Here is a 72,089-nt window from a genome sequence, read left to right on the forward strand (position 1 = left end):
TTTATGTTCATAAATGCAAAGGAAAGAAGTTAAAATGATGATATGAACAGACTTTCTTTAAAACATTTCCGCAAGAGCCGCTGGTTGCTCCGTCCCTTTTTAACCACAAACATGATGGGCTGCCATTTTGATTACAAGCTTGTTTACTTTTGATTCAAAGGTTAACTTACACTAAAAACTCATCTCGATTATTGGTTTAACCTGTTACGCATTTGTATTGCGTAATGTTACGTACCGGGTTGATTTTTAATGCGTTTTTTTTTTAATTTTAATGCGTAAATACGCAGATACGCATCGTATCTGGAGCTCTGCTTGCCATTATGTGAGATTTAATGTATACAATTTTACATTAGTTTGTTTGTTTTGTTTATAGTCCACTCCAATAGAAGTTAATATTGTTTGTATATTGTTTATTCCGAATTCTTTGTCACAGGTCAATACTTACATAATACCAAATATGTTATTTATTGATAACATTAGTGTAAAATACACCATGTTATATGCATAATCATAAAACTTAAATGTTTTTTTTTTTATTTATAAGGCTTATGTGTAGATTGTGTGTTGCATTCAACTTATCTCTTTTTAGGATATAATTAGAACAAAATTTCTACACATAGTAGAAGCCTTGCTATCTGCTATGTTCAGTTTGAAGATTGTTCAGAAGAATGCTGGGTCTATATGCCCATACAACTTTGAGATGGTCATGAAATAACTGTTTTTCTTAAGTCATTCTCCAGTATGGCAGTCGTCAGTTATTGGCATATAAATGATCAAGTACTGGTTTGACCAGTTTACCCAGGAAAAGTGACTGCCATTGTAGAACTAAAATACTGTTGTTTTAAATAAAAATCTTAGTAAGCAAAACAATCTTAACATCATTCCTAATTGTTTTGTTCAGAAAGAGGGGTTCAATATTTACTTCCACTGTGCATAAACATATTACGTTTCCAGGTCGTCGAGGAAGACATTTTGAAAGACTTGATACACTACTGTTGTCAAGCAAAATAATACTTTATGGTTGCAATTGAAAATTATAAATATATAATTTGATTTAGTAGCAACTGTAAATTGATTTGATATATTATTAATATGTTTGTCCTTGTTATAACAATTTTGAAAATAAAATTATAGAAACTGAAATAGAAAACATCTTTTTTTGTATGAACAAATGTCCTTTTGATTCTCAAAGACGTCAAGTCTCTAAATAGAGGGATAAATTACTAACTATTTTATCTGCATAATATTTCAACATCAGAAAGAAACACGTATGTCCATTCTTTTCATGTTTCAGAATTTAATGAGGGAAAATTAAATTAAAAAAAAATTCACTCATGTTGGGCCTTATTAAGGTGTTATAATAAGCCAATATTTTCTCACGTTTTGGTCCCTATATAGATAATAAGAAATGGGAGATAACTGGGAATTTGAAGATAATTAAAAAAGGAAAATTCATCTTGTAGCGCATGAAGCCACACAAGGCACCAGGGGAAGCATGAAAATATCCATTTATTAAAAAAACAACTTAACAATATCCATTTATTAAAAAAAAGTTTTAAAAAAGTTTACAACATCCATTCATGTAAAAAACTTTACAATATCCATTTATTAAAAAAAAACTTACAATATGCATTTATTTAACAAAACTTTACAATATACAGGTCATGTAGTTTAATGTGCTCATGGTGAGCTTTTGTGATCGCCTTTTGTTCGTCCTCCGTCATGCCTTGTGCGGCGTCAACATTTACCTTGTTAACACTGTAGAGGCCACATTTATTTTCCGATCTCATGAAATTCGGTCAGAAGTTTTGTCTCAATGATATCTTTGACGAGTTTGAAAATGGTTACGGATGCTTGAAAAACATGGCCTTCCAGGGGGCGGGGCATTTTTCCTAATATGTCTATATATGGCTATAGTAAAACCTTGTTAACACTCTAGAGGCCACATTATTGTCCAATCTTCATGAAACTTGGTAAGAAGATTCGTCCCAATGATATCTTGGACGAGTGCGAAAATAGTTCCGGTTGGTTGGAAAACATAGCCACCATTGGGCAGGGTATTTTTCTGCATATGGCTATAGTAAAACCTTGTTAACACCCTAGAGGCAAAATTCTTAGTCCGATCTTCATGAAACGTGGTCAGAACATATGTATCAATGACATATTGGATGAGATCGAAAATGGTTCTGGTCTGTTGAAAAACAAGGCCGCCAGGGGGCGGGGCACTTTTCCTTATATGGCTATATAGATGTACATGTATGGCTATTGTGAAACCTTGTTCACACTCCAGAAGTCCACTCAAGGACAAAGGTGAATGTCTACATAAGTAAAAGTTAATTTATTCAGCAATACATAGAAACGGTAAAAGGCAGATAGAATGAATAACATAAATACATATATAACTATTATCAACAAAAGTATAATCTAAAAACAACAATTAGAGCTACACAAATCTGTACAATACATAATTGTAAATCTATATAACTTAATATCTTTTAGGACAGACCTCATGGTGACTGTTAAATATCAAAATGAAAATGTAAAACCTTCGGTCCCTCCTTAATTGCACTCAGCCGTTCTTTTTACTTTGCATAACAATTACACCAATATATTGTAGAACATAATTACAAATAAATCATGAATGTATATGTTATTCATTTTTAAGATATATATCAAGGTAACATGATTTGACATTAGTAGGCAAGACAATAAATCACCCATGTGAATTATGTGATGAAACATAATACTGAATACAAGTTTGGTGTTGCCAAGAATTAATGTAAACTACATGTTCCAAAATGTTTGTACTGAAACTTGTCAAACAAAACTATATTACTGTAAACACAACAATGTTGTTACTATCCGCTTGTCCCACAATGAGGGAAGCTTTACTCCTTTTGAAGCAGACTGACCATGGGCGATCAAGTCCATCACTCATTCTAGCAAGAGTTGCCAGCTTCTTCTTGCCTTCACCATCCAGATGTAGGATAGTCTTGGAGTCAAACCCACAGACCAGCACCTGTCCCAGATCAGTCACATGAATACCTTCTGGGTCTTGTAGGTCTGGGTCTGTGAAGGTGTGGAGAAGCGTGTCATCTCTGGCCAGGGTGAGGACCTTGTCATCCGTATTGTTGGTGACAAATATCTTGTCACCTGAAGGACTCACTGCACACTTAAGTACTGTAAAGAGAGTGCGATCATTGTAATTAGTTCATATTCGATTCCTTATGTTAATAAAGGCACTGTTACACTTATTCACCCCAGCTATTTGTTGTAATTAATAAAAAATGATGTTTCTTATAAGGAATCATGTATGCACGGATGTTTATAATATGCTGAAACCCCATGGAATAAACATCTCTTAAATTCTCTAAATAAGTACATTTACTCACTGACATAGTCAGAGCTTTCTGACATGGTTATTATTATGGAAATATTTTCTTAACATATAAAAAAGTCATATACAGGAAAGAAAAATGCAAGATAAATACTTGAGCAAATGAAGGACGTTAATGTTGGGGAGTTTTCATTTACTTATAGTGAAATTAATGTGTCAGTTATTTGAAACATAATTGTCTGGAACTGGCAAATGTAAAATACAAATGACTTTTGTGTAAATATTTATATACAAAGCGTAATGCTATTGTATTATTTCATATAATAATTTCAAATGTTATTGGAATATATACACCAAATTTTACCTGTGTATTCGGCTGAGGTATCTTCATATAACTTATTCAAAAGGGCTGAACTGAAATTATTATTATTATATTATACAACAATTTAAAAATGTATAACAATTTAAACAAGACTATTGCCAAGCAATATATGTCCCCTACCGGCTCCACCATTGCCAGAAATTCCACCATTGTCAGAATTTATTTTATTTTTATATATTTGTTGCCATAGCAACCAGAATTTTTGACAGTAGGAACAAAATGAAATGACGTGCATAATGTCCATATTTCCATCTATCCATGTGTCATGAAAAAATATGAAGAACTTTGAAAGTTATCGCAGGACCCAGAAAACCACCAATTTCAGCAGTATTTCTAGTCTATTTATTGCCATAGCAACCATAATTCTTGACGTAGGAACAAAATGAAATGACGTGCATAATGTCCATTTTGCCATATATTTATGTTTCAAGTTTATTGAAAAAATATTAAGAACTTTTAAAATTATCGCAGGATCCAGAAAAGTGTGACGGACAGACAAACGGACTGACAGACAGAGCGCAAACCATAAGTCCCCTACCGGTTTCACCGGTAGGGGACAAATAAGAAATGGCTTCTCTTACGGACACCTGCTCCTGTTAATTCACCTAAAATGCAGCTCTTTCAATACATTTTGCAACATCCATTTCAAAGGGCATTTTTCGTTCCACATTATTTTTGCTAGTTTTTTTTGTTGCTCGGACAAAGTGGGTAACCAACCCCCCATCCCCAAAAATTATCTAATTGAATTTATATGACATACTAAAATGACTTTTTATGCCTTGAACAACTGGATTTGTAAAACAAACCGGAAAGCTCTTAACAATGAAGATGGCATTTGCAAGACTGGTTGAATAGCCACCGATAAAAAACAATGAATGTTGAATTTGGCAATAAACATTGTAAGAACACAAATACTTTTGAATAAACATATACAACAATTTACCTTTTTTATGGTATGCAATGGATGTAATAATATTGACTGAAGTCAATACTTCATGACAATGCAACAAGCAAATCTAGAAAAAACAAAAATTGTCCCACATACATATTTTTTCCAATATTCCTCTGTTCCAACTTAACTGCAACCTTCAAAAGAGCAAGCATACACCTACTTAACCCCTTCCCCAATAAGAAGTTATCCTCCCAATCAAAAGTTAACCCTTTACCACTGAGAAACTTATTTTACACATTTGTAGTCCCTTAGGAAGTTATATTTAATCAAAGACCTTTCTTACTGGATTCAAGTTTTAAAGGCTTCATTTCCAACCTTGAGATACTTATGAGCAGCAAACAGCATAACACGTGAACACACTGCAAGTTACTTGAAGGCTGATCTGGTTTGATACTGTTTGCACATAGCCATTTTCACTTTACTTCTGAGTGGGAAAGGGTTAAGTGAAAATGGCTCAATGCAACCAGCATAAAACCAGATAGGCTTGTGAGTTACTCGCAGTCAGGTTTTATGCTGTTTGCGTCTCTTTAAATAGTATATAAGGCTAAATTAAGCCTTTATTGTTTGATTCTAGTAACAAGAAATATCTTTAAAAAAGATATACGGCGTTGATTGTGGTCGATGTTTATGAACGATCAAAAGTTATCTCTATGAGATAAAAAGTAGCGGATGCCTTTTTTCTGCGCAGTTCTTAGCTACATCACAAGCAAATCAATTACGGGGTGTTGCGCCAGATTTCGTGGCTTATTTTGCTTTATGTGATATTATAACTCAGATATCTATATTTACAGAATAGAAAAACACAAGAAACATGAAAATAAACGAGTGCATATAGGTCAGCCGGCAATACTCGAATCTTATTTAATTGCATAATTATAGTATAGTGAATTATTGTGCTCATGCTTAATAAACTGGTCTAAATGGATAAATATTTCTAAATAATTTTATCAAAATTGGTCCTTATCATGCAAATGTTGAAAACATATTAAAAATCGATGATTGACATTACCACAATAATATCGCCGAATATCTTTATTTAGTATCTTTCTGATCAAAACAGACTTCAAGTGCACAAAGTTTACGAGACGGCGTTTATATAAAGATTTCTGCAACTGACCGCAAACTGACCTTGATACCTTGCGGATTGGAATGCGATGCATTAAAGTTAGGTAACAATTCTCTGCTGAAACGACGGCTTGTTTACGCCAACTGTACACGACCAAGGCAACAGCTGTGCCTAAAATATTGATATATCGACAAAGCGACTAAACGAACTATTTACTCCATCAGACAAAAATAGCATAGATTCCAATTTTTTCCTTCAATGAAAGATCGCAACCCCTTCTGCGAACTCCGGTGATGAACTGTATATAAACTCTGACTTTCACACAATGGCCGCGAATTGACCCTAAACCTCTCGGGTTGAAATGCAATGCAAGTAAGTACTATATATGAGAATATAGCCTTTAGTATAAACGCGTTTGCGCTGGTAACTCTCTGAAAATAAAAGGTGAACGCACAAACTGTATTTATGTCGAAAATTGATTGTAAAACAGTTCTATCTATTGAGCCTTTTCATAAGAGATAAAATTGTTTCATGCAGTAAAACAGTGTTACAAAGACGCGGATATGTTTCCAATGTTCTGGTGTTATACTCAAATCAGCCAATGGAATAAATGAAGTGTATTCATTCGTACCTAGCCGCGGGAAATTTTATTTGAATATTATTGGACACTTACAAAGGTCAAGTCAGGGTGAAAAGCTGGCTTAAAACAGTTCTATCTATTGAGCCTTTTCATTAGAGATAAAATTGTTTCATGCAGTAAAACAGTGTTACAAAGACGCGGATATGTTTCCAATGTTCTGGTGTTATACTCAAATCAGCCAATGGAATAAATGAAGTGTATTCATTCGTACCTAGCCGCGGGAAATTTTATTTGAATATTATTGGACACTTACAAAGGTCAAGTCAGGGTGAAAAGCTGGCTTAATACAGCTTACGCCGAAAAAAGGTCTTAAATTTAATTTGATTTTCTAAGGGAGTACTTACCCACCAAAGTTCATTGCCAAGTTGTGAGGGGTAAAAAAAAGTGGCTCATCATAAAGATTTAATAGATTCAATTTGTTCCAACCCAAAGACACTGGTGAGCAACAAACAGCATAAAACCTGAACATGCTGTTTTATGCTGTTTGCATAGAGCCATTTTCACTTCGCTTCCAGCTGAAAAGGGTTAAAACAACAGTGGCTCAACGTACGAGTTTCATCTTGAATTCCTCTTTCTTAAATTTAAATTTATTTTCTTAAGGACAAACCCTTGAACGTGCATTTTAAGCGTCAAAGTGTTGAAAGAAAAGTTTCTCAACATACGAGTTTCATTCTGAGTTCCTCCTTCTCACGTTCGGTCTCACGTACGCTGTTATGCATGGCTGCTTTATCTGTCTGCTGATCCTGATTTAGCGTGATCTCACGAGATTTTACCTGGCGCAGCTCGTCCGTGACCTGGTCGCGCTCAGATTTAAAGCGGGTCGACTGCTCGCGCTCCTTTTGCAGTTTGTTAACGGCTTCCAGCCTCTCAAACTGCAAAATGCACAAAATATGAAAAAACTAAAACTACGCAAAATTCATGTCATCCCAGATTAGCCTGCACAGACTAATCAGAGACGTACACTTTCCACTTTTATGATATCTTTTGTTTGAACAGAGTCTCTTCTTAGTGAAAATCAATCTTGTAAGGTGGAAAGTGTCCTTTTGAGCCTGCACAGGCTAATTTAGGATGACACTTTAGACAAATGCTTTTAGCCCCGTTTTCCCACAAAAGGCTCAATTACAAAGCTTTGTTACGAAATTGTTTTAAGGCTTCTAACCTTTCGCACTGAAATGTGTGCAAAATACTAAATATTTCAAATTCTACATTCCATGAAGCTTTAAAATAACAACTGAATAGCAATCTGAAAAAGGGGGTTTAATGCAATAGTGTAAATAGTTGTCCCAGATTAGCCTGTGCAATCTACACAAGCTCATTTGTGACGACATTTTCAACCCAGACTGCCCATTTTTCCCATATTGCTGCTAAATACTCCTTTTTTCACCTCTATTTCTGTAATCAATACAATGAAAAATAAATATATATTTTTTAATTTGGAGAGAGACACTCTCAGCAGATTTGCCATACATATAATGATACAATATGGCAACTACACTTGACAAACAAAAAGACATGAAATACCTCAACTTTAAAATCAATCTTAAAAGAAAGACTGTAATATTTGAAACACCAAGAGTGACACCATATATCAGCCCCAACCATAAAAAGGATGAAAAGACGTGAAAACAGGGCTATTTTTCCTTGTTGGAAAATGGCCGTTTTTCACAAATTTTTGAAGTTCACCACTCAAATTTTCACAAATTAAAGAAGTTCGCCACTCAAATTTTAATGATTTAAAAACAGTTTGCAACTGATTTATTAGACAATTTTGACTCTTTTGTTCTTCTATGATGGGATAACGGACTTTAATAATATATGATAAAATACATGTACACCTCATATGATTTGGTAATGCATACAGTCACATGAAGTCAAGTACTGATAGCTCAAATCTTTATCTGTAAATTGTATCGTACAAAGTATTATATTATTTGATTTTAGCCACCAGTTGAACGGGTGTAATTTAAGGAATATAGCTTTCTTCTGAATATAAATAATAAGATGAACAAGATGGCAACGTTTTCTCAGTCAACTGTAGCTAAAGGCTTTGATTCAATTATAGACTTTTGACGTTCGCCCTGTAATGCGCACAAAACTACCAGTGGGCAGAATTTTACTGTGATAACTGTGTAAAATTTTCTTGTGCAAAATGCATGATCCTTCATGGTCAGTTGTTTGGGAAACATGTGACATATGGAAGGGGAGACACAAGTAAGTGGCCAGTGGCCAAGGAAGTTGAGGATTTCCTTCAGAAATGTGACCTTCACGAAGACAAACGTCTAGAAATGTTCTTCAATGACCACAGTCAGCTGTGCTGCACTAATTGTGCTTTCCTCAATCACAGGTAACTGGGATAAATATTTGCTTAAAAAAAATTGTTTTGATATATAAACCCTTCAATACAGCATTATTCAGATCAATTATTTTTTTTGTAGTATTTTTCTGTAAAAATACATCAAATGTGCATGAAAATTGAAATAAGATTAATTTTAATTATGATTCTTTTAAAATTAGAAAGAAGTATTATAACGAAAGCTTTACATATATAATTACTAAAAAATAGGATTTTAAAAACAACAAAAACATGATGAACAAAAGTTTTAACATATTTTTGCATAATGGCCATGAAAACCACATACAAATATTTGAATTTTTTTTCCCTTTCAGACAATGTGCTAAAGTAACACTGATATCCGAGTAAGTCAAAGGACCTCTACCAGATTTGCTGCTACTAGCAAGAAAGATCAAAACTATTATTGAAGAAATCAAGAAACTTAAAAATCATTGGGATACAAACATTCAGTCTTTGCAGGCTTCATACGACAAACAACTACAAAAAATACGTGAAACACGCAAACACATAAATAGTATTCTAGACAAGATTGAAAAAAAACACCATTAAAGAGCTAGATGACAAATCAAAAAAATTCTGTCGAGACTGATGCGGACAATTGCAGCAAGCTAAAAATGATCTAGAACAACACAGTGGCGCAATACATGATGTTGCTGATAAAGGAAAAGTGGAACTGTCATTTATTGCAAGTAAGAAATGTCTGGAAAAGATTTATCATTCTGAAACTTATCTGAAGGAGAACTCAGTTCAGGTTGAAAGTTCACTGACATTCCAGGCCGACAGTGATGTTCAACAGTTCATGTCTAAATTGTCAGGTCTTCGGAGGCTTGTACTCAGTACCAAGGCATTATCAGACCAGGTATTCATTGTGCAAGGAAAGTCAGAGTATAATGTTCGCTTATGGAGTGATTAAGATATAAGCTGCTATATCAATGTCATTTGTGTTCTCTCCGATGATCCGATACTTGTTGCAGATAATGCTAATAAACAACTTAAGCTACTCAATCCTCAATACCAGGTGGTGGATCATTGTGATTTAACTGGTTATCCAGGTGGTATGTGTCAAATCACACCAAGTGAAGTAGCTGTTACTGTGGATGAGGATGACACACATGAGGTCCACTTTGTCTCGGTGGATGGTGCGCGCTGGTTAAGGGAAGCAAGTAACAATTTCAACATGAATGTTATGGTATTGCTCATAATATGCAAGACCTGTATTTCACTACTGGCACTGCTCTTTACAAGTATTCAATGAAAGGAGCCCTTTTGAATAAGTTATATGAAGATACCTCAGTCAAATACACAGGTAAAATTTGGTGTATATATTCCAATAACATTTAAAATTATAATATAAAATAATACAATAGCATTACGCTTTGTATATAAATATTTACACAAAAGTCATTTGTATTTTACATTTGCCAGTTCCAGACAATTATATTTGCAAATACCTGACACATTAATTTCACCATACGTAAATGAAAACTCCCCAACATTAACGTCCTTCTTTTGATTAAGTATTTATCTTGCATATTTCTTTCCTGTATATGACTTTTTATATGTTAAGAAAATATTTCCATAATAATAACCATGTCAGAAAGCTCTGACTATGTCCGTGAGTAAATGTACTTATTTAGAAAATTTAAGAGATGTTTATTCCATGGGGTTTCAGCATAATATAAACATCCGTGCATACATGATTCCTTGTAAGAAACATCATTTTTCTATTAATTACAACAAATAGCTGGGGTGAATAAGTGTAACAGTGCCTTTATTAACATTATGAATCGGTTAAGAACTAATTACAATGATCCCACTCTCTTTACAGTACTTAAGTGTGCAGTGAGTCCTTCAGGTGACAAGATATTTGTCACCAACAATACGGATGACAAGGTCCTCACCCTGGCCAGAGATGGCACACTTCTCCACACCTTCACAGACCCAGACCTACAAGACCCAGAAGGTATTCATGTGACTGATCTGGGACAGGTGCTGGTCTGTGGGTTTGACTCCAAGACTATCCTACATCTGGATGGTGAAGGCAAGAAGAAGCTGGCAACTCTTGCTAGAATGAGTGATGGACTTGATCGCTCATGGTCAGTCTGCTTCAAAAGGAGTAAAGCATCCCTCATTGTGGGACAAGCGGATAGTAACAACATTGTTGTGTTTAAAGTAATATAGTTTTGTTTGACAAGTTTCAGTACAAACATTTTGGAACATGTAGTTTACATTAATTCTTGGCAACACCAAACTTGTATTCAGTATTATGTTCCATCACATTATTCAAATGGGTGATTTATTGTCTTGCCTACTAATGTCAAATCATGTTATCTTGATATATATCTTAAAAATGAATAACATATACGTACATGATTTATTTGTAATTATGTTCTTCAATATATTGGTGTAATTGTTATGCAAAGTAAAAAGAACGGCTGAGTGCAATTAAGGAGGGACCGAAGGTTTTACATTTTCATTTTGATATTTAACAGTCACCATGAGGTCTGTCCTAAAAGATATTAAGTTTTATAGATTTACAATTATGTATTGTACAGATTTGTGTAGCTCTAATTGTTGTTTTTAGATTATACTTTTGTTGATAATAGTTATATATGTATTTATGTTATTCATGCTATCTGCCTTTTACCGTTCACTATGTATTGCTGAATAAATAAACTTTTACTTATGTAGACATTCACCTTTGTCCTTGAGTGGACTTCTGGAGCGTTAACAAGGTTTCACAATAGCCATACATGTACATCTATATAGCCATATAAGGAAAAATACCCCGCCCCCTGGTGCCCTTGTTTTTCAACAGACCAGAACCATTTTCGATCTCATCCAATATGTCATTGATACATATGTCCTGACCACGTTTCATGAAGATCGGACCAAGAATTGCCTCTAGGGTGTTAACACGGTTTTACAATAGCCATATACATAAAAATACCCTGCCCAATGGTGGCTATGTTTTCCAACCAACCGGAACCATTTTCGCACTCATCCAAGATATTATTGGGACGAATCTTCTTACCAAGTTTCATGAAGATTGGACAATAATGTGGCCTCTAGAGTGTTAACAAGGTTTTACTATAGCCATATAAAGACATATTAAGAAAAATGCCCCGCCCCCTGAAAGGCCGTGTTTTTAAGCATCCGTAACCATTTTTAAATTCGTCAAAGATATCATTGAGACAAAACCTTCTGACCACATTTCATGAGATCGGAAAATAAATGTGGCCTCTACTGTGTTAACAACGTAAATGTTGACGCCGCACAAGGCAAGACAGAGGACGAACAAAAGGCGATCACAAAAGCTCACCATGAGCACATTAAACTACATGACCTGGGGGGTTCAGACTCAATGTTACCTGGTCTCTGTTGTTAAACCGTTTTGTCTGTAACTTCTCCACTTCCAAGCTCTGCTGGAGATGATTGCATCTGGCTCTCTCACGATCAAGTGCTCTGGAAATACACAGTATCGTGTTTTTGAATAAAGGAATATTGTAAAATTTTGTTAAATAAATGTATATTGTAAAGTTTTGTTAAATAAATGCATATTGTAAGGGTTTTTTTAATAAATGGATATTGTAAAGTTGTTTATTTTTAATAAATGGATATTTTCATTCTTCCCCTGGTGTCTTGTATGGCTTCATGCGCTACAAGATGAATTTTCCTTTTTTAATTATCTTCAAATTCCTAATTATCTCCCATTTCGTACAATCTATATAGTAACCGCCTCTTGAATAGCTACCCCAATACCTAGCAATCTCCATATACCTAGTAATCCCCCAATAACTAGTAATCTCCCAAGATATAGTAATCTCCCACTATCTAGTAACCCCCAAATACCTAGAAATCTCCATATACATAGTAATTTCTCAATACAAAGTCATCTCTTAATTCCAAGTAATCTTTCAATACATAGTCATCTCTCAATATCTAGTAATATCCAAATATCTAGAAATCCCTCAATACCTAGTAATCTTCCAACTCCTAGTAATCTCTCAATCTCACCTCAAACATGGTAAACCCCCAAACTACTTCTCCCCCCCCCCCCTACCTCGTTATCTCGCCCTGTTTTTGCCGTTCTCTTTCAATGGTCTACCTCAGCTGTGCCAGCTCCACCTCTGTCGCCTGCTGGTGCCGGTGCGCAATCTCGAGGTCCTCTTGAAGTTGTTGAAACTTCTGTGCAGAATCCGCCAATTCTTCTTGTAGATTTTTAATCAACAGTTCATACCCCCGCTTTAAACTTTCGCATTTATCTTTTTTCAAAACAATATAAGGAACGTCGTTCATGCCGATAGTTTTTGTTTACACAAATGAATTACCACATAAGAAAAAGAATTGAAGAATAAAAAATATCAGCCATTAACAGGAACCCTTTAATTTCTAGCAGTTTTTTATAAGCATGCATGTGATTATATATCTGTTTCACATTAACAGCACTGTGAATAAAACTTTAACAAATAATTTCGCGATAATCAAGAATGCACCAATGTTAATTTAACAAACAAAAACAAGTAAAATAAAAGGCTTATAGTTAATATAAGGTTTTAAATTATCCCACTAAATTCTTTCTTTGCATTATGATCAAACAATACTCCACAAATCGAAAGGAAAACTTAATCAATTAGATCGAGATCTGTTGACATCATCAATAACACTATTTATTGAAAAAAATTGGTAGAAAATAAGGAAAAAACTTGAAAAACATAAATTCGGGTATCAATGCCTTATAAGTAGAATTAATATTTAAAGAAAGGGACGCCAAATCTCTATTTAGCATAAATTTGTGCCACTCCCAAACAAACAGTCGTTTTTACGTCATTTCTGGTGTTTGAACGACACACTAATTTGCCTGCCCTTATAGAAGTACCCGTTCAGATTCTGAATGGCGTTGGAAGCCTCCATCACGTAGGACCATATCAACGAAGCCAAAGCCCTTGCAGACCTTTAGGTCCGTATCCATCATCACCGTGCACTTCTCAACGGTCCCGGACTGAGAAAAAAGGGCCCACAACTCACGGTCTTCTGCGTCCTCTCCAATATTGTGGACGAAAATTGAAAATGGTCCAGGACCATGCGGTATATCGGTCAACGAGCCAGCGCAGCTCGGTTCTGGACTCGTCATACCAGACTGGTACCCTCCTGTGCTAGGGCTCGTGAATCCGGACCCAAAACTAGACTGTTGTCCAAAAGTCGCATCTTCCCTGGCCATAGGATTGAAACGGAAGCGGTTGGCTGTTTGATTGCAAACGGGCGCTGCCTGGCTGTTGTGTGAAACAAATCCGTTTACATGGTTAAGAATAGGTGGTGCAGCAACCAAGGGGAAAGCTGGGGTTACTTGAGGAAGAATGGGTGGGATATGCATTTTCTTCCCATTAGTCATTTATTACATTGTTAACACATATTTATGACAATATAATGAACAATCATTTTACCTTCAACCTTTGTTCGCAATTATATATATATATATTTTTTACTTACGTTTACAGAAAAAGAAAATGATTTGCTTATGGTGAACGATTTCATCTTTATGTATTTGAATCATTAAATATCCTATATATGTTTCAATATTTGTTTATATACAACTGACATCATTTTTTAACTACTCGATTAATTGCAGCATAACACAAACATTTTTTTGTTGAATGCCTGGCTTTCTGACTGCGGATGATCTCAGTCTCGATTAACTCAAAGTGAAGTGACGGTAAGTTTTGTTGTATTTATGGAATAAATAAGGGGACCTAATTGGAATTTTGCTAGTCATAAGTAGAAAAAGCATTGTTCATGTGATGAAATTTGATTGTAATTGTTGTTTGATCTAAATATTATGATAAGTACGTAATAGCAGAGGCTTTTGTACAATATTTACACGATCCAGTTGGTGTATTTTAAAAGTCAAATATTTCCGCATGTAGACTTAAGTACTCTTCTATATATGATGACTGAATATGGTTCAGAGGCGTCTTATACTCAATAGAAATACCAGAGTTTGCGTATATATACAGGCCCAAAATGGTGCTTATGTCATTAGCATGTTGTTTTTACAAATAATATACTATTAAAGGTGCTAACTTCCACACTTGATTTAACTTCAAGTTGTTTCAGTACATTAAAGTTTTAAGAATATTATTGATTTCTATATTGAAGTCTAAGAATCGGTTGGTGAAAAAGGGCTTAAAAGTAGATTTCGGAGGAAAATTTCACCCAATACAGGGCTCGAACCCACGACAGTTGGAACAACAGCACAGTACGTGATCTAACAACTGAGCTGTATTACACATGTTAACCCAGGACAAAAATAACTAACATTTAAAAGAGCTTTAAATGTATAACCGTGAAGACTGCTTGTGAAGAAGGCCAATTGGTTAATCATGCATGCTCCTTATCACATTACTATCAACCTCACTTTGATGGTGTTAATGATTCTTAATTGTTCATTGTTGACTCATGTACTACAAAGTACCCCTAGGTATGGAAAGTACGATTAAAGGCACTTTTTACTGTATTGTCTGCATCCCGAGTTCTTTGTAGAATACTTAAAGGAACGTACCGTCAACCAGATTGACGAAAAAAGGAAAAGTTCTAAAATACCGTATTTTTACAATTATTAGTTTATATTAATCAAAATATCACGGCTGGTATATTACAAAAAGTTGTTACATTTTCATATTTTCATATATTCGATAATACAATTTTATTGGGTATATGTACCACTAACAGGTAACTACTATACCAGTTAACTATAAATAACGCAAGTAGATTGATCATCATCGTCACGTGGTAAACCCAGGAATGCAAAATGTGCATGCGTAGTGATTGTATATATTTTATATATAAAATGATCATCTACTTGCGTTATTTATAGAGTGTATATCGATATGTCACCTATTTTCGCGATGTACTTTCGATTTCACATCGCGAAATTTGATTACCGAATATATACTGAAAATATTAACTTTTTTCAAGTAATGTTATATACCAGTCGTGATATTTTAATCAATATAATCTAATAATTGTAAAAAATACTGTATTGTAGAACCTTTCTTTTCTTTTCGTCAATCTGGTTGAAGGTCCCTTTAAAAATACTTAATAGAATCTGGGGTACTTTTAAGTCGTACCTTAGGCAATCGAGTGGTAGCGGTTACTGTCTTTTGCCAACATTTCAGTTTCAGATGAGCATTACAGAAATCACACAGGTGACTAGTACTTCAACCTATGATTGAAGTAAACGTTTTACCGCTTCATTGATAGTACTGATCGTCAGGAACAGGAAATTAGTCTCTTCAGTAAAATTACACAAGTATACTTGCACTCAAGTTTTATACAAGCAAAAGTATATTTTTCATCAGAACTGTTCACAGACTGAGATTTGAAACTTTTTCGTTTTTTCAATTATTGTATTTAAACAAAATTGTCATTATTCAAAAAACAAAAATATGTCAACAAGTCCCTTAAAAAGGTGTCATATTTTTTTGAATATCAACAGAGAAAAACAAACCATAGTATATTGTTAGATTTTACTACCGGTATTTAACGTAACATGTGTTGAGGAAGTGCAATTTTTATCAGGATAAATACAATGCTTGAAAATACATAAATAATGGAAAGTAATAACATACGGGAACTTAAGCTGAAGTCTATTTGATTAACAGATGTGTGCTTTCATTGGTCCGATGAACTTTTATATTTTTGAAGGTTTATAGTCTTACAATTGTTCATTTTCCACTAGCCTGACCTTGTATTCCAAGATAGAATACTTTCCATGCCAGAGAAAAGAGGTCTGGGTTTAAATCCCAGCGGGGGCTTTAGAGGAGATGTATTTTGGGACAAATTATTTGATTTGCTTTACATTATCCTACACTTCAACTCTATCACCCTCAACATGTAGTGAAAATAATTTGTTTTCTACCTTAATGAGAATAAAGGAACAAACATTTTAATGCAAAGAATTACAAATGTGCCTACTATGGTGTCAATAGACGCAATACAAAACAAATAAAGAATAATGCCAAAAAGAGATGACATAATAAAGTACACTAGATAAATTCATAATATATAACGATTTAAAAATTGTAGGACAATTTAAGTAAACTACCAAACATGACAAAGTGGGTGTCATGTTTCTTTTGAATGATTTGTGAATATGTGAAATTGTAAAAAATAAATCCTAAAAGTTTGACAAGATGTTAGTAGTAAAAAGGGAAACACTCAAACATAACTGGTTATAGTCATGCATACAAATACATCTAATTACAAACACTTGAAAAATACCATACTAAGTCTATAAGTCATTAAAGCATTGATGACATTGTCCAAAATTCCATATTTTTATCCACGATTAAATTTGTTAATTAAAGCTTATAAAAGGGGAAAAATAATAAGAATTGTGTTTGCTCACATGAATCACAAAAAGAGAATCACAAATGACTCCTGAATATCCTCTCACTGAACTCATCCAATATGTGGCTTGGAACTGGAATCCCATATTGTAAAAAAGCTGTTGTTTTAAATGGCCAGTGTAGGAATGAAACAACTTATTTATTTCTGTAGAATGTGATGCAAAATCACTTTCTCACATTTCAGCTGTAAAATATTTTAAAGGGGGAATTAATATAAGTCTGATGTTGACACTTAACTGAAGATGTTACTGGTGAACAGATGCCTTTTCTCTTTACTGGGAAATGTAAGTGTGTTTTTGTTTTCATAAATATCTAGGTTTTTTTCCTAAAAATAGAAATCATAGCATGTTTTTATGAATTAACAGCTGTGCATTTATTATGGTGTGCAGAGCCAATAAATTGCAAATCAACAGTATCTCCCTTTCAAATGAACAGTATTTCCCTATACTATTGCCCCATTTTGAAACAATGTCATGCAATTTGATTCTATCTTAATTGTCTAAGGGGGCTAGATTTTGGAATGTCTTAACTTTTTTATCAAGTGGAAAATTTAGCTAAAATGTGTTTGAAAAGTACATACAATTACCTGTATGACGAAAACACCGGGTGTATTTCCTTACAATTTGTTTTCATATTTAATATAAAGGTTTTCCAGGTCTCCACAAATTTGGAATACAACCAAGTAGGTTTTTTCAAAAAGTCTGAACTTGCCTTGTCCCAGAAAGATCCTGCATGCGTTTTCCCATATTTAAAGGCGCAAAGGCTCTGTTAATTAAAAATAATAATAAACTATTAAAATGATAATTAAAGACATACAGAACAAGACAAACAACCAACATCCAAAGTCTTCATCTAAATTTTGTAACTTCTGTGTAGACATCGCCAATTGTTCTTGAAGTGTTTTAATCAATTGTTCCCCCTCACGCGTCATACTTTCGAATTTCTCTTTATCAAAGCTCGTGCGTTTTTCTTGTTCTTGCAGTTGTGTGATCATCTGTTCAGAATCTGCCAATTCTGCTTGTAGTTCCTTAATTTTCTGTTCAGAAACCGCCAATTCTTCTCGTAGTTTTTTATTGAACTGTACATACTTTCGATTCGTACTTTCGCACTTTTCTTTTTCAGAATTAATCCGTTTTTCTTGCTCTTGAAGTTGTTGAATCTGCCGTGCAGAAACCGCCAATTCTTCTTGTTGATTTTTAATCAACTGTTCATACCCCCGCTTTGTACTTTCACATTTATCTTTTTCAAAATTAAGTCGTTTTTCTGTTTCTTGAAATTGTTGAATCTGCCGTGCAGAAAACCGCCAATTCTTCTTGTTGATTTTTAATCAACTGTTCATACCCCCGCTTTGTACTTTCACATTTATCTTTTTCAAAATTAAGTCGTTTTTCCTTTTCTTGAAGTTGTTGAATCTTCTGTGCAGAAACCGCCAATTCTTCTTGTTGATTTTTAATCAACTGTTCATACCCCCGCTTTGTACTTTCACATTTATCTTTTTCAAAATTAAGTCGTTTTTCTTTTTCTTGAAGTTGTTGAATCTTCTGTGAAGAAACCGCCGATTCTGCTTGTTGATTTTTAATCAACTGTTCAAACCCCCGCTTTGTACTTTCGCATTTATCTTTTTCAAAATTAAGTCGTTTTTCTTTTTCTTGAAGTTGTTGAATCCTCTCTTCAGACACCGCCAATTCTGCTTGAATTTTTTTAATAAGCTGTTCATCCTCCCGCTTCAAACTTTCGCATTTCTCTTTTTTCAAAACAATGCGTTTTTCTTGTTCTTGTAGTTGTTTAACCTTCTGTTCAGACACCGCCAATTGGTCTTGTAGTTTTTTTATTAACTGATCATCCTCTCGCTTCATACATTTGCTTATCTTTTTTTCAAAATTTATTTGTTTTTCTTGTTCTTGTAGTTGTTTAACCTTCTGTTCAGAAACAGACAATTCGTCTTTTAATTTTTTAATCATCAGTTCATCCTCCCGCTTCATACTGTTGCATTTCTCTTTTTCAAAATTAATGCGTTTTTCTAGTTCATGTTGTTGAGTAATCTCCCGTTTACCCAAATCTTCTTGTAGTTTTTTAATTTTCTGTTCATATACGCGTTTCAAACTGTTACATCTCTCTTTTTCAGCATTAATGCTTTTTTCTAGTTCTGAAATTGTCATATCTTTTTCTTTCAGACATTTCAACTGCTCATCAAACTGAATCTCTTTGTTTATGAGCATCTCTTCTCGTTTTCGAATAGATTCTTCTAACTCTTTAAGACGCTCTAACTTTTCACAATAATCGCATTGTAACCCTTCAAAGTCTTCATGTTCTAAACGACAACTCTTTGAATTTTCTGGAAAATAAACGGGTATCTATGCACTGCCTTACTTCATTAGTCAGATTTATATTACTATATTATGTTTCTGCAATAGCGAAATGCCTTGTCAATCAAACTTTTGTATGACAGTTCAAACGACTAACTGCGTTGGAACAGCACTTTACACCTTTTGTTGACAATGATACCCCTAAAGAATTATTCAAATAAACATTGTTGTCAACATAACATGGAAAATTATTTATTTCTCTTACCTTCTTCATCGGGTGTTTTCTCTTCATTTTTCTTATCTTGCATTCCTATATCAGATACGCAAGCTACCTTCTGAATTTTGATTGTTCGCCATATGAAATGCAGATATAATAATTGAGTTATTTAATTTTGAATCAAATCATGTAGACGAATACTTGACAATTGAAAAGCACGCGTCCTTGAGCTATTAAAAAACATCTTAGGGGAATGCAACTGGGCATAAATATGATATCCCATATCCGTGACTACCAAGAGAAACGCAATCACATAGTTCGTACCCAAAGATATTATTTATAATAGGTGAGAGAACGCATGAATGCTTCTATTATGCCCTACTTGCACTCGTCATTTTTACAATACATTCATATTTGTGTTTAATTATTTGATAAAATAATTAATATTCATTTCAGAATGTGCGCATTTTATAACATATGTGTAAGAAATTATGTCACCCCATCAACTATAACACAATATTTGTAGTTGAAAATGTAGAAACAAAACACCGTGATAGTAACAAATTCTAATCAAAGCAAATTCAAATAAGTTTGCTGAAATCTTCGTACCTCCTCAACGATTTCAATTACTTCGTCACTTCCATCGCATTTAATCTTAAGTTTTCCAATATGCTGATCTTCTTCGATTAGTTTATCAATCTTGAAGTTGCGAACAAATTCATATTGATAAATATGATTTTCATGTCTAAATCTAACGTTTTTATCTTTAAATGAATTAATATTTTTCTCCAATCTCTTAAGTACAACGAATAATTGCTTATAATGCTTTTTGTGTTTTAACTCATCTAAATATTGAATATGCTGCCGTAAAACTTGTTTATGTTCTTTACATTTAAGTGCCGTTTCATCAAGTACGTCTGTATTTTGTTTGTGTAAGTTATCACTTTCTTGTTCTGCTTTTATCATCAACATTTTCAGTTGCTGGACTAACGCTCCGTGAAATTCATTTATGTCTTTTTCATAGTTTGATCTACATGCATCATTTTTTTGTCTCTTTTCGTCTATTTCGGCCATAATGTGGTCTATTTCTTCGTCCAGTACTTGCAATGTAGAAACACTCTTATTCACGTGTTCTTCGTCGTGCTGGACATTGTTTAAATCAACCACCGTCTCCAAACAAGAAAAGTGATTTGAAAAAACACAACGACCACAAATACATACAGAATGTTTCTCGCAATAAAACGACTGGTTTTCATCAGTGTGATCTTTACATTTTTGCTTGTGAATATCAGCATTAACATCGACCGGTGATTCTAATCCTGTATTATCTGATTTTTCAGTTTGTAAATTCGACATTATTCATGAATTATAACCACTTTCGATGAGAACAATTATGTGCGAACTGAACATTTTTTCCCTCGTGTGATTCTTAAAACATATCTCGCACATTTTAATGTCACAGTTTTCGCAAATCCCAAGAACCTTATCAGAAAAGCAATCGCCACACTGGGCTATACTCGTCTCCATTTTCTGAACAATTTACGCTTAACTATTTCGTAAAGTATATCATATATCATACGATCAATAAAGTCCTTACAAAACCATTGTACGTAACTCATTCAACTGTAGATCAAATATGCGAGCACTTGCTATAAACGAACGATGTATTGATCCACACATTGATATAATTAAAATAGAACATTCAAAATAAACGATGTGTTTACGTGGTGCAAATATAGAGCCATTATATTAGGATCATCGACGCCTAAATGGATTTCCAATATTTGTACTGGTACATACCATTGCGATGATTATTTTAACGAAATAAATCTATGAAAAAAATAAGGTAAACTTTAAAGAGTACTGACATTACAATAGCCTGAATGAAGAAATATAACAGTTATTTTTTACCCCAAAATGCCTCTAAAAACTTCTCGTATAAATTACTTTTATTAGTAAGTATCTGACACAATTAACGGCATATAAATACAAATCTTCACAAAGTTTCGCATCAATATATCAAAAATATTTCGAACACATTTAACTCACAGAAATAGTGACGGTTTCCTTTGGAGAAATTTAAAATTGGCTATATCGTAATTGACCGCCAATATAGCCGGTTTTCCGGTATTTTTAAAAATAATTTCAAACGTTTCTACATGCACAGTGGCGACTTTCTGATGTTTCAGCTATATTAATGCATTGATTATGCCTTGTTCAGAAAGTATTCAAGTTCTAAACTAAATATTAGAACATACTGTGATAAATAAAAACAATTCGTTATGCACTGGTAACTGTTGAAAATTCAGTGTTTGGCATCAAGTAATCGTTATTGTAACATAGTACACTACAATTATTAAATGATTAAAATAAACGAGTGCATAGTATACGTACTATGAGAACGGATAGTGATGGCATAGAAAAGTTCTTACAATAATTAGCCGATGTATAATATTAGCTCTCATGTTTCTGGATCAAACTAAGTTTCTGCGCATATACACATTTACACAATTATATATTAAATATACTTATAAACGATTTGTTTACCGAAGCAGAGAGTCCAAAAGAGAAACCACCTTCTGCAAGGGGCAAAACAGAGGTCGGTGTTATTCAGTGTCAATCTACTACTTTTTTCTTTTCAGATAAAAATATTCTTTCATTTGCAGATCATTTGATTAGTGACTCAGAATTACCGACTTTTTAGCTCACCGGAGCACAACGTGCTCATGGTGAGCTTTTGTGATCGCTTTTTATCCGTCGTGCGTCGAGAGCCGTCAACATTTGCCTTGTTAACTTTCTAGAGGCCACATGTATTGTCAAATCTTCACGAAATTTAGTCAGAAGATTGGTCTCAATGATATCTTGAATGAGTTCGAAAATGGTTACGTTTGCTTGAAAAACATGGCCACCACGGGGCGGGGCATTTTTCCTTATATGGCTATATATGGCTATAGTAAAATCTTGTTAACACTCTAGAGGCCACATTTATTGTCTGATCTTCATGAGACTTGGTCAGAAAATTCATCCCAATAGTATCTTTGACGAGTTTAAAAATGATGCCGGTTGGTTGAAAAACATGGCCGCCTAAGGGCGGGGCATTTTTCCTTATATGGCTATAGTAAAACCTTGTTAACACTCTAGAGGCCACATCTATTTTCCGATCTTCAAGAAACTTGCTCAGAAGAGTTGTCCCAATGATATCTTGGATGTGTTCAAATATGGTAACCTTTGCTTGAAAAACATAGCTGCCAAGGGGCGCGGCATTTTTTCTTATATGGCTTTATATGGCTATATTAAAATCTTGTTGACACTCTAGAGGCCACATTTATTGTCCAATCTTAATGAAACTTGGTCAGAAGATTCATCCTAATAATATCTTGGAAGAGTTCGAAAATGATGCCGGTTGGTTGAAAAATTTGGCCGCCAGAAGGTGGGGCATTTTTCCTTAAATGGCTATAGTAAAACCTTGTTAACACTCTAGAGTTCACATTTATTTTCCGATCTTCATGAAACTTGGTCTAAAGATTTGTCACAATGATATCTTGGATGAGTTTGAAAATGGTAACTTTTGCTTGAAAAACATGGCTGCCAATGGGCGGGGCATTTTTCCTTATATGGCTGTATATGGCTATTGTAAAATCTTGTTAACACTCTAGAGGCCACATTCATTGTCCAATCTTCATGAAACTTGGTCAGAAGATTCATCCCAATAATATCTTAGACGAGTTCAAAAATGATGCTCTGATGCGGTGCATTTTTTCTTATATGGCTATAGTAAAACCTTGTTAACACTCTAGAGGCCCCATTTATTGTCCAATCTTCATGAAATATAGTCAGGAGATTTGCCTTATTGATATCTTGGATTTGTTCGAAAATTGTAACGTTTGTTTGAAAAACATGGCTGTCAAGGGGCGGGGAATTTTTCCTTATATGGCTATACATGGCTATAGTAAAATCTTGTTAACATTCTAGAGGCCGCATTTATAGTCCGATCTTCATGAAACTCGGTCAGAAGATTCATCCCAATAATATTCTTGGACGAGTTCAAAAAATGATGCCGGTCGGTTGAAAAAAACATGGCCACCACGGGGGCGGGACATTTTTCATTATATGGCTATAGTAAAACCTTGTTAACACTCTAGAGGTCACATTTATTTTCCGATCATCATGAAACTTGGTCAGAAGATTTGTCCCAATGATATCTTGGATGAGTTTGAAAATGGTTTTGGTTGCTTTAAAAACATTGAAACCAGGGGCGGGGCATTTTTCCTTATATGAGTATATATGGCTTTAGTAATCATTGTTAACACCCTGGAGGCCACATTTATTGTCCAATCTTCAAGAAACTTGCTCAGAAGATTGGTCTCAATAATGTCTTGGATGAGTTCGAAAATAATTATGTTTGCTTGAATAACATGGCTTCCAAGGGGCGGGGCATTTTTCCTTATATGGCTATAGTAAGATCTTCTAAACACTCTAGAGGCCACATTTACTGTCCGATCTTCATGAAACTTGGTCAGAAGATTCATCCTGATAATATCTTGGAAGAGTTCAAAAATGATGCCGGTTGGTTGCAAAACATGGCTGCCAGGGGGCGGGGCATTTTTCCATATATGGCTATAGTAAAACCTTGTTAACACTCTAGAGGCCACATTTATTTTCCGATCTTCATGAAACTTGGTCAGAAGATCTGTCCTAATAATATCTTGCTATCTCAGGTGAGCGACTTTGGGCCTTTCAGGCCCTTTTGTTTCATTATGTTCCTTGCATTACCCTTATTGACACGTGTTCTTTGGTCTCAATTGTTTCTCATTCACTTTACCAGTCTCTACCAAAAAGACCGCATCTAGAATATTGCAAGTCGATTTGAATAGTGATGTTGCAAATTGTTATCACTTATGAAGAGTTTTTGTTTTGTTTTATTCAAACTGTGATCTTCATTCCTCAACATTTAAATCTCTGTTTCATAATCGGTGGCTTTGCCTTATGTGTGGCATATTGCGTTCAACACACTTATAGGTAGTCCAGCAACTGTCTTCTCTAGAAACGAGCACATTGTTGAGGTGACACGTCATAAATCTCTTTTATTAGAATTGTTAGAAGGCTGAGGAACAATATTGAGAAAGTGGCTGCAGAAAATACAAGCGCCTTTTGTTGTCAGACTAAAGTGGCTAGCGTCCCACAGCATGGACATAATGCCAACATTCCTGTGAGATTTTGCAACATGACGTCCAAGTAGAAAAAAGTCCATCAGTGTCCGAAATGGAACCACTGTTGTTGATTGAATAACAACCTCTCCCTAATTTTATTAAATCAATCTGTACATGTTCCAAAGTCTTTAGATGAGTAAAGCATCAAGATTAATTGGTCCAATCTGTTCCCTTAGCGCTCACTCAGAGCACGAAGTAACTGCAAACATGTATTTTATTCAAGTCCAGCAGATACATTTGCAACCTAGTCAAGCACCACATAACCATTCGTTACACTACCCCCATCAAGCAGTAGTACCGTAGAATTCCCCCTCCCTAGCGATGTTCGTGGAGCTGCTTTAACATGTTGAGATGCTGAAGTGTGTGTGGGGGGGGGGTCTATGCGCGAGAGTAATTCCCCTTACTTATCAAACAGAACATAAGCCCGAAAGAAAGACAAATCTCGTAGCTTTTGTCTTGATTTTCACATGCCTTATTCTAGGCCCCAAAAAGGTGCATACACCCCTCCGCGTTCCGCCTACTTTGGGATTCCAATTACTTTTCAAAGCTAGACCTATGATATGGTTATCGGCAAGTCGAGCTTGCGAAAGAGGTTAAGGTAAAACTGCGTTTTCATAGGGTAACCTAGGGTTTAACAAATTGCAAACCTATGTTATTTGGTCTTCAAATGTAGTTGCAACATTCCAACGTTGTATAGACAACAGTTTGAGCTATCTTGTCTTATATGAATGCCTTATTTTTAAAGATGACATCTTGGTTTCTTCAGATGCCTCTGAAAACAAACATATGGGGCGGCTTACTACTGTGTATATGAAACTCGAAACTCATGGTGTCGATTCAAATAGTTCGAAGTGCGAGTCTTTCAAAAACTCTAGTAACTGTTACATATCTGGGGCAAATAATAAGAGAACAATGTATTACCACAGACCTCGACAGAACACTTCTTCAATTTCTATACGGCCGATTCCGCTAATGTTACTCGGGTGTGCTCATTTCTGAATACTGCAGGATTTTATCGCCGTTTGGTCAAATATTGAACTAAAATTGCCAAACTTATAAAATCTTTTATTAAAGGCCATGGTCTATCAAAAAGGGCGAGAAATCTCCTGTTTCGTGGATGTGGGATCAATAAAAACAAGGTGCTTTTGATACAGTGAAGTCCAATTTGAACTCTCCATTTATTCTTGCTTTTGCTGACTACTATGAACCCTTCATTCTGTATACGGATGCTTCTGTCACTGGGTGAGGGGCTGTACTTTTTCAGCAACAGGGAGAATAATGTTAGCGCAATCCGTTGACTCAGTCTCAATGAGCTTTAACTATGCTGCTAACAATTGTAAGTTCCTTGCGATGAAATGGGTTAGAACTGACAAATCGCATGACTATTTGTATGCTACAATTTCACTGTTACAACTGACACTTGCCGTTAATCTTATGTCATTTCAACTGCAAAGTTTGATTCTACTGGTCCTCTTTAGGTCGCCAATGAACAATTTTTACTTTACAATATCAAGGCCATGTTCAAATCGGTGTAATGCCCATCGAAAAATTAGTTCACAAGTTCAAATCTTAATACAACCTTGTTACCACTCTGGAGGCCAGATTTATTGGACTTTTGGTTTTAACATATTTATTCTAGAATGTGTTTACCATGAAACGTGTTGAGAATGATTATCTTGACATATTCTATGCCGAGAATCCAAAATTTAGGTCATCAGGTCAAGTTTAAGGAAACCTTGTTTCACTCAAGAGGCCACATTTATGACTCTGAATAAAACTTAGTCCATGTGATTATTTTTACTTTATTAATGCCATGTTTGATCTTGGGTCAAATGGGGTTGATAACAAGATCACCAGGTCGATATTCAACGTTTGTCAAATTGGTTCAATTGGTGTAACGTAAACTCTAGTGAGCGCTTAATGACCATCATGGCCCTCTTGTTTTTTATCTTCTCTTCTTCTATAGTATTTAACCAATAGAAATTATGTTCATTATAAAACCATTGTTTAACCCTTTACAACTTTGATACGTATTGTGACGCATTAGTAGTCCGTTAGAAAGTTAAATTTAATTAAAGACCTTTCTTTCTAAATTCAAGTTATAAAGGCTTCATTTCGAACCCTAAGATAATGACGAGCAGCAAACAGCATAAAACCTAAAGAGACTGCGAGTGACTCGCAGGCTGTTCTGGTTGTATGCTTTTTGCACATAGCCATTTTCACTTTGCTTCTGGTAAGGGTTAAATGTGTTGAATTATGTTACAGATTATTGAAAGATGATTTAAGAGGAGATTTTCCAAGCAATATGAAACTTTTACAGGTATGAACATGCGGGAATTTCTTGTTTTTCTGATTCTGTTTAAATACACACCCAAACAATGATTGTTGTTAAATTGTTAATTAGCATATAAAAGCAGGCTGTCAAACAGGATGAAAATAAGTATTCTATTATAATTTAAAATAATTTGTGTATCGCTATGTAAAATGTTAAAACGTTCAATTATTGTTGCTGAAATTTGTAAATCATTAAGTGTTGTTGTTTCGTTTCAATTTGATAAGCTCAAACCTTCTTGGGTTAAACTAAAACATGTAAATGACGATTAACTGATTATTCTCAAGTCATGCCTGTTGTAAGATTGGTGGTATTCTTCTATTAAAAGATATATGGATTTCATCCGAAAATTTCCTTAAAGATAATTAAAGATAAAAAAATGTATACTGTCAAATTCCCATTTGTTTGGCTCTGAAGTTGGTGTTAATGTTCATTTTAAGAACTTCCCCTACTCTACGTTTGATGTACAGAGAGTGCTCAAGAAAGCTGTGTAGATTTCAAGGTTATGGACACATATTAAGTGTGCTGGGCCCTGTTAATTATATAAAAAAAATCTTATGACGATGTAACTCGAAACTGACTCGAAGCAAATTAAATATTTCATGCTAAATCTAAACTTTCAATATTAAAGGGGCCTTTTCACGTTTTGGTAAATTGACAAAATTTAAAAAAGTTGTTTCAGATTCGCACATTTTCGTTTTAGTTATGATATTTGTGAGGAAATAGTAATACTGAACATTTACCATGCTCTAAAATATCCATTATATGCATCTTTTGACGATTTGAACACCTGAAAATTATAAAGCGTTGCAATGCAAAACGATTGAATAATTTGGAAAGTTCTGTTGTTGTCGTTATATTTTGGGAAACTAGGAGGATTGCTTATATAACTAAAAAAAACGTCTGCTAATAGCATGAGCACGGATGGTCGAGTAGTCTTAGCGGGAGACTTTTTACTGCAGGACTCCAGGGGTCCGTGGTCCGAGCCCAGTTGAGGGTTACTTTTTTGTATTATTATTGTATTCTTGTTTTTCTAAATGGAGATTTTTTGGTCCAATGTTTAAATTTATCAATTAAAAGCATTTAATGACAAGCTTCAATATATGCCAAAATCTGTTAAAAGGCCCCTTTAACCAATTAAAATTCCCATTATATTTGAGTTGTGCATTCTTTTTGGTAAATATACAGTTAGACTAAGTTTGAAACTAAAGTATATTCAGTCATGGGGCCGTGAATTTTAACACATTTAAACATTTATTGCATGTTTAGTTTATAAAAAAAAATATTGACCAGTAATCAGCATTATTAATACAAAAAAGTGTTGTCGAACATAGGTTGTAATGGAAATTCTGATTAGCATTAGCGTTAGCTCACAACTAATGTAGTGAGGCAGTTTTGCAAGCCAGTCTGCTTAAGCTACGCTAGGAACGATCACTGCCAGTCATTCTGCTGTTAGCCACGCTAGGAACGATAACCACTGCCTGTTTAACTTCAGCACTGGTACACTGCAGCCGACAGCCTGTATGTTAACAATAGGTTTAAGAGATGGTGCGACGATATTGGCCAGTCTAGTGTTTATAACAGCTTGTGCGACTACATTGGCCAGTTTATCATTGAAATATGTACATATTGGCTGCTTTCAGGGAAAACGGGGCTTAATGCTGCATTAAAAGTCTGTCATGTGGGCAAAATTGTTGCTCAATAATTTGAAGAATATAGATAAAGTATTAGATATACATAAAACAACATGAACGTGATTACAGCCTTGTTATTCTTTAGCAAGGCAACCAGAATTCTAAAGATGGTGGCCAGTGCAGCAACCAATTGTGAAAAAAAGGAGACATATTGTTGTTATTTTGTCTAAGTTATCTCTATAACATAAATATGAGGATAAACAGTGCACAACATCTCGATCTGTGCTTTAAGACACACTCTTTATAAATTTGAATGGGTTGTGTTAATTTCAAACTTGCGATATAAAAGCTATAACATAATTTTGAAAACTGAGTTGCGTCTAAGATCATGCAATAGAGAACAACTTTAGTGCCTTCATCGCTTTGATTATTATATATATAGTTTATACTGAATCCTTCATCTGATTTAACTTAATCTGTACGTGAAACCAAAAATGTTATAAATTTAACATATTTAGTGTATAATACACCAGGTTGCATGCATTATAGCTATCTATATACTATTTATACTGTATTGTTTAAGTGTTATACACTTGGTGACTTTTCGAACGCATCACTTTTCAAACTTGAATATCTCAGCTATGAGTAAAGACATCGATTTAAAATTTCACATACGATCATTTGACTACATTCTATGCAAACTCACGATAAAATCATTCATTCGTGACGATTGGACGCTTTAGCACGTGGGGTAGGTGGGGTTCCATATTTGTGCATGTGGAAATGTTGAAACGCGATTTAATTCTAGTTTTATTTAAGTTTAATTATTTTAGGTGGGTTCTTACACAAGGAAAACATAAAATTAATTTACAAAATAGCTCGTATGAATATTCATTTTGCATTGTACAGGCTACCTTTCCCACTTGCTAAAGCGTCCGATCGTCACGGAAAATGATTTTATCGTTAGCTTGCACATCATTGTGTAAACACCGGTCTCACTGACAATAACGTAGTAACGTCACCGTCTATGTATAGATTGGCTTGCACATAGTGTAGTCAAATGATCACATGTGCAATTTTAAATAAAAATATTTACTCATTATTGAGATATGTAAGTTTTATAAGTGTTGCGTTAGAAAAATCACCAAGTGTAGTAAAAGGCGATATACATGTTATTCCAATTTAATATCAATGTCATAAATCTAGGTAAGTTTTAACACAAGAAAATCATAAATTAGTTAAAGAAAAACAATATGAATATGGCTCGTATGAATATTCAGAAGCGAAATGGCTCAATCGTCATGTTGAAAGCCGGTCAGTTATTAAGACGTGTAAGTTTATGCATTTTACTTTTCACAGTGTTATAACTTAACGTGTGAGTTTGCGAATTTGACTTTTGAAGTGACGTTTTTTATTAAGTTTTATATTTTGTTGTTTTTCAATTTGAATGAAATTTTCAGGATTTATCAGATATGTATTGAATTATTCTTAGTCCAAATTTCAACACAAGCCGTTCAAAGATGAGGGAGCTATATTGATAAGATTTTAGTGATGCGTTAAAAAAGTCTCCAGGTGTATGTACATTGCGTGTTGCATTCATCTTCCCTTGAGGATAACACTTAGAATACAATTTATTGTAAAACTGTACTAGTCAGCCCATCATGTTTGCTGTTAAGCTCGGTTGGCATGTAACTACTTGTTAAAAGATAGCAGGTACGATTTCCGGCCCGTCCTTACAACTTGTGTGGAGATAGCATGGTCCTGCAAGTATATATAATGCCCCCTTCGAAGAAGAGGGAATATATTGTTTTGCTGGATGTCTGTCTGTCTGTCTGTCTGTCTGTCTGTCTGTCTGTCTGTCTGTCTGTCTGTCTGTCTGTCTGTCTGTCTGTCTGTCTGTCTGTCTGTCGACCAGTTTGTTTCCATTTAATAACTCGTCAACGAATTGACCGGTTTGCTTGATACTTCACATGTGCATTGGCCTTGGACAGTATATGACCCCAATTGAAATTGGGGTCACTAGGTCAATGTCACAAAGTGTGAAAATCGTTTCCGATTAATAACTCATCAACGAATTGACCGATTAGCTTGATACTTCATATATGCATTGGCCTTGGACAGTAATGACCCCTATTGAAATCGGGGCACTTGGTCAAAGGTCACTAACACAGTAAGTGTGATAATAGTGTCCAATTAATAACTCAACGAATTTACCGATATGCTTGATACTTCACATGAGCGTGGGCCTTGGGCAGTAGATGACCCCTATTAAAATTGAGTTCACTAAGTCAATAGTCAAGGTCACTGTCACAATACGAGTGAAAATCATTTTCGATCAATAACTCATCAACAAATTGACCAATTAGCTTGATACTTCCCATGTCCATTGAACTTGGACAGATTACCCTATTGAAATTGGGGTCACTTGGTCAAAGGTCATGCTCACTGTCACAATCAGTGGGAAAATCGTATTCGATCAATACTTAGCAACGAATCGATTGATTGGCTTGATACATCGCATGTACATTGGCCTTGGACAGTAGATAACCCCTACTTAAAGTGGTCACTAGGTCAAAGTCCCTTTCACAATAAGTGTGAAAAGTGTTTCCGATCAATAGCTCGTTAACGAATTAACCGATGGGCTTGATACTTCACATGTGTGCATTGGCCTTGGACAGTATAGATGGCCCTAATGCCCTATTGAAATTAGGGGTCACTAGTTCAAAGCCCTGTTAAGGGGGTCAAACAATCTTGACATCATACATAGTTATTTTCAAGCAGATGGTTTAAATGTGTATTCTCGTTTTGCATAATTTTGATAAACTTGCTGCACTAATTTGGTCCGGCAAAATCGTATATTCTGGTTGCAATTGCAAATTATATGGTGAATAATTTCTGAGCATTTGTTTATTGCTTTGATATTTTTTTATTTTTTTATTTTTTATGTTGTTTTCCTTTGTTAATACAATTGTGAAAATAACAAGAGATGTGTTTGTCAGAAACACAATGCCCCTATTGCCCCTCTTTGAAATAAAATTTCAATATATCAGTTGGCAGGTTTAGAAATTATCTCCCTTTTAAAGCTTATTACCTTGGATTGTATTTTTTGACGTTTGACCTTGAAGGATGACCTTGACCTTTCACCACTCAAATGTGCAGCTTCATGAGATACACATGCATGCCAAATATCAAGGTGCTATCTTCAATATTGCAAAATTTATTGCAAAACTTTAACCAAGGTTAAAGTTTTGGGACAGAATGACAGACAGACATGCCAAAAACAATATGCCCCCGATCATTCGATCCGTGGGCATACAAATCTAGAAACTGAAAAAAATGTATGAACGTGTGACTTCTCTTTCTCAAACACCATGCCTGTACATAGAGGGTTAAATGACAATACTTGTGTCTGGTTAATATTTCAGCATCAGAAAGAAACTCTGTGCCCAATCGTGGTCATGTTTTAGAATTCAATGAAGGAACATTATACGGTGTAAATTATGAAAATTGTGCTCTTGTTGGCCTCATTCAGGTGTCTTATAATAACCCATCCTTTTCGCAGACAAGTGCGAAAAACCAACTCTTTAAAACTGAAATTTCATCAACTTTGAAGTCGAGATTTCATGGAAAAAACGTTTTATCATTCATATGATTTTCAGTGTATTAAAACATTTTATTGAAAAACAAGAATTTGATTTCACTGAAAATCTTATTAGCTTACCTGAGCACAATGTGCTAAATACAATTTTACTGATACATAAGTCTACCAGGTAAATTTCCTAATGATTCGAGAACGAGTGTAGAATATTCACAAATATGTCAACTTCAAAAAAAGGCTATAAAACTTCATCGCACATATTATGTCACTTTTTTCCCACCATAGGTTAGCATACATTTTGATGACAGCATCATCATTTTCTAATTACAATTAAAACAACATTTTTTACACGCTTGGCTCTATTACTGTGGACAATCTCAATCGTGATCAGTTCTTAGTATATAAAACCTGCAGTAAAAAATCAGCTATCATCCTCACTTGCTGTTATTAAAACCTAATTTCAGATTAAGAACTATCATAGCCATTTCAAAGTTCATTGATTTCTTCATAAGCCTTACATGTTTGTATTAATGGTATCAGTATGTATTTCTCGAACAACTGACGTTTGAAGCAAACAAGGCACATGTGACGATGTCTACAATGTTTATTGCTGTTTAAAACGATCTATTACTACAAATACATATAGGCAAACAATTTAATATTTTACAAAGAGTAAACAATACAAGGAACGTTCATGCTGATAGTTTTTGTTTAAACAAATGAATTACCACATATGAAAAAGAATTGAAGAGTAAAAAATATCAGCCATTTACAGGAACCCTTTAATTTCTAGCAGTTTTTCAAACAAATAACTGTTAGACATATACTCGCCAACACAAGATCAAAATAAATGAAAACTGTTTGAACGATTTTCCATGATATAAGCATGCATGTGATCATTCATCTGTTTAACATTAACAGCACTGTGTATAAAACTTTAACAAAGAATTTCGCGATAATCAAGAATGCATGTTAATTTAACAAACAAAAACAAGTTAAATAAAAGGCCTTGCATTATGATCAAACAATACTCCACAAATCGAAAGGAAAACTTAATCAATTAGATCGAGATCTGTTGACATCATCAATAACACTATTTATTGAAAACAGTTTGGTAGGAAATAAGGAAAAAACTTGAAAAACATAAATTCGGGTATCAATGCCTTATAAGTAGAATTAATATTTAAAGAAAGGGACGCCAAATCTCTATTTAGCATAAATTTGTGCCACTCCCAAACAAACAGTCGTTTTAACGTCATTTCTTGTGTTTGAACGACATACTAATTTGCCTGCCCTTATAGAAGTACCCGTTCAGATTCTGAATAGCGTTGGAAGCCTCCATCACGTGGACCGTATCAACGAAGTCAAAGCCCTTGCAGACCATTAGGTCCGTATCCATCATCACCGTGCACTTCTCAACGGTCCCGGACGGATAAAAAAGGGCCCACAACTCACGGTCTTCTACGTCCTCTCCAATATTGTGGACGAATATTGAAAATGGTCCAGGACCCTGCGGTATATCGGTCAACGAGCCAGCGTAGCTCGGTTCTGGACTCGTCATACCAGACTGGTACCCTCCTGTGCTAGGGCTCGTGAATCCGGACCCAAAACTAGACTGGTATCCAATAGTCGCATCTTCCCTGGCCATAGGATTGAAACGGAAGCGGTTCAACTTGGCTGTTTGATTGCGAACTGGCTCAGCCTGGCTGTTGTGTGAAACAAATCCGTTTCCATGGTAAAGAATAGGTGGTGAAGCAACCAAGGGGAAGCATGAGTTACTTGAGGAAGAATGAGTGGGATATGCATTTCCTTCCCACTAGTCATTTATTACATTGTTAAGCACACATATTTATGACAATATAATGAAAAAGCATTTTACCTTCAACCTTTGTTCGCAATTATATATATATATATATATATTTATATATATATATATATATATATATATATATATATATATATATATATATATATATATATATATATATATATATATATATATATATATATATATATATATATTTACTTACGTTTACAGAAAAAGAAAATGATATGCTTATGGTGAACGATTTCATCTTTATATATTTGAATCATTAAATATCCTTTATATGTTCCAATATTTGTTTATATACAACTGACATCATTTTCTTACTACTCGATTAATTGCAGCATAACACAAATATATTTTTGAATGCCTGGCTTTCTGACTGCGGATGATCTCAGTCTCGATTAACTCAAAGTGAAGTGACGGTAAGTTTTGTTGTATTTATGGAATAAATAAGGGGACCTAATTGGAATTTTGCTAGTCATAAATAGAAAAAGCATTGTTCATGTGATGAAATTTGATTGTAATTGTTGTTTGATCTTAATAGTATGATTAGCACGTTATAGTAGAGGCTTTTGAACAATATTAACACGATCCATTTGGTGTATTTTAAAAGTCAAATATTTCAGTATGTAGACTTAAGTATTCTTCTATATATGATGACTGAATATGGTTCAGAGGCGTACAGGGATAAGTATACTTACCAACCAATTCTTAGACTTAAGAATAAAGAAAAGTCTTATACTCAATAGAAATACCAGAGTTTGCGTATATATACAGGCCCAAAATGGTGCTTATGTCATTAGCATGTTGTTTTTACAAATAATATACTATTAAAGGTGCTAACTGCCACACTTGATTTAACTTCAAGTTGTTTCAGTACATTAAAGTTTTAAGAATATTATTTTTTTCTTTATTTAAGTCTAAGAATCGGTTGGTGAAAAAGGGCTTAAAAGTAGATTTCGGAGGAAAATTTCACCCAATACAGGGCTCGAACCCACGACAGTTGGAACAACAGCACAGTACGTGATCTATCAACTGAGCTGTATTACACATGTTAACCCAGGACAAAAATAACTAACATTTAAAAGAGCTTTAAATGTATTACCGTGAATGCTGCTTGTGAAGAATGCCAATTGGTTAATCATGCATGCTCCTTATCACATTACTATCAACCTCACTTTGATGGTGTTAATGATTCTTAATTGTTCATTGTTGACTCATGTACTACAAAGTACCCCTGGTATGGAAAGTACGATTAAAGGCACCCGGACATACTTCAGGGTACTGTTTAGTATATTGTCTGCATCCCGAGTTCTTTGTAGAATACATAAAGGGACGTAACGTCAACCAGATTGACGAAAAAAAAAAGAAAAGTTCTAAAATACCGTATGTTTACAATTATTAGTTTATATTAATTAAAATATAACGACTGGTATATTACATTACTTGAAAAAAGATGTTACGTTTTTATGTTTTCATATATTCGATAATACAATTTTACTGGGTATATATACCACTAACAGGTAACTACTATACAAGTTAACTATAAATAACGCAAGTAGATTGATCATCATCGTCAAATGGTTAACCCAGGATGCAAAATGTGCATGCTTCGTGAATTGTATATATTTTATATATAAAATGATCGTCTTCTTGCGTTATTATAAACTGTATATCGATATGTCACCTATTTTCGCGATGTACTTTCGATTTCACATCACGAAAATTGATTACCGAATATACTAAAAATATTAACTTTTTTCAAGTAATGTAAAATACCAGTCGTGATATTTTAATCAATATAAACTAATAATTGTAAAAAAATACTGTATTTTAGAACCTTTCTTTTCTTTTCGTCAATCTGGTTGAAGGTCCCTTTAAAAATACTTAATAGAATCTGGGGTACTTTTAAAGAGTACCTGAGGCAATCGAGTGGTAGCGGTTACTGTCTTTTGCCAACATTTCAGTTTCAGATGAGAATTACAGAAATTACACAGGTGACTAGTACTTCCACCTATGATTCAAGTAAACGTTTGACCGCTTCATTGATAGTACTGATCGTCAGGAACAGGAAATTAGTCTCTTCAGTTAAATAACACAAGTATACTTGCAGTCAAGTTTTATACAAGCAAAAGTATATTTTTCATCAGAACTGTTCACAGACTGAGATTTGAAAACTTTTTCGTTTTTTCTCATAACATTCCTGCATGCAATTATATGGTTGCTTCAGTACGTATTTTCATTTTTCAATTATTGTTTTAAAACAAAATTGTCATTATTCAAAAAACAAAAACATGTGAACAAGTCCCTTAAAAATGTGTCATATTGTTTGGCATATCGACAGAGAAAAACAAACCACAGTATATTGTTAGATTTTACTACCGGTATTTAACGTTACATGTGTTTAGGAAGTGCAATTGTTATCAGGATAAATACAATGCTTGAAAATACATAAATAATGGAAAGTAATAAAATACGGAATTAAGCTGAAATCTATTTGATTAACAGATGTGTGCTTTGATTGGTCCGATGAACTTTTATATTTTTGAAGGTTTATAGTCTTACAATTGTTCATTTTCCACTAGCCTGACCTTGTATTCCAAGATAGAATACTTTCCATGCCAGAGAAAAGAGGTCTGGGTTTAAATCCCAGCGGGGGCTTTAGAGATGTATTTTAGGACAAATTATTTGATTTGCTTTACATTATCCTACACTTCAACCCTATCACCCTCAAAATGTATTTTAAAAATGTGTTTTCTACGTAAATGAGAATAAAGGAACAAACATTTAAATGCAAAGAATTACAAATGTGCCTACTATGGTGTCAATAGACGCAATACAATACGAATAAAGAATAATGCTAAAAAGAGATGACATAATAAAGTACGCTAGATAAATTCATAATTATATAACTATTTAAAAATGTTGGACAATTTAAGTAAACTATCAAACATGACATAGTGGGTGTCATTTTCATTTGAATGATTTGTGAATATGTGAAATTGTAAAAAATAAATCCTAAAAGTTTGACAAGATGTTAGTAGTAAAAGGCAAACACACAAACATAACTGGTTATAGTCATGCATACAAATACATCTAATTACAAACACTTAAAAATACCATACTAAGTCTATAAGTCATTAAAGCATGGATAAAATTGTCCAAAATTCCATATTTTTATCCACGATTAAATTTGTTAATTTAATCTTATAAAAGGGGAAAAACAATGAGAATTGTGTTTGCTCACATGAACCACAAAAAGAGGTTCACAAATGACTCCTGAATATCCTCTCACTGAACTCATCCAATATGTGGCTTGGAACTGGAATCCCATATAGTAAAAAAAAGCTGTTGTTTTAAATGGCCAGTGTAGGAATGAAACAACTTATTTATTTCTGTAAATTGTGATGCAAAACCACTTTCTCAAATTTCAGCTCTAAAATATTTTAAAGGGGGAATAAATATATGTCTGATGTTGACACTAAACTGAAGATGTTCCTAGTGAACAAATGCCTTTTCTCTTTACTGGGAAATGTGTGTTTTTGTTTTCATAAATATCCAGGTTTTTTTCCTAAAAATAGAAATCATAGCATGTTTTTATGAATTAACAGCTGTGCATTTATTATGGTGTTTCATTATAGAATTATTTTGAGGGCAAAAACATATAATACAACCCATGCAGAGCCAATAAATTGCAAATCAACAGTATCTCCTTTTCAAATAAACAGTATTTCCATATACTATTGCCCCATTTTGAAACAATATCATGCAATTTGATTCTATCTTAATTGTCTAAGGGGGCTAGATTTTGGAATGTCTTAACTTTTTTATCAAGTGGAAAATTTAGCTAAAATGTCTTTGAAAAGTACATACAATGACCTGTATGACGAAAACACCGGGTGTATTTCCTTACAACTTGTTTTCATATTGAATGAAAAGGTTTTCCAGGTCTCCACAAATTTGGAATACAACAAAGTAGGTTTTACAAAAGGTCTGAACTTGCCTTGTCCCAGAAAGATCCTGTTCTCCCATATTTAAAGGCGCAAAGGCTTTGTTAATTAAAAATAATAATAAACTATTAAAATGATAATTAAAGAAATACAGAACAAGACAAACAACGAACATCCAAAGTCTTCATCTAGTTTTTGTAACTTCTGTGTAGACATCGCCAATTGTTCTTGAAGTGTTTTAATCAATTGTTCCCCCTGACGCGTCATACTTTCGAATTTCTCTTTGTCAAAGCTTGTGCATTTTTCTTGTTCTTGCAGTTGTGTGATCATCTGTTCAGAATCTGCCAATTCTGCTTGAAATACCTTAATTTTCTGTTCAGAAACCGCCAATTCTTCTCTTCTCTTTTTTATGCAACTGTACATACTTCCGCTTCGTACTTTTGCACTTTTCTTTTTCAGAATTAATCCGTTTTTCTTGTTCTTGAAGTTGTTGAATCTGCCGTGCAGAAACCGCCAATTCTTCTTGTTGATTTTTAATCAACTGTTCATACCCCGCTTTGTACTTTCACATTTATCTTTTTCAAAATTAAGTCGTTTTTCTGTTTCTTGAAGTTGTTGAATCTGCCGTGCAGAAACCGCCAATTCTTCTTGTTGATTTTTAATCAACTGTTCATACCCCCGCTTTGTACTTTCACATTTATCTTTTTCAAAATTAAGTCGTTTTTCCTTTTCTTGAAGTTGTTGAATCTTCTGTGCAGAAACCGCCAATTCTTCTTGTTGATTTTTAATCAACTGTTCATACCCCCGCTTTGTACGTTCACATTTATCTTTTTCAAAATTAAGTTGTTTTTCTTTTTCTTGAAGTTGTTGAATCTTCTGTGCAGAAACCGCCGATTCTGCTTGTTGATTTTTAATCAACTGTTCAAACCCCCGCTTTGTACTTTCACATTTATCTTTTTCAAAATTTAGTCGTTTTTCTTTTTTTTGAAGTTGTTTAATCTTCTCTTCAGACACCGCCAATTCTGTTTGATTTTTTTTTAATAAGCTGTTCATCCTCCCGCTTCAAACTTTCGCATTTCTCTTTTTTCAAAACAATGCGTTTTTCTTGTTCTTGTAGTTGTTTGACCTTCTGTTCAGACACCGCCAATTCGTCTTGTAGTTTTTTTATTAACAGATCATCCTCTCGCTTCATACATTTGCTTTTCTCTTTTTCTAAATAAATGCGTTTTTTGTTCTCGTAGTTGTTTAACATTCTGTTCCGAAACAGCCAATTCGTCTTGTATTTTTTTAATCATCAGTTCATCCTCCCGCTTCATACTGTTGCATTTCTCTTTTCAAAATTAATGCGTTTTTCTAGTTCATGTTGTTGAGTAATCTCCCGTTTACCCAAATCTTCTTGTAGCTTTTTAATTTTCTGTTCATATACGCGTTTCAAACTGTTACATCTCTCTTTTTCAGCATTAATGCTTTTTTCTAGTTCTGAAATTGTCGTATCTTTTTTTTTCAGACATTTCAACTGCTCATCAAACTGAATCTCTTTGTTTATGTGCATCTCTTCTCGTTTTCGAATAGATTCTTCTAACTCTTTAAGACGCTCTAATTTTTCACAATAATCGCATTGTAACCCTTCAAAGTCTTCGTGTTCTAAACGACAACTCTTTGAATTTTCTGGAAAATAAACGGGTATCTATGCACTGCCTTACTTCATTAGTCAGATTTTTATTACTATATTATGTTTCTGCAGAAGCGAATGCCTTGTCAATCAAATTTTTGTATGACAGTTCAAACGACTAACTGCGTTGGAACAGCACTTTACACCTTTTGTTGACAATGATACCCCTAAAGAATTATTCAAATAAACATTGTTGTCAACATAACATGGAAAATTATTTATTTCTCTTACCTTCTTCATCGGGTGTTTTCTCTTCATTTTTCTCATCTCGCATTCCTATATCAGATACGCAAGCTACCTTCTGAATTTTGATTGTTCGCCATATGAAATGCAGATATAATAATTGAGTTATTTTATTTTGAATCAAATCATGTAGACGAATATCTGACAATTGAAAAGCATGCGTCCTTGAGCTATTAAAAACATCTGAGGGGAATGCAACTGGGCATAAATATGATATCCCATATTCGTGACTACCAAAAGAAACGCAATCACATAGTTCATACCCAACGATATTATATATAATAGGTGAGAGAACGCATGAATGCTCCTATTATGCCCTACTTGCACTCGTCATTTTTACAATACATTCATATTTGTGTTTAATTATGTGATAAAATAATTAATATTCATTTCAGAGTGTGTGCATTGTATAACATATGTGTAAGAAATTATGTCACCCCATCAACTATAACACAATATTTGTAGTTGAAAATGTAGAAACAAAACACCGTGAAAGTAACAAATTCTAATCAAAGCAAATTCAAATAAGTTTGCTGAAATCTTCGTACCTCCTCAACGATTTCAATTACTTCGTCACTTCCATCACATTCAATCTTAAGTTTTCCAATATGCTGATCTACCTCGATTAGTTTATCAATCTTGAAGTTGCGAACAAATTCATATTGATAAATATGATTTTCATGTCTAAATCTAACGTTTTTATCTTTAAATGAATTAATATTTTTCTCCAATCTCTTAAGTGCAACGAATAATTGCCGATAATGCTTTTTATGTTTTAACTCATCTAAATATTGAATATGCTGCCGTAAAACTTGTCTATGTTCTTTACATTTAAGTGCCGTTTCATCAAGTACGTCTGTATTTTGTTTGTGTAAGTTATCACTTTCTTGTTCTGCTTTTATCATCAACATTTTCAGTTGCTTGACTAACGCTCCTTGAAATTCATTTATGTCTTTTTCATAGTTTGATCTACATGCATCATTTTTTGTCTCTTTTCGTCTATTTCGGCCATAATGTGGTCTATTTCTTCGTCCAATACTTGCAATGTAGAAACACTCTTATTCATGTGTTCTTCGTCGTGCTGGACATTGTTCAAATCAACCACCGTCTCCAAACAAGAAAAATGATTTGAAAAAACACAACGACCTCAAATACATACAGAATGTTTCTCGCAATAAAACGACTGGTTTTCATCAGTGTGATCTTTACATTTTTGCTTGTGAATATCAGCATTAATATCGACCGGTGATTCTAATCCTGTATAAGCTGATTTTTCAGTTTGTAAATTCGACATTATACATGAATTATAAGCACTTTCGATGAGAACAATTATGTGCGAACAGAACATTTTTCCCTCGTGTGATTCGTAAAACATATCTCGCACAGTTTAATGTCACAGTTTTCGCAAATCACAGTAACCTTATCAGAAAAGCAACCGCCACACTGTGCTATACTCGTCTCCATTTTCTGAACAATTTACGCTTAACTATTTCGTTAAGTGTATCATATATCATACGATCAATAAAGTCCTTACAAAACGATTGTACGTAACTCATTCAACTGTAGATCAAATATGCGAGCACTTGTTATAAACGAACGATGTATTGATCCACATATTGATATAATTTAAATAGAACATTCAAAATAATCGATGTGTTTACGTGGTTCAAATATAGAGCCATGTATATTAGGATCATCGACGCCTAAATGGATTTCCAATATTTGTACCGGTACATACCATTGCGATGATTATTAAACAAAAGAAATTATCATGGGGAAAATTAGTAATCTATTATAATTTAAAATAATTTGTGTATGGCTATGTAAAATTCTAAAATTTTCAATCATTTTTACTGAAAATTGTAAATCAACTAATGTTGTTTCTTTTCATTTTGATTAGCTCAAGTCTTCTTGGGTTAAACTAAAACATGTAAATGACGACTAACTGATTATTCTCAAGTAATGCCTGTTGTAAGATTGGTGGTATTCTTCTATTAAAAGATATATGGATTTCATCCGAAAATTTCTTTTAAGATAATTCAAGATAAAAAATATATACTGTCAAATTCCCATTTGTTTGGCCCTGAAGTTGGTGTTAATGTTAATTTTCAGAACTTCCCCTACTCTACGTTTGATGTACATAGAGTGCTCAAGAAAGCTGTGTAGATTTCAAGGTAATGAGCACATATTAAGTGTGCTGGGCCCTGTTAATTACATAAAAAAATCTTATGACAATGTAACTCGAAGCTGACCAAAGCTTTTTTTCAAATAGGCAGATATGATGAAAATATTCTTAAAATCTATGGCACAGGGAAATATCAAATAGAAAGTAATAGTAATAGCCAAAAGTGACAAATTATAGAGCTATACCACAATTGCATCTTAAATTAAATTGTTGGTACCACTTTTTAAAAGATAGTTCTACTATGCAAATTAAAGATTTCATTATGAATCTTAACTTTCAATATTAAATGGGCCTTTTCACGTTTTGGTTAATTGACAAAATTTTAAAAAGTTGTTTCATATTTGCAAATTTTCGTTTTAGTTATGATATTTGTGAGGAAATAGTAATACTGATATTTACCATGCTCTAAAATATCCATTATATGCATCTTTTGATGATTTGAACACCTAAAAATTATAAAGCGTTGCAACGCCAAACGATTGAATAATTTGGAAAGTTCTGTTGTCGCTATATTTTGGGAAACTACGAGGATTGCTTATATAACTAAAAAATATGTCCGATAATAGCATGAGCACGGATGGTCGAGTAGTCTTAGCGGGAGACTTTTTACTCCAGGACTCCAGGGGTCAGTGGTCCGAGCCTAGTTGAGGGTTACTTTTTGTATTATTATTGTATTCTTGTTTTTTTTTTAATGGAGATTTTTTGGTCCAATGTTTAAATTTATCAATTAAAAGTATTTAATGACAAGCTTCAATATATGCCAAACATCTGTTTAAAGGCCCCTTTAACCAATTAAAATTCCCATTATATTTGAGTTGTGCATTCTTTTTGGTAAAAATACAGTTAGACTAAGTTTAAAACTAAAGTATATTCAGTCATGGGGCCGTGAATTTTAACAAATTTAAACATTTATCAGTTTATAAAAAATATTGACCAGTAATCAGCATTATTAATACAAAAAAAGTGTTGTCGAACATAGGTTGTAATGCAAATTCTGATTAGCATTAGCGTAAGCTCACAACTAATGTAGTGAGGCAGTTTTGCAAGCCAGTCTGCTTTAGCTACGCTAGGAACGATCACTGCCAGTCAGTCTGCTGTTAGCCACGCTAGGAACGATTACCACTGCGTGTTTAACTTCAGCACTGGTACACAGCAGCCGACAACCTGTATGTAAACAATAGGTTTAAGAGTTTGTGCGACGATATTGGCCAGTCTAGTGTTTATAACAGCTTGTTCGACTACATTGGCCAGTTTATCATTGAAATATGTACATAAATTTAACATATTTAGTATATATTACACCAGGTTGCATGCATTAGAGCTGTCTATATACTATTTATACTGTATTGTTTAAGTGTTATACACTTGGTGACTTTTCTAACGCATCACTTTTCAAACTTGAATATCTCAGCTATGAGTTAAGACCTCGATTAAAAATTTTACATACGATCATTTGACTACATTCTATGCAAGCTCACGATAAAATCATTCATTCGTGACGATTGGACGCTTTAGCACGTGGGGTAGGTGTGGTTCCATATTTTTGCATGTGGAAATTTTGAAACGCGATTTAATTCTAGTTTTATTTAAGTTTAATTATTTTAGGTGGGTTCTTACACAAGGATAACATAAAATTAATTTACAAAATAGCTCGTATGAATATTCATTTTGCATTGTACAGGCTACCTTTGCCACTTGCTAAAGCGTCCGATCGTCACGGAAAATGATTTTATTGTTAGCTTGCACATCATTGTGTAAACACCGGTCTCACAGACAATAACGTAGTGACGTCACCGTCTATGTATAGATTGGCTTGCACATAGTGTAGTCAAATGATCACATGTGCAATTTAAAAAAAAAAATATTTGCCCATTATTGAGATATGTAAGTTTTAAAAGTGTTGCGTTAGAAAAATCACCAAGTGTAGTAAAAGGCGATATACATGTTATTCCAATTTGATTTCAATGTCATAATTCTAGGTAAGTTTTTACACAAGAAAAACATAAATTAATTAAATATAAACAATATGAATAAGGCTCGTATGTATATTCAGAAGCAAAATGGCTCAATCGTCATGTTGAAAGCCGGTCAGTTATTAAGACGTGTAAGTTCATGCGTTTTACTTTTCACAGTGTTTTAACTTAACGTGTGAGTTTGCGACTTTGACTTTTGAAGTGACGTTTTTTATTTGTTAAGTTTTATATTTTGTTGTTTTTCAATTTGAATTAAATTTTCAGGAATTATCAGATATGTATTGAATTATTCTTAGTCCAAATTTCAACACAAGCCGTTCAAAAATGAGGGAGCTGTATTGATAAGATTTTAAGTGATGCGTTAGAAAAGTCTCCAGGTGTATGCATATCGCGTGTTGCATTCATCTTCCCTTGAGGATAAACACTTAGAGTACAATTTATTGTAAAATTGTACTAGTAAGCCCATCAGGTTTGCTGTTAAGCTCGGTTGGCATGTAACTACTTGTTAAAAGATAGCAGGTACGATTTCCCGCCCGTCCTTCCAACTTGTGTGGAGATAGCATGGTCCTGCAAGTATATATTATGCCCCCCCCCCCCCCTTCGAAGAAGAGGGAATATATTGTTTTGCTGGATATCGGTCTGTCTGTCTGTCTGTCTGTCTGTCTGTCTGTCTGTCTGTCTGTCTGTCTGTCTGTCTGTCTGTCTGTCTGTCTGTCTGTCTGTCTGTCTGTCGACCAGTTTGTTTCCAATCAATAACTCGTCAACGAATTGACCGATTAGCTTGATACTTCACATGTGCATTGGCCTTGGCCAGTATATGACCCCAATTGAAATTGGGGTCACTAGGTCAATGTCACAAAGTGTGAAAATCGTTTCCGATCAATAACTCATCAACGAATTGACCGATTAGATTGGTACTTCATATGTGCATTGGCCATGGACAGTAATTACCCCTATTGAAATTGGGGGCACTTGGTCAAAGGTCACTAACACAGTAAGTGTGAAAATAGTTTCAAATCAATAACTCAACGAATTTACCGATTTGCTTGATACTTCACATGTGCGTGGGCCTTGGACAGTAGATGACCCCTATTAAAATTGAGTTCACTAAGTCAATGGTCAAGGTCACTGTCAAAATACAAGTGAAAATCATTTACGATCAATAACTCATCAACAAATTGACCAATTAGCTTGATACTTCCCATCTTCATTGAACTTGGACAGATGATCCTATTGAAATTGGGGACACTTGGTCAAAGGTCATGCTCACTGCCACAATCAGTGGGAAAATCGTATTCGATCAATACTTAGCAACGAATCGATTGAATGGCTTGATACATCGCATGTACATTGGCCTTAGACAGTAGAAAACCCCTACTGAAATTGGTCACTAGGTCAAAGTCACTGTCACAATAAGTGTGAAAAGTGTTTCCGATCAATAGCTCGTCAACGAATTGACCGATTGGCTTGATACTTCACATGTGTGCACTGGCCTTGGACAGTTTAGATTGCCCCAAATGCCCTATTGAAATTGGGGTCACTAGTTCAAAGCCCTGTTAAGGGGGTCATATGTCTCCAGCCGCAAAACTCTTGTTTATATTGCCTTTCTCCCCCCTACCTTTGCTAGTAGGGCAGTTGCCAGTTATTGAAATGGAAAGTGCATTTAGTACTGCTTCTCCAGCTAACCCAGGAAAAGTGACTGCAATTTTTAGACCTTAAATACTGTGGATTAAAGCTGTAAAGAATATTGAACAAACAATCTTGACATCATACATAGTTATTTTCGGGCAGATGGTTTAAATGTGTATTCTCGTTTTGCATAATTTTGATAAACTTGCTGCACTAATTTGGTCCGGCAAAATCGTATATTCTGGTTGCAATTGCAAATTATATGGTGTATAATTTCTGAGCATATGTTTATTGCTTTGATATATTTTTATTTTTTTTATTTTTTATGTTGTTTTCCTTTGTTAATACAATTGTGAAAATAACAGGAGATGTGTTTGTCAGAAACACAATGCCCATTTTGCCCCTCTTTGAAATAAAATTTCAATATATCAGTTGGCAGGTTTAGAAATTATCTCCCTTTTAAAGCTTATTACCTTGTATTGTATTTTTTGACGTTTGACCTTGAAGGATGACCTTGACCTTACACCACTCAAAATGTGCAGCTTCATGAGATACACATGCATGCCAAATATCAAGTTGCTATCTTCAATATTGCAAAAATTATCGCAAAACTTTAACCAAGGTTAAAGTTTTGGGACAGATTGACAGACAGACATGCCAAAAACAATATGCCCCCGATCATTCGATCCGGGAGCATACAAATCTAGAAACTGAAAAAAATGTATGAACGTGTGGCTTCTCTTTCTCAAACACCATGCCAGTACATAGAGGGTTAAATGACAATACTTGTGTCTGGTTAATATTTCAGCATCAGAAAGAAACTGTATGCCCAATCGTGGTCATGTTCTAGAATTCAATGAAGGAATATTATACGGTGCAAATTATGAAAATTGTGGTCTTGTTGGCATCATTCAGGTGTCTTATAATAACCCATCCTATTCTCAGACAAGTGCGAAAAACCAACTCTTTAAAGCTGAAATTTCATCAACTTTGAAGTCGAGATTTCATGGAAAAAACGTTTTATCATTCATATGATTTTCAGTGTATTAAAACATTTTAATGAAAAACAAGAACTTGATTTCACTGAAAATCGTATTAGCTAACCTGAGCACAATGTGCTCAATACAATTTTACTGATACTTAAGTCTACCAGTTAATTTTCCTGATGATTTGAGAACGAGTGGAGAATATTACAAATATGTCAACTTCAAAAAAATGCTATAAAACTTCATCGCACATATTATGTCACTTTTTTCCCACCATAGGTTAGCATACATTTTGATGACAGCATCATCATTTTCTTATTACACATAACACAACATGTTTTACACGCTTGGCTCTTTTACTGTGGACAATCTCAATCATGATTAGTTCTTAGTATATGAAACCTCACTTGCTGTTATTAAAACCTAATTTTAGACTAAGAACTATCATAGCCATTTCAAAGTTCATTGATTTCTTCATATGTCTTACATGTTTGTATCAGTGGATTTAATATGTATTTCTCGAACAACTGACGTTTGAAGCAAACAAGGCACATGTGACAATGTCTACAATGTTTATTGCTGTTTTAAAACGATCTATTACTACAAATACATATAGGCAAACAAGTTAATATTTTACAAAGAGTAAACAATATAAGGAACGTTCATGCTGATAGTTTTTGTTTAAACAAATGAATTACCACATATGAAAATGAATTGAAGGATAAAAATTATCAGCCATTAACAGGAACCCTTTAATTTCTAGCAGTTTTTTCAAAAACATATCTATTAGACATAAACTCGCCAACACAAGATCAAAATAAATGAAAACTGTTTGAACAATTTTCCATGATATAAGCATGCATGTGGTTATTTATCTGTTTAACATTAACAGCACTGTGAATAAAACTTTAACAAAGAATTTCGCGATAATCAAGAATGCACCAATGTTAATTTAACAAACAAAAACAAGTAAAATAAAAACCTTATAGTTAATATAAGGTTTTAAATTATCAAACAAATTTGTTTGCATTATGATCAAACAATACTCCACAAATCGAAAGGAAAACTTAAACTTAATTGGATCGAGATCTGTTGACATCATCAATAACACTATTTATTGAAAAAATTGGTAGAAAATAAGGAAAAAACTTGAAAAACATAAATTCGGGTATCAATGCCTTATAAGTAGAATTAATATTTAAAGAAAGTGACGCCAAATCTCTATTTAGCATAAATTTGTGCCACTCCCAAACAAACAGTCGTTTTAACGTTATTTCTTGTGTTTGAACGACACACTTATGCCCTTATAGAAGTACCCGTTCAGATTCTTAATGGCATTGGAAGCCTCCATCACGTGGATCATATCAACGAAGTCAAAGCCCTTGCAGACCTTTAGGTCCGTATCCATCATCACCGTGCACTTCTCAACGGTCTTGGACGGAGAAAAAAGGGCCCACAACTCACGGTCTTCTTCGTCATCTCCAATATTGTGGACGAATTTTGAAAATGGTCCAGGACCATGCGGTATATCGGTCAACGAGCCAGCGTAGCTCGGTTCTGGACTCGTCATACCAGACTGGTACCTAGACTGGTACCCTCCTGTGCTAGGGCTCGTGAATCCGGACCCAAAACTAGACTGGTGTCCAAAAGTCGCATCTTCCCTGGCCATAGGATTGAAACGGAAGCGGTTGGCTGTTTGAATGCGAACTGGCCTTGCCTGGCTGTTGTGTGAAACAAATCCGTTTCCATGGTTAAGAATAGGTGGTGGAGCAACCAAGTGGGAAGCTGGGGTTACTTGAGGAAGAATGGTAGGGATATGCATTTTCTTCCCACTAGTCATTTATTACATTGTTAAGCACGCATATTTATGACAATATAATGAACAAGTATTTTACCTTCAACCTTTGTTCGCAATTATATATATATATATATATATATATATTTTACTTACGTTTACAAAAAGAAAAAATGATTTGCTTATGGTGAACGATTTCATCTTTATATATTTGAATCATTAAATATCCTATATATGTTACAATTTTTGTTTATATAAAACTGACATCATTTTCTTACTACTCGATTAATTGCAGCATAGCACAAACATTTTTTTGAAAGCCTGGCTTTCTGACTGCGGATGATCTCAGTCTCGATTAACTCAAAGTAAAGTGACGGTAAGTTTTGTTGTATTTATGGAAAAAATAAGGGGACCTAATTGGAATTTTGCTAGTCATAAATAGAAAAAGTATTGTTCATGTGATGAAATTTGATTGTAATTGTTGTTTGATCTTAATATTATTATTAGTACGTAATAGTAGAGGCTCTTGAACAATAGTAACACGATCCATTTGGTGTATTTTAAAAGTCAAATATTTCAGCATGTAGACTTAAGTATTCTTCTATATATGATGACTGAATATGGTTCAGAGGCGTACAGGGATAAGTAAACTTACCAACCAATTCTTAGACTTAAGAATAAAGAAAAGTCTTATACTCAATAGAAATACCAGAGTTTTCGTATATATACAGGCCCAAAATGGTGCTTATGTCATTAGCATGTTGTTTTTACAAATAATATACTATTAAAGGTGCTAACTGCCACACTTGATTTAACTTCAAGTTATTTCAGTACATTAAAGTTTTAAGAATATTATTTATTTCTATATTGAAGTCTAAGAATCGGTTGGTGAACAAGGGCTTAAAAGTAGATTTCGGAGGAAAATTTCACCCAATACAGGGCTCGAACCCGCGACAGTTGGAACAACAGCACAGTACGTGATCTAACAACTGAGCTGTATTACACATGTTAACCCAGGACAAAAATAACTAACATTTAAAAAGCTTTAAATGTATAACCGTGAAGACTGCTTGTGAAGAATGCCAATTGGTTAATCATGCATGCTCCTTATCACATTACTATCAACCTCAGTTTGATGGTGTTAATGGTTCTTAATTGTTCATTGTTGACTCATGTACTACAAAGTACCCCTGGTATGGAAAGTACGATTAAAGGCACCCTGACATACTCCATGCTACTTTTAAGTATATTGTCTGCATCCCGAGTTCTTTGTAGTATACTTAAAGGGACGTACCCTCAACCAGATTTACGAAAAAAGGAAAAGTTCTAAAATACCGAATTTTTACTATTATTAGTTTATATTGATTAAAATATCACGACTGGTATATTACATTACTTGAAAAAGTTGTTACGTTTTCATATTTTCATATATTCGATAATACAATTTTACTGCGTATATGTACCACTAACAGGTAACTACTATACCAGTTAACTATAAAAACGCAAGTAGATTGATCATCATCGTCACGTGGTAAACCCAGGAATACAAAATGTGCATGCGTAGTGAATTGTATATATTTTACATATAAAATGATCATCTACTTGCGTTATTTATAGAGTGTATATCGATATGTCACCTATTTTCGCGATGTACTTTCAATTTCACATCGCGAAATTTGATTACCGAATATACTGAAAATATTAACTTTTTTGAAGTTATGTAATATACCAGTCGTGATATTTTAATCAATATAAACTGATAATTGTAAAAAAAAATACTGTATTTTAGAATTGTTCTTTTCTTTTCGTCAATCTGGTTGAAGGTCCCTTTAAAAATACTTATTAGAAGTTGGGGTACTTTTAAGGAGTACCTGAGGCAATCGAGTGGTAGCGGTTACTGTCTTTTGCCAACATTTCAGTTTCAGATGAGCATTACAGAAATTACACAGGTGACTAGTACTTCCACCTATGATTGAAGTGAACGTTTGACCGCTTCATTGATAGTACTGATCGTCAGGAACAAGAAATTAGTCTCTTCAGTTAAATAACACAAGTATACTTGCACTCGAGTTTTAAACAAGCAAAAGTATATTTTTCATCAGAACTGTTCACAGACTGAGATTTGAAAACTTTTTCGTTTTTTCTCATAACATTCCTGCATGCAATTATATGGTTGTTTCAGTACGTATTTTCATTTTTCAATTATTGTATTAAAACAAAATTGTCATTATTCAAAAAACAAAAACATGTGAACAAGTCCCTTAAAAAGGTGTCATATTTTTTGGAATATCAACAGAGAAAAACAAACCATAGTATATTGTTAGATTTTACTACCGGTATTTAACGTAAAATGTGTTGAAGAAGTGCAATTTTTGTCAGGATAAATACAATGCTTGAAAATACATCAATAAAGGAAAGTAATAAAATACGGAACTTAAGCTGAAATCTATTTGATTAACAGATGTGTGCTTTGATTGGTCCGATGAACTTTTATATTTTTGAAGGTTTATAGTCTTACAATTGTTTATTTTCCACTAGCCTGACCTTGTATTCCAAGATAGAATACTTTCCATGCCAGAGAAAAGAGGTCTAGGTTCAAGTTCATTTTCCACTAACATGGCCTTGTATTACAAGATATAACACTTTCCATGCAAGAGGAAAGATGTCTGGGTTTAAATCCCAGCGGGGGCTTTACAGGACATGTATTTTGGGACAAATTGTTTGATTGGCTTTACATTATCCTAAACTCCAACCCTATCACCCTCAAAATGTATTGAATATAATTTGTATTCTACCTGAATGAGAATGAAGGCACAAACATTTAAATGCAAAGAATTACAAATGTGCCTACTATGGTGTCAATAGACGCAATACAATACAAATAAAGAATAATTCCAAAAAGAGATGACATAATAAAGTGCACTAGACAAATTCATAATTATATAACGATTTAAAAATGTAGGACAATTTTAAAGTAAACTATCAAACATGACAAAGTGGGTGTCATGTTTCTTTTGAATGATTTGTGAATATGTGAAATTGTAAAAAATAAATCCTAAAAGTTTGACAAGATGTTAGTAGTAAAAACCTGCTTGTAGTCCCTTAATTTTCTGTTCAGAAATCGCCAATTCTTCTCGTAGTTTTTTATTCAACCGTACATACTTTCGATTCGTACTTTCGCACTTTTCTTTTTCAGAATTAATCCGTGTTTCTTGTTCTTGAAGTTGTTTAATCTGCTGTGCAGAAACCGCCAATTCTTCTTGTTGATTTTTAATCAACTGTTCATACCCCCGCTTTGTACTTTCACATTTATCTTTTTCAAAATTAAGTCGTTTTTCTTTTTCTTGAAGTTGTTGAATCTGCTGTGCAGAAACCGCCAATTCTTCTTGTTGATTTTTAATCAACTGTTCATACTCCCGCTTTGTACTTTCACATTTATCTTTTTCAAAATTAAGTCGTTTTTGCTTTTCTTGAAGTTGTTGAACCTTCTGTGCAGAAACCGCCAATTCTTCTTGTTGATTTTTAATCAACTGTTCATACCCCCGCTTTGTACTTTCACATTTATCTTTTTCAAAATTAAGTCGTTTTTCCTTTTCTTGAAGTTGTTGAACCTTCTGTGCAGAAACCGCCAATTCTAATTGTTTATTTTTAATCAACTGTTCATACCCCCGCTTTGTACTTTCAGATTTATCTTTTTCAAAATTAAGTCGTTTTTCATTTTCTTGAAGTTGTTGAATCTTCTGTTCAGACACCGCCAATTCTGCTTGATTTTTTTTAATAAGCTGCTCATCCTCCCGCTTCAAACTTTCGCATTTCTCTTTTTTTAAAACAATGCGTTTTTCTTGTTCTTGTAGTTGTTTAACCTTCTGTTCAGACATCGCCAATTGTTCTTGAAGTGTTTTAATCAATTGTTCCCCCTCACGCGTCATACTTTCGAATTTCTCTTTGTCAAAACTTGTGCGTTTTTCTTGTTCTTGCAGTTGTGTGATCATCTGTTCAGAATCTGCCAATTCTGCTTGTAGTTCCTTAATTTTCTGTTCAGAAACCGCCAATTCTTCTCGTAGTTTTTTATTCAACTGTACATACTTTCGATTCGTACTTTCGCACTTTTCTTTTTCAGAATTAATCCGTTTTTCTTGTTCTTGAAGTTGTTTAATCTTCTGTGCAGAAACCGCCAATTCTTCTTGTTGATTTTTAATCAACTGTTCATACCCCCGCTTTGTACTTTCACATTTATCTTTTTCAAAATTAAGTCGTTTTCCTTTTTCTTGAAGTTGTTGAATCTTCTCTTCAGACACCGCCAATTCTGCTTGAATTTTTTTAATAAGCTGTTCATCCTCCCGCTTCAAACTTTCGCATTTCTCTTTTTTCAAAACAATGCGTGTTTCTTGTTCTTGTAGTTGTTTAACCTTCTGTTCAGACACCGCCAATTCGTTTTGTAGTTGTTTTATTAACTGATCATCCTCCCGCTTCATACTTTTGCTTTTCTCTTTTTCAAAATAAATGCGTTTTTCTTGTTCTTGTAGTTGTTTAACCTTCTGTTCCGAAACAGCCAATTCGTCTTGTAATTTTTTAATCATCAGTTCATCCTCCCGCTTCATACTGGTGAATTTATCTTTTTCAAAATTAAGGCGTTTTTCTTGTTCATGTTGTTGTGTAATCTTCCGTTCAGCAAATTCTTTTAGTTTTTTAATTTTCTGTTCATATTCCCGTTTCAAACTGTGGCATTTCTCTTCTTCAACATTAATGCTTTTTTCTAGTTTGGAAATTGTCATATCTTTTTCTTTCAGCTGCTCATCAAACTGAATCTCTTTGTGTCTGTGCACCTCTTCTCGTTTTCGAATAGATTCTTCTAACTCTTTAATACGCTCCAATTTTTCACCATAATCGCGCTGTAACCCTTCAAAGTTTTCATGTTCTAAAGGATAACTCTTTGCATTTTCTGGAACATAAACGGTTATCTATGCATCGCCTAACCGTGTAACTCAGATTAATATTACTAAAATGTTTCTGTAGAAGCAAAATGCATTGTCAAACAATCTTTTTATAACAGTTCAAACGACTAACTGCGTTGGAACAAAACTGCACACCTTTTGTTGAAAAATAAACCCCTAAAGAATTATTCAATTTAACATTGTAGACTGCGTTATATGAGAAAATATTCATTTCTCTTACCTTTTTCATCTGGTATTTTCTCTTCATTTTTCTCATCTCGCATTCCTTTATCAGCAACGCCCGCCACCTTCTGACGTGTGATTGTTTGTCGTATGCAATGAAATTATTATAATTTAGTTATTTAATTTAAATCCAACCCTAATTATACTCGTCATTTTTACTATGCATACATAGTTGTGTTTTTATAATAGAATTAATATTCATTTCAGAATGCGTGCATTGAATAACATATGTATAAGAAATTATGTCACCCCATCAACTATAACAAATTTTTGTGGTTGAAAATCTAGAAACAAAACACCGTGTTAGTAAAAAAAATTAATCAAAGCAAATTCAAATAAGTTTGCTAAAATCTTCGTACCTCCTCGGTGATTTCAATTACCTCTTCACTCCCATCGCATTCAATTTTTAGTTTTCCAATATGTTGATCTTCCTTGATTAGTTTATCAATCTTGAAGTTGCGAACAAATTCATATTGATAAATATGATTTTCATGTCTAAATCTAACGTTTTTATCTTTAAAGGAATTAATATTTTTCTCCATTCCCTGAAGTGCAACGAATAAATGCTTATAATGCTTTTTATGTTCTAACTCATCTAAATAATGTATTTGCTGCCGTAAAACTTGTTTATGTTCATTACATTTAAGTGCCGTTTCATCAAGTACGTCTGTATTTTGTTTGTGTAAGTTTTCACTTTCTTTTTCTGCTTTTAACATCAACATTTTCAGTTGCTGGACTAATGCTTCGTGAAATTCATTTATGTCTTTTGCATAGTTTGATCTACATGTATCATTTATTTGTCTGTTTTCGTCTATTTCGGCCATAATGTGGTCCATTTCTTGGTCCAATACTTGCAATGTAGAAACACTCTTATTCACGTGTTCTTCGTCGTGCTGGACATTGTTTAAATCAACCACCGTCTCCAAACAAGAAAAGTGATTTGAAAAAACACAACGACCACAAATACATACATAATGTTTCTCGCAATAAAACGACTGGTTTTCATCAGTGTGATCTTTACACTTTTGCTTGTGAATATCAACATTAACATCGACCGGTGATTCTAATCCTGTATCAGCTGATTTTTCAGTTTGTAAATTCGACATTATACATGAATTATAAGCTCTTTCGATGAGAAAATTTTTGTGTGAACTGAAATTCGCTATTGCGTTAGTGTCAGATATCATACAGTCAATAAAGTCCTTACACAACGATTGTAGATAACTCATTCAACTGTAGATTAAATATGCGAGCATATGTTAGAAACGAACGATGTTTTATCAACAAATTGATATCATTTAAATAGAACATTCACATTTTAAACTTTTCTGTCGACCTGGCGTATTGGTAACGATAATAAACGATGTGTTTACGTGGTACAAATATAGTATCTGACACAACCTTTTTTACCGAAGCAGAGAGTAACCCAAAAGAGAAATCACCTTCTGCAAGGGGCAAAACAAAGGTCGGTGTTTTTCAGTGTCAATCTAATACTTTTTTTCTTTTCAGATAAAAATTTCTTTCATTTTCAGATCGTTTGATTAGTGACTCAGAATGACCGACTTTTTTCATTCTACTCCTTGTATTGCCCTTGACACGTGTTCTTTGGTCTCAATTGTTTCTCTTTCATTGTACCAGTCTCTACCAAAAAGACCGTATCGAGAATAATGAATATTGGTTTGAATAGTGATGTTGCAAATTGTTATCACCAAAGAAGAGTTCTTGTTTTGTTTTATTCAGACTGTGATCTTCATTCCTCAACATTTCAATCTCTGTTTCATAGTCGGTGGCTTTGCTTTATGTGTAGCAGATTGCGTTCAACACACTTATAGGTAGTACTGTGGTGAGTTTTAACCTACCACCGTTCTTTACTTACGTTCATTTTTCTTTGGGTAAATTGTTCCTTTTAGTTAATATATTAAAAGCGTCCATTGATTTCCGGTAAGCATTGTTGACGTTTAATTCATTGTTGAAAATATGCCTAGAAATTTATCGTTGTATGTCGTTGTATGTTGTTTTTATATCCATTTGTTTAATAAATGTTTATTCTGTTGATAAAGACCAGAATCTCATTATTATGCTTTATAATTAAGTCAAACCACTATTACGTAGATCTCAACTGTATCACTATGGAAATGTCCGAGTAACGCCGCATGAGCAGATAGTTTAAAAGCGCGCGTTTCTTCTATGAAAAGTCAGTTGTACTGCCGACTTCGTCGAGTTAACATCGCGAAATTAGGTAATTAAATTATATTATTAACATACATTAGGGACTTTGGGCACATAGAGACTGGCTATCCTCTTCAAACGTTCTGAGAGCCTTGAAGTTGGATTCCTACCCCTCAGCAGCCCGGGTCGCTAATAGTTGATATATAAGTCACATACCTTCACACAACACTACAAGGCTCCATACCTAGGGTAACGAGTCACACAGACTCGGAGTCATAATGAAGTGTTCCGAGACATAGGTCTCCATACATAGTCTCGAGGTCATAGGTCTCCATACATAGCTCCGAGACATAGGTCTCCATACATAGACCCGAAGACATAGGTTTCCATACATAGTCTCGAGGTCATAGGTCTCCATACAACGTCTCGAGGACATAGGTCTCCATACATAGCTCCGAGGCATAGGGTTCCATACATAATTCTGAGACATAGGTCTCCATACATAGACCCGAGGTCATAAGCGTAAATAGTGGGGTTCAAGGTCATATGAATATAGCAATTGATTACATTTGATTTACTGTTCCAAACCAATTATTGTACTAATAACCAATCATAAAGCAAGGTAGCTTAAGGAAAATTATATACTATTGTATTGTGCTTTGGGTTATTGTCTGAACCATACTATAAAGACCGACGCTCGGTCGAAGACACGTTACAAAACTTGGTGGCAGCGGTGGGATAGCAGGATATCAGACCGTTATCCGTTACCTACAGCAACAGTATGGCGTCAGGCGGAGACCGAGAGCTCGATGCGTTGTATGAAGAGCTAGAGCAACTTCGAATACAAAACCAGAGACTCAGACTAGAAAGTGAGATCTCCGGGCTACAGCTAGAAATGGATAACATGGACACAGGGTCGACCGACCGCAAAAGACTGTCTCGAGGGGCAGGTATGAAACAAGAATCGTCAAGCCCATGTTTCTCAGAACACACTCGAGCACCAGACCTGAAATATGCTGAAGATACCCCGAAGTATGTGACCAAAAGACGGAGTACATCGCGACCCCAAGCGGAGACCCCGAGCAAGGAGCGTACCGCTATAATGAGACCTGCGACATATGATGGTTCCGGGTCCTGGTCCGATTATAAAGCACATTTCGATGCTTGTTCAGAATTAAACAGATGGACTGAAAAAGAGAAGGGACTGTACCTTGCCGTATCGTTGAGAGGTCAGGCACAGGGTGTATTTGGGAATTTGTCCAAACACTGCAATGACTATACAGAGCTTGTGATAGCTTTGCAAGAAAGGTTTCAGCCGCCCAATCAAACAGAATTGTACCGGTGCAGCTTCGAGAACGAAAACAGCGTGCATCGGAGAACTTGTCAGAACTAGCGCAGGACATCAGAAGGCTGACAAATTTGGCTTACCCTACTGCCCCAGCCGATGTTAGAGAAACCCTTGCAAAAGAGCAATTTTTAGATTCGCTACATAGCGTAGAGTTGAGGATACGAACCAAACAGGCTAGACCATCGAGTCTGAATGATGCTGTGCGTCATGCAGTCGAAATGGAAGCCTACTACAAAGCTGAGCAAAAGCACCTTGCCTCAAGTCAGGTGCTGACAACAAGTACTGCGGAGGGCGATAGCCAGATCAAACACCAGAACGACCTCAAGTCCTTGCAGTCTGCAATTCAACAGTTACAAAACGAGTTTCGTGAGTGGAAACGACAAAGTAATAGTGCCCCGAGATCATTTCAACCTAGGAATACGAGCTCAGATAGACCACGGAATAACTTCCGAACACATCGATGGAACCCGAGGCGCACTAATGTTCCCAGGTATAATAATAGTCAAAGGTCAAATACGAATGCGTCACATAAAATGGACCGAAGTACAGGTGACAAGGGTGGTGAAGTTAAGAAATCCACTTTCAATGGGGCCGGCTTATTCTTCGTAACAGCACACATCGATGGTTCTGCTGTAAGCTGTCTTATAGACACAGGAGCTACACTTTCACTGATGTCAACACAGACCTGGAGTATGATTTGTGGCAAGTGTACCGAACTCAAATATTTTGACAAGGACATTTTCGCGGCTTGTGGAACGCCGCTTACTATCAAAGGTCAAACCACAGTAGATCTACGCATTAATGAGAAAACCTACCCCACTACGACAATTGTTGCGGATATTGACGGAGACATCATGTTAGGTCTTGACTTTTTCAAGCAGTATCAGTGTCATATTGACTTGGCGTCAGAGCAGATACTCATTAATGGAGACAGGTGTTCTATTAAAAGCAAAGGAGCTTCAGGATGCGCGAATAGCACACCAGCGTCGTATGATTTTAAGATAGAGCATAGACCACGTCGGTTGCATGGAAATGCTTATGATCTAAATTGGAGGCAATTTAGACAATGTGGTGAAAACTGTCCGGACACGCGAGATGTAAAACCTGCAGTGAATATCATCGAACAGAGGAAACCCCATGATGCTGATATAATATTAGATATTGTCTCAGCTCAGAACGCTGACGCAGATGTTTCACGTCTGAAGCAGTGGATCCTGGATAATGCACGACCAAATAATGCTGACGTTGCAAAATGCAGTCTTTTCCTCAAGACACTACTTAATCAATGGGAGCGTCTCGAAGTCAGAGATGACTTAGTAGTGCGGAAATGGGATGTGTTTGGGACCAATATTGTGTATTGGCAGGTCATCGTTCCGTTCAAACAAAGGCGAGTTGTGTTGAAACACATGCATGGTATCAAGTCACCAGGACACCTTGGTATTAAGAAAACGTTTGAAAAGATTAGACAACGATATTACTGGCCTGGACTACGATATGATGTGAAAATCTATGTGAGCGGTTGTGACGTTTGTGCTAAGCGCATGAGTCCTGCTCGATCAAAAAGGAGAACCATGGCGAAAACGAAGACTACCGCAAGTACTAGCACCTCGTTTTCAGTATGCAAAATGGATGTACCGGTTACGGTTAGCTTCCGAGACCATATTATGACGTGTACCTTGAAGAGACTCGCATGCAAGACGTGCGGAGTGAACTTCAAGAAGGTCGTATACCTTAAACGACATTATGCCCGAACGGGGCACGATAAAGTCTCGCAAGGCAGTGACAAGGGATGTTGTTATGAGTCTGCCAGTGCTTGCGCGAATGCAGTGAATGATAAGGAAGATCAATGCGAAAGTGACTGGGATTCCGATCCCGAGATCAGTGTGGACGAGAAGGGCTCTTCTTCAGACGAAGATAGTGACTTTGAGTTAGGTAGGACTGTTAGAAAGAGAACGGCTCCCACTCCTGTTCAAGCGCCGGTTAAGCGAGCCAAAGGTTCGGAGTCTGAACATCCTGGACCCAGTTGTCAAGTCAAAATCCTTGATGAACAGTGTAGAGGCATTGATAAGGTAGAGACTGGGAAGTGGTTGCGCAGTAGCGGCGTTCGAGCGGATTACAAACCGAAGGGAGAGAATGCCGTTCAAGTCGACAGTGTTGTCCAAATGAACAAAAGAACGCAGGATGCAGTTATCGTTGCTGAAAGGGGGACACAGACACGAGACAGCGTGCAAATGCTAAATGAATGTCAGTGCAACAAATTGCACAAGTGCAATTTTTGTGGAATATATTTCGAGGATATGGCCATGTACTTCATCCACCAGGGTTGCCATACCAATGGACAGCCTTGGAGGTGTAATGTGTGCGGACACACATGTAATGACAGGCAGTCATTCTTCATTCATGTCACAATGCAACACAGTGCTTAGACTGTGAAATATGATTGTTTTATTTTCTGTTAATCATTGACACTTAGGTAAAGTGCATATTACTGTTACAGAGTATTAAAGAGTATCATGTTTTGTTAATTTTTGGTGTTCTTTTAAGACTGCTTTGATTTGCCATGTTATGTTGTTTAAGAAAAACAAAATATATATATATATAAATACATGAATAAGCGGGACGCTTAAAATCGGAGGCGTGGGTAATGTGGTGAGTTTTAACCTACCACCGTTCTTTACTTACGTTCATTTTTCTTTGGGTAAATTGTTCCTTTTAGTTAATATATTAAAAGCGTCCATTGATTTCCGGTAAGCATTGTTGACGTTTAATTCATTGTTGAAAATATGCCTAGAAATTTATCGTTGTATGTCGTTGTATGTTGTTTTTATATCCATTTGTTTAATAAATGTTTATTCTGTTGATAAAGACCAGAATCTCATTATTATGCTTTATAATTAAGTCAAACCACTATTACGTAGATCTCAACTGTATCACTATGGAAATGTCCGAGTAACGCCGCATGAGCAGATAGTATAAAAGCGCGCGTTTCTTCTATGAAAAGTCAGTTGTACTGCCGACTTCGTCGAGTTAACATCGCGAAATTAGGTAATTAAATTATATTATTAACATACATTAGGGACTTTGGGCACATAGAGACTGGCTATCCTCTTCAAACGTTCTGAGAGCCTTGAAGTTGGATTCCTACCCCTCAGCAGCCCGGGTCGCTAATAGTTGATATATAAGTCACATACCTTCACACAACACTACAAGGCTCCATACCTAGGGTAACGAGTCACACAGACTCGGAGTCATAATGAAGTGTTCCGAGACATAGGTCTCCATACATAGTCTCGAGGTCATAGGTCTCCATACATAGCTCCGAGACATAGGTCTCCATACATAGACCCGAAGACATAGGTTTCCATACATAGTCTCGAGGTCATAGGTCTCCATACAACGTCTCGAGGACATAGGTCTCCATACATAGCTCCGAGGCATAGGGTTCCATACATAATTCTGAGACATAGGTCTCCATACATAGACCCGAGGTCATAAGCGTAAATAGTGGGGTTCAAGGTCATATGAATATAGCAATTGATTACATTTGATTTACTGTTCCAAACCAATTATTGTACTAATAACCAATCATAAAGCAAGGTAGCTTAAGGAAAATTATATACTATTGTATTGTGCTTTGGGTTATTGTCTGAACCATACTATAAAGACCGACGCTCGGTCGAAGACACGTTACAGTACAGCAACTGTCTTCTCTACAAACGGACACATTGTTGAGGTGACATGTTATACTTCTATCTCTTTTATTGGAATCGTTAGAAGGCTGAGCAACAATATACAGAAAGTGGCTGCAAAAAATAACAAGCGCTTTTTGTTGTCAGACTAAAGTGGCTAACGTCCCACAACATGGGCATAATGCCAACATTCCTGTGAGATTTTGCAACAGGACGGTCAAGTAGGTGTTCATAAATCCAAAAACTTCTATTTGTGTTGTAAATGAAACCACTGTTGCTGATGGAATCACAACATCTCCTTTCTATCTTTAATTTAATCGATCTTTACATATTCTAAAATCTTTAGATGAGTACAACATCACGATTGATAGTTCTGATCTGTACCTTAGCGGTCACTTAGAGCATGACGTGTTCTGGTAACTGGAAACAGGTATTGTATTCAAGTCGAGCAGATACTAACAATTGCAACCTAGTCAAGCACCACATAACCCTTCGTTACACTAACCCCATCAAGCAGCAGAACCGTCGGATCCCCCCCCAGCAATGTTCGTGGAGGTGCGCCAACCTGTAAATGAGTTGCTGAAGTAGTGTGCTATATCCTTGAGAGTAATTCCCTTTACCAATCCAACAGTACATAGGCCCGCAATGAAGACAACTCTCTTAGCTTTTGTTTTGATTTTCATATGCCTAATTCTAGGCCCCAAAAAGGTGCATACACGCCTCCACGTTTCGCCTAATTTGAGGTTCCAATTACTTTCCAAAGACCTTTGATCTTATTATAAGCAAGTCGAGCTGGCGAAAGAGGTTAAGGTAAAAACTGCGTTTTCATAGGGTAACCTAGGTTTTTACAAATTGCAACCCTTTGTAATTTGGTCTTGAAATGCAATTGCAACATTCCAACGTTGTATATACAACAGTTTGAGCTATCTTCTCTAATATGAATGCCTTATTTTTAAAGATTACATCTTGGTGTGTTCAGATGCCATTGAAAACAAAAATATGGAGCGGCTAACTACTTTGTATCAGAAACTCGAAACTCATGGTGTCAATTTAAATAGTTCGAAGTGCCAGTATTTCAAAAAGTCAGTAACGGTAACATATCTGGTGCAAATAATTACAAAACAATGTATTGCCACAGACCTCAGAACACTTCTTCAATTTCTATATGGCCGATTCCGCTAATGTTACTCGGTGCGCTCATTTCTTGGTACTGCAGGATTTTATCGGCATTTGGTCAAAGATTGAACTAAAATTGCCAAACTTATAAAATCTTTTATTAAAGACCATGGTCTATCAAAAAGGGCGAGAAATTTCCTGTTTCGTGGATTTGGGATCAATAAAAACAAGGCGCTTTTAATACAGTGAAGTCCAATTTGAACTCTCCCTATATTCTTGCTTTTGCTGACTACTATAAACCCTTAATACTGTATACGGATGCTTCTGTCACTTGGTGAGGGGCTGTACGTTTTCAGCAACAGGGAGAATAATGTTAGCGCAATCCGTTGACTCAGTCTCGGTGAGCTTTAACTATGCTGAAAACAATTGTAAGTTCCTTGCGATGAAAGCGGTGAGAACGGACAAATCGCATGACTTTTGTATGCTACCATTTCATGGTTACAACTGACACCTACCATTTATCTTATGTCATTTCAACTGCAAATTTTTGATTCTACTGGTCCTCTTTTGGTCGCCAATGAACAATTTTGACAACATCAAGTCCATGTTCAAATCGCAGTAATGTCCATCCAAAAAAACTAGTTCACCAGTTCAAATCTTAGAAAAACCTTGTTACCATTCTAGAGGCCAGATTTATTTAACTTGTTTGTTTAAACATATTTATTTTAGAATGTGTTACAGAATATTGAAAGATGACTTAAGAGGAGATTTTCCAAGCAAAATGTTCAGGTGTGAACATGCGGAAATTTCTTTTTTTTCTTATTGTGTTTAATGTGACACCCAAACAATGATAGGTTGTTAAATTGTTGATTGGCAGATTAAAACAGGAAGTCAAACATGGGGAAAATTAGTAATCTATTATAATTTAAAATAATTTGTGTATGGCTATGTAAAATTCTAAAACTTTCAATCATTTTTACTGAAAATTGTAAATCAACTAATGTTGTTTCTTTTCATTTTGATTAGCTCAAGTCTTCTTGGGTTAAACAAAAATATGTAAATGACGATTAACGGATTATTCTATATACGTTAAACATGTCAAACCGCTCGTACATGTACCCTATAGAAACGAAAGTAATCGCTTGCGTTGATAACATATCAGCTTCTTAATACAAAAATATAATAACATTTATTAAAATATTATGTACATGTATGCTTTATTTTGAATTTACTTTTCCTGCGTTAAAGCATACACGTTAAAAGTCATAAGAACTACACAATGTTAATGTTCACGTGCCATTTATTAATCTTTCGTTGGGCGGCTTATATTACGTCCGGGTCGTATCGCTCGCAATAATGATGTGTTTCTTTGTTCATTTTGTTTTAATTTCTTAATTTAAAATTAACTTAATATAAAAATCTTTTAAGATATTTGTTAAACTAGTGCATTACTATCTCACATTTAAAAAAAATCAGCAAACATACATGTATATGCGCAGAACATGCACAAAAAACAGTGTTCATTTGGTGAAGAAAATGACTTTTTTCCACTAGTTTGTGGCTGATGCGGTTGCGAACCTTGGTAACAAGTTTTCGAGAACACTCGCTCCGATGGCACAGGTGTCGATGGTACAGACAAAAGATTCATGGGCCACATGCGCAATTATTGGGAAACGTTTATTTTCGAACCGGTCGCCATCAGGTTGACAATTCCCGCGTATTCTTGTTAACGTACCGTACGGCGCAACTTTTAAGTAATTGCATCAATACTAAATTTAATGATGTTATTTTCTAAAAACAATTGTTTAATTGATATTTATTAATTTAATGATTTTTAAAAATTGCTTTTTTTTAGATAAAACTTACTTAAGACGGTAGTGGTTGCGTCGGTGGTGGCATAAATATCTGATAATACTATTAATTTCTGATAAAACAAATACGACGACCACTCGACAAGTTTTTAACTACGAATGCTTTTCTTGTTAACATTGTTTCTTATAAACATTTTCTTTTCGAGAGCAATCAGTGTTTGATATGTGTTAACTAAATATCAAAATAAGTCGTTCAATGTTTAACTGATTTTTATCGCGAGTGAGATAAACATGGTAATCACGTCTTCGCTTATTGTCCCCACTCCTCGCTACATGTAGTTAAATTTTCTCCAGTAAAAAAATATAGCACCATTTATCAAAACATAACCCCTGTTGTTACCACAAAGGTACTGATCTATTGCGTGCGGCATGTTGTTATAACTAGTCGCCAGCGCAAGTTGTCAGCATGTTGCACGAAAACTTGAAATCATACGAATTATTCCATGAAAAAAGCATCATCATGCTTTTTCAGGTTAACCTTTTCCCTCAAAATGAAACCGGTTAACTGGTTGTTCCGGTAGGTTAACCTTTGCATCCCTAATTAAAAGATATATTGATTTCATCCGAACACATCTTTTAAGATAATAAAGATACAAAATATATACTGTCAAATTCCCATTTGTGTTGCCCTGAAGTTGGTGTGAACGTTCATTTTGAGAACTTCCCCTACTCTACGTTTGATGTACAGAGAGTGCTCAAGAAAGCTGTGGAGATTTCACGGTTATTAGCACATATTAAGTGTGCTGGGCCCTGTTAATTTTTTTTAACAATGAAAATGTACCTCGAACCTGACTTAAGTTTTTATCAAATAAGCAGATATGATGAGAATATTCTTAAATATGAAATATTAAATAGAAATTAATAGTAAAAGCAAACTTTTCCAATTACAGATGTCGGTGCCCAGCAATTATACCAAAATTGCATCTTTACTTAAATTTTTGGTAACAGTTTTTAAAAGATAGCTCTGTTTAGTATGTAAGAAGTGTTGCATCAAACATTAAATCATGGCTGGTCGTTCTATTATGCAAATTTAAGATTTCACGCTGAATCTCAACTTAAAATATTAACCAATTAAAATTCCTATTATATTTTAAATTTGAGTTGTGCATTCTTTTTGGTAAATATACAGTTAGACTAAGTTTAAAACTAAAGTATATTCAGTCATGGGGCCGTAAATTTTAACACATTTAAACATTTATCAGTTGAGAAAAAAACATCTTGAACAGTAATCAGCATTATTAATACAAAAAAAGTGTTGTCGAACATAGGTTTATGGGAAAATTCTGATAAAAATTGAAGTATTATCAGGAGTCTGGAAGTGAAACAACTTTCATCAATCAAAGCCCTGAGACAATCTGAGATCACTTCTTCATTACCACCCTTTTTCAGATGATGGAAGGCAATAATTGCAGTCAAATTAGTGTGCCAATTAAGAGCATCCTTTGTATTATGTTTGCTGAGAATGTGTTGCTTGTCTGTAATTCCTTTAACAGACTTGAAAAATAAGTTGCATTACCTTATTTCCTCATTCATTGAAATACTGAAAAAAATGTATACGTTTGCAATTATTAAAATGAACATACTTGTTTTTGTATTGTAACCAAAAGCTGGTAATCTTCGCTTTACATGAACAGTTTCAATATAATGGCAATTAAAACCATAGTGTAAAATAAACATAGTTGGCAGCCTGTTCCGTTATTAACACTTCGTAGACATTCATATGGAATTCTTAAAAATGAAAAATCACAAATTTCATGTTTTTTTTCGGCGTAAGCTGTATTAAGCCAGCTTTTCACCTTAGCCTGACCTTTGTAAGTGTCCAATAAAATTCCAATAAAATTTCCCGCGGCTAGGTACGAATGAATACACTTCATTTATTCCATTGGCTGATTTGAGTATACCACCAGAACATTGGAAACATATCCGCGTCTTTGTAACACTGTTTTACTGTATGAAACAATTTTATCTCGAATGAAAAGGCTTAATAGATAGAACAGTTTTACACTCAATTCTCGACATCAATACAGTTTGTGCGTACACCTTTTATTTTCAGAGTATTACCAGCGCAAGAGCGTTTATACTTAAAAGGCTATGTTCTCATATTTAGTACTTACTTCCTTATTCCTGTCAACATGTTAACATGTAAAAGTATAAAGAGCAATGGAAGCGAGGCCTCACTTTAAAGCATTGCATTTCAACCCGCGAGGTATATCGGGTCAATTCGCGGACATTCAGAGTTTATATACAGGTCATCACCGGAGTTGGCGGCCAGTAAAATAATCGTTATATAATAAAGACGCTATCCGTGAACTAGGTGACCTGGAATTTTCTTTAGACCAGAAATATGTTAAATGAAGATATTCAGCAATATAATTATGGTATGTAAATAATAGATTCTTAATGTGTTTTCAACAATACAATGATAAATATTATTGTTGATAAATTTAACAATAATTATTCGTCCATATTGCCTAATGTACTAAAGTGATATTATGAGCATGTAACAGTTTATAGGTGTCTATCGCAACCGTTGATTATTTTTGATGTTTCTACTTCATATACACTTATATTAATTAATGCAGCATCATCATACTAAAACAATATACCAGAAAGAGAAAAATAAAGCATTTGAATATCAACCGTACTTTCGTTTGACAACTGATCATGCGTTTAGGAGTTGAACCTAAATTTAGTTTTAGTGCAGATTTGTTCATACGACACAAAGACACGAAATTGTTTTACGGATCATTTCAGCTTACATGACTGGGTGGGTCACGTAAGAATATCGAACATAAAATATATTTTTATAAACAACTGGTAGCAAGGTGAGTTGCAGATAATTAATCAGTAACCACATTTTAACTAACTATTTTGACCTGTTAATTCTTTTCAGCTCAATTCAACAGTGCAAAATGCCCATAATATCACTTTAAGCATTAGCACGATGATAATTGATACTGTTAATAATCGAATCAAATAGCAATGCCCGACAAACCACTAAAACAGGTTTGTTCGAAGAACGCGCCTATAAATACGGATACTTCTCGTGTGGCCGGTTGACTCATATGTTTAAATTTCACTTCCATTCTTCTTTTGGTTTTCTGTTTTGTATCTATAGGTTTATGACCAGCAATATGTTATATGTAAAATAAGCCGCGAAAACTCCCCGTAACATCCCGTACTGCGTGTGATGCAGCTAAGAACTGCACAGAAAAAGACATTCGCTATCCTTGATCTCATTCATTAAACTATTTACGCCGTATATCTTTTTTAAAGATATTTCTTGTTTGTTTTGTTTAAATAGTTGGTTTTTTTAACCCTACTCCAGTTTTGATTTACACACATGTTCAATGTTATCAAAGAACCTTTCACTATATTGGTGCAATAATACTTCGTTAAAAGTGACAAACAATTGAGGTGAATTAAAATGTGTATAACAAAAATGTTGCATTGCAAACGTCAATGCTGTGATGTATGATGCATTGTTACATGTTTTATGTAATTTTCGTAAATATATAAATGTATGTTTCAAAACTGGACTTCAGCAAAATTTAATGTGAACCCTTAATTTCATTACAGTCATTATAATATAAATTTTATGTGTGAATAGTGTCCTGTAACATATTCATTCTCAATTTTATTTGTGAACGCTTTTCACATAATAAATAACAACAGTTTGTAAGAGAGACAGTCCTTTATCTATTAAACCTGATTCAAGTACGACTACTCCAGTTGTACTTGATTTTGTATGCATGCATGATAGAAATGTTGAGTTGTTGTCACTTAACATTTGAGCTTCCCATTTCTCGCTGCCATAATAAAATTGTATTTAATTTTTTAATAGTTTTGTCAAATTACAATAGTCAAATTAAAGTTATATATATATTTGTACAATTATTATATATTATTTATACTGAATCCTTAGTCACATTTAACTTATTGTGCAATTGAAACCAACAATGTTATAAATTGAACATATTTATTGTATAACAAAAGGGCCTGAAAGGCCCAAGGTATCCCCCGCAACATATGCTTTGTGTGAGGATGGGTGCAAATTGGACGGATGAACATAATGATAGATGGACGGACAAAGGACAATAACACAAAACTAAGACAAAGGAAGGTTCTTAAGCCTTCACAATACCAAGTTTCAAAGAAATCCGCCAAAGCACTTCCAAGATATGGCTCCGGACACAAAAGTGCCTATAGTAAAAAGCATTTTTTCAAGATACAAAGGGCCATAAGTCTGTTTTTAACAGATGGTGTACAATGCCATTTGGCGTGCATCATCCTCTTATGCATATATATACTCATACCAAGTTTCAATGAAATCCGCCAAAGAACTTCCAAGACATGGCTCCGGACACAAAAAAGCTTTTTTTCAAGATAGTAAGGGCCATAAGTCTGTTTTTAACAGATGGTGTACAATGCCATTTGGCGTGCATCATCCTCTTATGCATATATATACTCATACCAAGTTTAAATGAAATCCACCAAAGAACTTCCAAGATATGGCTCCGGACACAAAAGTGCCGGACGGACGGATGGACGGACAGCTGGACGGACGGACAACGCCAAAACAATATCCCTCCGCCTCTGGCGGGGGATAATAAACCAGGTTACATGGATTAACAGAAAACTTTTTGATAGTTATTATATACTATATTTTTTAAGTGTTACGGTATATGTACATGTTGCATTAATTTTGTTCCCTTGACGATAACTACTTAGTAAAAAATTTCGTGTAATATTGTACTAGAGAGCCCTTCTGATTAGCTGTAATGCGCAGTTGGCATGTAACTACTGGTTAAAAGATAGCAGGTACGATTTCCAGCCCGTCCTAAAAATTCGTGTGGAGATTGCATGGTCCTGCAATTATTTCTATATCTATTATCCCGTAACATTCTCAAATTGGACAGTTGTCAGTTGTTGGAATACAATGTGCATTTAGTACTGGTTCACTACCTTTACCCATGAAAGGTAACTTCAATTTGAGGACTGAAATACTGTTTATTAAAGCTGAAAATCATAATGAAAAAGACTATTGCCAAGCAATAAAAGTCCCCTACCTCTCCATATTGCCCTCTGTCCAGGTTTCAAGTTTCGTGAAAAAAAAAAAAGAATAACTTTTAAAGTTATCGCAGGATCCACCATTTTCAACATATTAATTCAATTCGTTGCCATAGCAACCAGAATTCTTGACGTAGGATTAAACTGAAATGACGTGCATAACCCACATATGACCATCTGTCCATGTCTCAAGTTTCATGAAAAAAATATTAAGAACGTTTAAAGTTATCGCAGGATCCAGAAAAGTGTGACAGACTGACGCACAGAGCGCAAACCATATAGTCCCCGGTTGGGGACTAATAAAAATTCTTAACATCATTCATAGCTGTTATTTTCAGGCACATGGATGTAATGTTTATTGTCATTTTGCATAACTTCATTTATGCAGGGTAATTTCGATAGTTTGGTCAGGCAAAATCGCATATTCAGGTTGCAATTTATATGGTATATAATTTCTTAGTACACGTTTATTGCTTTGATATGTTATTATATGTTTTTTAGATAATATGCCTCTACATAAAGGCTGTAATGACAAACGTTTGTATCTGATTTATATTTCAGTATCAGAAAGAAACTTTCGTGTCCAATCGTGGTCATGTTTTAGAATTCAATGAAGGAAAATTTATACGGTGTAAATTATGCTCAGGATTGCTTCATACAGGTGTCTTGGAATAAACCATCCTATTCTCAGAAATCAAGTGTGAAAAACCAACCCAGTCAAAGATTTCCTGGTATAATTTTTTATCATGTGCTTTTCAGTGGGATACATTTTAATGAAAAACCAAAATTTGATTTCACTGAAAAATCTTATTAGCTCAATTGAGCACAATGTGTGCTCATTTGTTTTACCGGTACAACTGCCAGTTAATTTTCCTGATGATTTCACGAGAGCCAGTGTAGAATATTCACAAGTATTTCAACTTGAAAACAATTAAAAAACTACATTGCACATGTGTAACCTTTCCCCATCATAAATTGGCACACATTTTGCGGACAGTATCATCACTTTCTTATTACGGTTAATGCCCTTTTTGAAAGGTATGCTCTATGACTTCGACAACCTCAATCTTGATCAGTTGTAATTATATGAAACCTGCACTTAGAAATAAGCTATAATCCTCACTTGCTAGTATTAAAACATAATTTCAGATTAAGAACTATTATAGCCATTTCAACGTTCATTGATTTCTTCAGAATTCTTGCATGTTTGAGCAGAATGGTATCAATATGTATTTATTGAACGACTGAAGTTTGAAGCAAACAAGGCACATGTGACAATGTCTGCAATGTTTATTGCAGTTTCATATCTTCATAATTCTTGCAGGTTTGTGCATAATGGTATCCATATGTCTTTCTTGAACAACTGACGTTTGAAGCAAATAAGGCACATGTGACTATGTCTGCAATGTTTATTGCCGTTTTAAAACGATCAATTGCTACAAATATATGTAGGCAAAATATTGTGATATTTTACAAACAGTAAACAATATATGGAACGATCAGGCAGATAGTTTTTGTTAAAACAAATGAATGACCACACATGAAAAAGAATTGAAGAATAAAAAATATTAGCCATTAACAGGAACCCTTAAATTTCTAGCAGTGTTTCAAAAACTTAACTTTTAGACATTAAGGGGCTACTCACTAACACAAGATCAATATAAACAAGAGCACCGCCTTGCGGGTGCAGACCGCTCATCTATTTTCTTTTTAAAGGTGAAGGGACTCTCATTTTCAATAACAAAGGAGGGAGGGGCGGAGTGAAGAGGGGTGTATAGTGTGGGGGTGTGGAATTTATTACATTATCTTCCAAAAATGGGGAAAAAAAACGCAAAAAAAAATCGGGGGGTGGGGGGGTGGGGGGAGTGGGGGGGGGGGATTTTTGGGTGCGATGGTTGGACGGTATTTCAAACATAAAATAATAAAAATAAATATTTGTTTTTTAACGGTTTCAAAAAAAATTAATTTGGGGGGTGGGGTGGGGGGGGGGGGTAAAGTGTGAGGGTGTGGTGGTAATTTGTGAGATGATCTTTAAAAAAATAAATAAATAATAATAATCTAGGGGGGGGATTCGGGCGGGGGGAGGGGGGGTGGGGGTGATTCTTGGGTGCGATGGTTGGACGGTATTTCAAACATAAAGTAATAAAAATAAATATTTTTGTTTTTTAACCATTTCAAAAAAAATTGGGGGGTGGGGGGGGGGGGGGTATAGTGTGAGGGTATTGTGGTCATTTGTGAGATGATCTTAAAAAAAAAAAAAAAATAGGGGGGGGGGAGGGGGGGGAGGGCACAGGGGATGGTTTGGGTGGAGTCTATTGTGGTATGTCAGGTAAGAGTAGTTTTGTCAAAGTATCAATCAAATCTAATCATAAATAAAGAAGTTATGGCAATTTTAGCAAAATTTAATAATTTGACCTTCATTCAAAGGTCAAGGTAAAATTCAACTTGCCAGGTACAGTACCCTCATGATAGCATGAAAGTATTTGAAGTTTGAAAGCAATAACCTTGATACTTTAGAAGTAAAGTGGATCTAAACACAAAATTTAACCATATATTCAAAGTTACTAAGTCGAAAAAGGGCCATAAGTCCGTAAAAATGACAACCAGAGTTACGCAGCTTGTCCTTTACTGTCCCTTATGATAGGTAGCGAGTGTTCCAAGTATGAAAGAAATATCTATGATACTTTAGGGTAAAGTGGACCAAAACACAAAACTTAACCAAATTTTCAATTTATAAGTATAATGGGCCCATAATTCTGTCAAAATGCCAGTCAGAGTAACATAACTTTGCCTGCAGAGTCCCCTTATGATAGTTAGTGAGTGTCGCAAGTATGAAAGCAATAGATTCGATACTTAAGGAATAAAGTGGACCTAAACACAAAACTTAACCAAATTTTCAATTTTCTAAGTATAAAAAGGGCACATAATTCTGTCAAAATGCACGCCAGAGTTA

At 34.7% G+C, this 72,089-nt stretch overlaps 4 protein-coding genes across 8 annotated transcripts in view; 1 reads left to right on the forward strand and 3 right to left on the reverse strand.

Annotated features, from left to right (window-relative positions):
- Positions 1-8,325: 8,325 nt before the first annotated feature.
- Positions 8,326-11,426, forward strand: LOC127838866 (uncharacterized). Its single transcript, XM_052366888.1, has 3 exons — positions 8,326-8,721; positions 9,045-10,036; positions 10,559-11,426. Exons 2-3 carry the CDS (start codon positions 9,934-9,936, stop codon positions 10,909-10,911), a joined length of 456 nt encoding a protein of 151 aa, XP_052222848.1. The 5' UTR covers positions 8,326-8,721; positions 9,045-9,933; the 3' UTR covers positions 10,912-11,426.
- A 6,962-nt stretch (positions 11,427-18,388) lies between these two features.
- LOC127839563 (golgin subfamily A member 6-like protein 22) lies at positions 18,389-40,227 on the reverse strand. Its single transcript, XM_052367953.1, has 2 exons — positions 40,117-40,227; positions 18,389-19,473 (listed from the first exon to the last, which is right to left on the reverse strand). Exons 1-2 carry the CDS (start codon positions 40,157-40,159, stop codon positions 18,389-18,391), a joined length of 1,128 nt encoding a protein of 375 aa, XP_052223913.1. The 5' UTR covers positions 40,160-40,227.
- A 10,782-nt stretch (positions 40,228-51,009) lies between these two features.
- On the reverse strand, positions 51,010-55,113 carry LOC127838841 (golgin subfamily A member 6-like protein 22). 5 transcript variants are annotated; one of them, XM_052366841.1, is made up of 4 exons: positions 54,233-55,113; positions 53,872-53,941; positions 52,308-53,638; positions 51,010-52,055 (listed from the first exon to the last, which is right to left on the reverse strand). In XM_052366841.1, the coding sequence occupies exons 1-4, from the start codon at positions 55,100-55,102 to the stop codon at positions 51,771-51,773; spliced, it is 2,556 nt and encodes an 851-aa protein (XP_052222801.1). In that variant the 5' UTR covers positions 55,103-55,113; the 3' UTR covers positions 51,010-51,770. The 5 variants fall into 5 exon arrangements, with proteins under 5 accessions (XP_052222801.1, XP_052222799.1, XP_052222798.1 ...); XM_052366839.1 differs by having other exon boundaries at positions 52,182-53,638; XM_052366838.1 differs by having other exon boundaries at positions 51,010-52,181; positions 54,233-55,112.
- A 16,311-nt stretch (positions 55,114-71,424) lies between these two features.
- The window catches only part of LOC127838863 (ELAV-like protein 1), a 3,458-nt gene continuing 2,793 nt past the window's right edge, over positions 71,425-72,089 (reverse strand). The window contains exon 2 of the mRNA XM_052366883.1: positions 71,425-72,089. This exon is cut by the window's right edge and continues 1,914 nt beyond it. The gene's annotated coding sequence lies outside the window, so the exon portion shown is untranslated.

The sequence above is a fragment of the Dreissena polymorpha genome, chromosome 7 (assembly GCF_020536995.1).
Source record: "Dreissena polymorpha isolate Duluth1 chromosome 7, UMN_Dpol_1.0, whole genome shotgun sequence".
Classification (NCBI taxonomy): domain Eukaryota; kingdom Metazoa; phylum Mollusca; class Bivalvia; order Myida; family Dreissenidae; genus Dreissena; species Dreissena polymorpha.

Bases quoted from the DNA above. Each gene is read 5' to 3' on its own strand.
- LOC127838841 (XM_052366839.1), bottom strand. From the start codon at position 55,102: ATGAGTTATCTACAATCGTTGTGTAAGGACTTTATTGACTGTATGATA. The intron at 53,942-54,232 runs GTACGAAGATTT...ATCACACGTCAG, and splicing joins TAATTGAAATCACCGAGGAG to AAGGTGGCGGGCGTTGCTGA. The intron at 53,639-53,871 runs GTAAGAGAAATG...TTTATGTTCCAG, and splicing joins GAAAATACCAGATGAAAAAG to AAAATGCAAAGAGTTATCCT.
- LOC127838866 (XM_052366888.1), top strand. From the start codon at position 9,934: ATGCAAGACCTGTATTTCACTACTGGCACTGCTCTTTACAAGTATTCA. The intron at 10,037-10,558 runs GTAAAATTTGGT...CTCTCTTTACAG, and splicing joins TACCTCAGTCAAATACACAG to TACTTAAGTGTGCAGTGAGT.
- LOC127839563 (XM_052367953.1), bottom strand. From the start codon at position 40,159: ATGCGAGATGAGAAAAATGAAGAGAAAACACCCGATGAAGAAG. The intron at 19,474-40,116 runs GTAAGAGAAATA...TTTATTTTCCAG, and splicing joins GAAAACACCCGATGAAGAAG to AAAATTCAAAGAGTTGTCGT.